Below are 72089 nucleotides of genomic sequence, written 5' to 3'. Positions count from 1 at the left end.
ACTATATCTCGCTCCACAAACACTATATCTCGCTCCACAAACACTATATCTCGCCCCACAAACACTATATCTCGCTCCACAGACATTATATCTCGCTCCACAAACATTATATCTCGCTTCACCAACATTATATCTCGCTTCAAACACCATCTCTCGCTCCACAAACACTATATCTCGCTCCACAAACACGATATCTCGCTCCACAAACACTATATCTCGCTCCACAAACACTATATCTCGCTCCACAGACACGATATCTCGCTCCACAAACACTATATCTCACTCCACAAACACTATATCTCGCTCCACAAACACTATATCTCGCTCCACAAACACTATATCTCACTCCACAAACACTATATCTCGCTCCACAAACACTATATCTCGCTCCACAAACACTATATCTCGCTCCACAAACACGATATCTCGCTCCACAAACACTATATTTCACTCCACAAACACTATATCTCGCTCCACAAACACCATATCTCACTCCACAAACACCATATCTCGCTCCACAAACACTATATCTCGCTCCACAAACACGATATCTCGCTCCACAAACACTATATCTCACTCCACAAACACTATATCTAGCTCCACAAACACTATATCTCGCTCCACAAAACACTATATCTCACTCCACAAACACTATATCTAGCTCCACAAACACTATATCTCGCTCCACAAACACTATATCTCGCTCCACAAACACGATATCTCGCTCCACAAACACTATATCTCACTCCACAAACACTATATCTCGCTCCACAAACACCATATCTCACTCCACAAACACTATATCTCACTCCACAAACACTATATCTCACTCCACAAACACTATATCTCACTCCACAAACACGATACCTCGCTCCATAAACACGATATCTTGCTCCACAAACACTATCTTGCTCCACAAACAGTATATCTCGCTCCACAAACAATATATCTCGCTCCACAAACACTATATTCCGCTCCACAAACACTATATCTCGTTCCACAAACACGATCTCTCGCTCCACAAACACGATATCTCACGACACCAACACTATATCTCGCTCCACAAACAATATATCTCGCTCCCCAAACACTATATCTCGCTCCACAAACACTATATCTCACTCCACAAACACTATATCTCGCTCCACAAACACTATATCTCGCTCCACAAACACTATATCTCGCTCCACAAACACTATATCTCGCCCCACAAACACTATATCTCGCTCCACAAACATTATATCTCGCTCCACAAACATTATATCTCGCTTCACAAACACCATCTCTCGCTCCACAAACACGATCTCCACTCCACAAACACAATCTCTCGCTCCACAAACACTATATCTCACTCCACAAACACGATATCTCGCTCCACAAACACTATATCTCGCTCCACAAACACTATATCTCGCTTCACAAACACTATATCTCGCTCCACAAACACGATATCTCGCTCCACAAACACTATATCTTGCTCCACAAACACGATATCTCGCGACACCAACACTATATCTTGCTCCACAAACAATATATCTCGCTCCCCAAACACTATATCTCGCCCCACAAACACTATATCTCGCTCCACAAACATTATATCTTGCTCCACAAACATTATATCTCGCTTCACAAACACTATATCTCGCCCCACAAACACTATATCTCGCTCCACTAACATTATATCTCACTCCACAAACATTATATCTCGTTTCACAAACATTATATCTCGCTTCACAAACACCATCTCTCGCTCCACAAACACGATCTCCACTCCACAAACACGATCTCTAGCTCCACAAACACTATATGTCGCTCCACAAACACTATATATCGCTCCACAAACACTATATCTCGCTCCACAAACACCATATCTCGCTCCACAAACACTATATCTCGCTCCACAAACACGATCTCTCGCCCCACAAACACGATCTCGCTCTAAAAACACTATATATCGCTCCACAAACACGATGCCTTGCTCCACAAACACTATATCTCGCTCCACAAACACTATCTCGCTCCACAAACACTATATCTCGCTCCACAAACACTATCTCTCGCTCCAAAAACACTATATCTCGCTCCACAAACACCATATCTCGCTCCACAAACACGATCTCTCGCTCCACAAACACTATATCTCGCTCCACAAACACTATATCCCACTCCACAAACACTATATCTCGCTCCACAAACAATACGTCTCGCTCCATAAACACTATATCTCGTTCCACAAACACGATCTCTCGCTCCACAAACATGATCTCTCGCTCCACAAACACTATCTCTCGCTCCAAAAACACTATATCTCGCTCCACAAACGCCATATCTCGCTCCACAAACACGATCTCTCGCTCCACAAACACTATATCTCGCTCCACAAAAAACTATATCTCGCTCCCCAAACACTATATCTCGCTCCACAAACAATACGTCTCGCTCCATAAACACTACATCTCGTTCCACAAACACGATCTCTCGCTCCACAAACACGATCTCTCGCTCCACAAACACTATATCTCGCTCCACAAAAAACTATCTCTCGCTCCACAAACACTATATCTCGATCCACAAACACGATATCTCGCTTCGTAAACACAATCTCTCGCTTCACAAACACGATCTCTCACTCCACAAACACTATATCTCGCTCCAAAAACACTATATCTCGCTCCACAAACACTATATCTCTCTCCACAAACACGATCTCTTGCTCCACAAACACTATATCTCGCTCCACAAACACTATATCTCGCTCCACGAACACTATATCTCGCTCCACAAACAATATATCTCGCTCCCCAAACACTATATCTCGCTCCACAAACACTATATCTCGCCCCATAAACACTATCTCTCGCTCCACAAACACTATCTCTCGCTTCACAAACACTATCTCTCGCTCCACAAACACGATATCTCGCTTCGTAAACACTATCTCTCGCTTCACAAACACGATCTCTCACTCCACAAACACTATATCTCGCTCCAAAAACACTATATCTCGCTCCACAAACACTATATCTCTCTCCACAAACACGATCTCTTGCTCCACAAACACGATATCTCGCTTCGTAAACACTATCTCTCGCTTCACAAACACGATCTCTCACTCCACAAACACTATATCTCGCTCCAAAAACACTATATCTCTCCCCACAAACACGATCTCTTGCTCCACAAACACTATATCTCGCTCCACAAACACTATATCTCGCTCCACAAAAAACTATCTCTCGCTCCACAAACACTATATCTCGATCCACAAACACGATATCTCACTCCACAAACACTATCTCTCGCTCCATAAACACTATCTCTCGCTCCACAAACACTATCTCTCGCTTCACAAACACTATCTCTCACTCCAAAAACACTATATCTCGCTCCACAAACACTGTATCTCTCTCCACAAACACGATCTCTTGCTCCACAAACACGATATGTCGCTTCGTAAACACTATCTCTCGCTTCACAAACACGATCTCTCACTCCACAAACACTATATCTCGCTCCAAAAACACTATATATCTCTCCACAAACACGATCTCTTGCTCCACAAACACTATATCTCGCTCCACAAACACTATATCTCGCTCCACAAAAAACTATCTCTCGCTCCACAAACACTATATCTCGATCCACAAACACGATATCTCACTCCACAAACACTATCTCTCGCTCCATAAACACTATCTCTCGGTCCACAAACACTATCTCTCGCTTCACAAACACTATCTCTCGCTCCACAAACACGATCTCTAGCTCCACAAACACTATATGTCGCTCCACAAACAATATATCTCGCTCCACAAACACTATATCTCGCTCCACAAACACCATATCTCGCTCCACAAACACTATATCTCGCTCCACAAACACGATCTCTCGCCCCACAAACACGATCTCGCTCTACAAACACTATATATCGCTCCACAAACACGATGCCTTGCTCCACAAACACTATATCTCGCTCCACAAACACTATATCTCACTCCACAAACACTATATCTCGCTCCACAAACACTATCTCTAGCTCCACAAACACTATCTCTCGCTCAACAAACACTATATCTCGCTCCACAAACACCATATCTCGCTCCACAAACACGATCTCTCGCTCCACAAACACTATATCTCGCTCCACAAACACTATATCTCGCTCCACAAACACTATATCCCACTCCACAAACACTATATTTCGCTCCACAAACACTATATCTCGCTCCACAAACACTATATCTCGCTCCACAAACACTATATCTCGCTTCACAAACACTATATCTCGCTTCACAAACACGATCTCTCGCTCCTCAAACAAGATCTCTCGCTCCACAAACAATACGCCTCGCTCCATAAACACTATATCTCGCTCCACAAACACGATCTCTCGCTCCACAAACACGATCTATCGCTCCACAAACACTATATCTCGCTCCACAAAAAACTATCTCTCGCTCCACAAACACTATATCTCGATCCACAAACACGATATATCGCTTCGTAAACACTATCTCTCGCTTCACAAACACGATCTCTCACTCCACAAACACTATATCTCGCTCCAAAAACACGATATCTCGCTCCACAAACACTATATCTCTCTCCACAAACACGATCTCTTGCTCCACAAACACTATATCTCGCTCCACAAACACTATATCTCGCTCCACAAAAAACTATCTCTCGCTCCACAAACACTATATCTCGATCCACAAACACGATATCTCTCTCCACAAACACGATCTCTTGCTCCACAAACACTATATCTCGCTCCACAAACACTATAGCTCGCTCCACAAACACTATATCTCGCTTCACAAACACTATATCTCGCTTCACAAACACGATCTCTCGCTCCTCAAACAAGATCTCTCGCTCCACAAACACTATATCTCGCTCCACAAACACTATATCTCGCTTTCCAAACACTATATCTCGCTCCACAAACAATACGTCTCGCTCCATAAATACTATATCTCGCTCCACAAACACGATCTCTCGCTCCACAAACACGATCTCTCGCTCCACAAACACTATATCTCGCTCCACAAAAAACTATCTCTCGCTCCACAAACACTATATCTCGATCCACAAACACGATATCTCGCTTCGTAAACACTATCTCTCGCTTCACAAACACGATCTCTCACTCCACAAACACTATATCTCGCTCCAAAAACACTATATCTCGCTCCACAAACACTATATCTCTCTCCACAAACACTATCTCTTGCTCCACAAACACTATATCTCGCTCCACAAACACTATATCTCGCTCCACAAAAAACTATCTCTCGCTCCACAAACACTATATCTCGCTCCACAGACACTATATCTCGCTCCACAGACACTATATCTCGCTCCACAAACACTATATCTCTCTCCACAAACACGATCTCTTGCTCCACAAACACTATATCTCGCTCCACAAACACTATATCTCGCTCCACAAAAAACTATATCTCGCTCCCCAAACACTATATCTCGCTCCACAAACAATACGTCTCGCTCCAAAAACACTATATCTCGTTCCACAAACACGATCTCTCGCTCCACAAACACGATCTCTCGCTCCACAAACACTATACCTCGCTCCACAAAAAACTATCTCTCGCTCCACAAACACTATATCTCGATCCACAAACACGATATCTCGCTTCGTAAACACTATCTCTCGCTTCACAAACACGATCTCTCACTCCACAAACACTATATCTCGCTCCAAAAACACTATATCTCGCTCCACAAACACTATATCTCTCTCCACAAACACGATCTCTTGCTCCACAAACACTATATCTCGCTCCACAAACACTATATCTCGCTCCACAAACACGATATCTCGCTCCACAAACACGATATCTCGCTCCACAAACACTATATCTCGATCCACAAACACTATATCTCGCTCCACAAACACTAAATCTCGCTCCACAAACACAACATGAATATCTTGCTCCACAAACACTATATCTCGCTTCACAAACACGATCTCTCGCTCCACAAACACGATCTCTCTCTCCACAATTACGATATCTCGCTCCACAAACACTACATCTCGCTCCACAAACACTACCTCTCGCTCCACAAACACTATATCTCGCTTCACAAACACTATATCTCGCTTCACAAACACTATATTTCGCTTCACAAACACTATATCTCGCTCCACAAACACTATATCTCGCTCCACAAACACTATATATCGCTCCACAAACACTATATCTCACTCCACAAACACGATCTCTCGCTCGACAAACACTATATCTCGCTCCCCAAATACTAAATATCGCTCCACAAACACTATATCTCGCTCCCCAAATACTATATCTCGCTCCACAAACACTACATCTCGCTTCACAAACACTATATCTCGCTCCACAAACACTATATCTCGCTCCACAAACATATATCTCGCTCCCCAAACACGATAGCTCGCTCCCCAAACACTATATCTCGCTCCACAAACACTATATCTCGCTCCACCAACACGATCTCTTGCTCCACAAACACGATATCTCACTCCACAAACACTATATATCGCTCCACAAACACGATATCTCACTCCACAAACACGACATCTCGCTCCCCAAACACTATATCTCGCTCCACAAACACTATATCTCGCTCCCCAAACACCATATCTCGCCCCACAAACACTATATCTCGCTCCACAAACACTATATCTCGATCCCCAAACAATATATCTCGCTCCACAAACACTATATCTCGCTCCACAAACATATATCTCGCTCCCCACACACGATATCTCGCTCCCCAAACACTATATCTCTCTCCACAAACACTATATCTCGCTCCACCAACACGATCTCTTGCTCAACAAACACTATATCTCGCTCCACAAACACTATATCTCGCTCCACAAACACTATATCTCGCTCCACAAACACTATATCTCGCTCCACAAACACGATATCTCGCTCCACAAACACGATATCTCGCTCCACAAACACGATATCTCGCTCCACAAACACGATCTCTTGCTCCACAAACACTATATCTCGCTCCACAAACACGATATCTCGCTCCACAAACATTATATCTCGCTCCACAAACACTATATCTCGCTCCACAAACACGATATCTCGCTCCACAAACACGATATCTCGCTCCACAAACACGATATCTTGCTCCACAAACACTATATCTCACTCCACAAATACTATATCTCGCTCCACAAACACTATATCTCACTCCACAAACACTATATCTCGCTCCACAAACACGATATCTCGCTCCACAAACACTATATCTCACTCCACAAACACTATATCTCGCTCCACAAACACCATATCTCACTCCACAAACACCATATCTCGCTCCACAAACACTATATCTCGCTCCACAAACACGATATCTCGCTCCACAAACACTATATCTCACTCCACAAACACTATATCTAGCTCCACAAACACTATATCTCGCTCCACAAAACACTATATCTCACTCCACAAACACTATATCTAGCTCCACAAACACTATATCTCGCTCCACAAACACTATATCTCGCTCCACAAACACGATATCTCGCTCCACAAACACTATATCTCACTCCACAAACACTATATCTCGCTCCACAAACACCATATCTCACTCCACAAACACTATATCTCGCTCCACAAACACTATATCTCACTCCACAAACACTATATCTCACTCCACAAACACGATACCTCGCTCCACAAACACGATATCTTGCTCCACAAACACTATCTTGCTCCACAAACAGTATATCTCGCTCCACAAACAATATATCTCGCTCCACAAACACTATATTCCGCTCCACAAACACTATATCTCGTTCCACAAACACGATCTCTCGCTCCACAAACACGATATCTCACGACACCAACACTATATCTCGCTCCACAAACAATATATCTCGCTCCCCAAACACTATATCTCGCTCCACAAACACTATATCTCACTCCACAAACACTATATCTAGCTCCACAAACACTATATCTCGCTCCACAAACACTATATCTCGCTCCACAAACACTATATCTCGCCCCACAAACACTATATCTCGCTCCACAAACATTATATCTCGCTCCACAAACATTATATCTCGCTTCACAAACACCATCTCTCGCTCCACAAACACGATCTCCACTCCACAAACACGATCTCTCGCTCCACAAACACTATATCTCACTCCACAAACACTATATCTCGCTCCACAAACACTATATCTCGCTCCACAAACACTATATCTCGCTTCACAAACACTATATCTCGCTCCACAAACACGATATCTCGCTCCACAAACACTATATCTTGCTCCACAAACACGATATCTCGCGACACCAACACTATATCTTGCTCCACAAACAATATATCTCGCTCCCCAAACACTATATCTCGCCCCACAAACACTATATCTCGCTCCACAAACATTATATCTTGCTCCACAAACATTATATCTCGCTTCACAAACACTATATCTCGCCCCACAAACACTATATCTCGCTCCACAAACATTATATCTCACTCCACAAACATTATATCTCGCTTCACAAACATTATATCTCGCTTCACAAACACCATCTCTCGCTCCACAAACACGATCTCCACTCCACAAACACGATCTCTAGCTCCACAAACACTATATGTCGCTCCACAAACACTATATATCGCTCCACAAACACTATATCTCGCTCCACAAACACCATATCTCGCTCCACAAACACTATATCTCGCTCCACAAACACGATCTCTCGCCCCACAAACACGATCTCGCTCTACAAACACTATATATCGCTCCACAAACACGATGCCTTGCTCCACAAACACTATATCTCGCTCCACAAACACTATATCTCGCTCCACAAACACTATATCTCGCTCCACAAACACTATCTCTCGCTCCAAAAACACTATATCTCGCTCCACAAACACCATATCTCGCTCCACAAACACGATCTCTCGCTCCACAAACACTATATCTCGCTCCACAAACAATACGTCTCGCTCCATAAACACTATATCTCGTTCCACAAACACGATCTCTCGCTCCACAAACATGATCTCTCGCTCCACAAACACTATCTCTCGCTCCAAAAACACTATATCTCGCTCCACAAACGCCATATCTCGCTCCACAAACACGATCTCTCGCTCCACAAACACTATATCTCGATCCACAAACACTATATCTCGCTCCACAAACACTAAATCTCGCTCCACAAACACAACATGAATATCTTGCTCCACAAACACTATATCTCGCTTCACAAACACGATCTCTCGCTCCACAAACACGATCTCTCTCTCCACAATTACGATATCTCGCTCCACAAACACTACATCTCGCTCCACAAACACTACCTCTCGCTCCACAAACACTATATCTCGCTTCACAAATACTATATCTCGCTTCACAAACACTATATTTCGCTTCACAAACACTATATCTCGCTCCACAAACACTATATCTCGCTCCACAAACACTATATATCGCTCCACAAACACTATATCTCACTCCACAAACACGATCTCTCGCTCGACAAACACTATATCTCGCTCCCCAAATACTATATCTCGCTCCACAAACACTACATCTCGCTTCACAAACACTATATCTCGCTCCACAAACACTATATCTCGCTCCACAAACATATATCTCGCTCCCCAAACACGATAGCTCGCTCGCCAAACACTATATCTCGCTCCACAAACACTATATCTCGCTCCACCAACACGATCTCTTGCTCCACAAACACGATATCTCGCTCCACAAACACTATATATCGCTCCACAAACACGATATCTCACTCCACAAACACGACATCTCGCTCCCCAAACACTATATCTCGCTCCACAAACACTATATCTCGCTACCCAAACACCATATCTCGCCCCCACAAACACTATATCTCGATCCCCAAACAATATATCTCGCTCCACAAACACTATATCTCGCTCCACAAACATATATCTCGCTCCCCAAACACGATATCTCGCTCCCCAAACACTATATCTCTCTCCACAAACACTATATCTCGCTCCACCAACACGATCTCTTGCTCAACAAACACAATATCTCGCTCCACAAACACTATATCTCGCTCCACAAACACTATATCTCGCTCCACAAACACTATATCTCGCTCCACAAACACGATATCTCGCTCCACAAACACGATATCTCGCTCCACAAACACGATATCTCGCTCCACAAACACGATCTCTTGCTCCACAAACACTATATCTCGCTCCACAAACACGATATCTCGCTCCACAAACACTATATCTCGCTCCACAAACACTATATCTCGCTCCACAAACACGATATCTCGCTCCACAAACACGATATCTCGCTCCACAAACACGATATCTTGCTCCACAAACACTATATCTCACTCCACAAACACTATATCTCGCTCCACAAACACTATATCTCGCTCCACAAACACTATATCTCGCTCCACAAACACGATATCTCGCTCCACAAACACTATATCTCACTCCACAAACACTATATCTCGCTCCACAAACACCATATCTCACTCCACAAACACCATATCTCGCTCCACAAACACTATATCTCGCTCCACAAACACGATATCTCGCTCCACAAACACTATATCTCACTCCACAAACACTATATCTAGCTCCACAAACACTATATCTCGCTCCACAAAACACTATATCTCACTCCACAAACACTATATCTAGCTCCACAAACACTATATCTCGCTCCACAAACACTATATCTCGCTCCACAAACACGATATCTCGCTCCACAAACACTATATCTCACTCCACAAACACTATATCTCGCTCCACAAACACCATATCTCACTCCACAAACACTATATCTCGCTCCACAAACACTATATCTCACTCCACAAACACTATATCTCACTCCACAAACACGATACCTCGCTCCACAAACACGATATCTTGCTCCACAAACACTATCTTGCTCCACAAACAGTATATCTCGCTCCACAAACAATATATCTCGCTCCACAAACACTATATTCCGCTCCACAAACACTATATCTCGTTCCACAAACACGATCTCTCGCTCCACAAACACGATATCTCACGACACCAACACTATATCTCGCTCCACAAACAATATATCTCGCTCCCCAAACACTATATCTCGCTCCACAAACACTATATCTCACTCCACAAACATTATATCTAGCTCCACAAACACTATATCTCGCTCCACAAACACTATATCTCGCTCCACAAACACTATATCTCGCCCCACAAACACTATATCTCGCTCCACAAACATTATATCTCGCTCCACAAACATTATATCTCGCTTCACAAACACCATCTCTCGCTCCACAAACACGATCTCCACTCCACAAACACGATCTCTCGCTCCACAAACACTATATCTCACTCCACAAACACTATATCTCGCTCCACAAACACTATATCTCGCTCCACAAACACTATATCTCGCTTCACAAACACTATATCTCGCTCCACAAACACGATATCTCGCTCCACAAACACTATATCTTGCTCCACAAACACGATATCTCGCGACACCAACACTATATCTTGCTCCACAAACAATATATCTCGCTCCCCAAACACTATATCTCGCCCCACAAACACTATATCTCGCTCCACAAACATTATATCTTGCTCCACAAACATTATATCTCGCTTCACAAACACTATATCTCGCCCCACAAACACTATATCTCGCTCCACAAACATTATATCTCACTCCACAAACATTATATCTCGCTTCACAAACATTATATCTCGCTTCACAAACACCATCTCTCGCTCCACAAACACGATCTCCACTCCACAAACACGATCTCTAGCTCCACAAACACTAAATGTCGCTCCACAAACACTATATATCGCTCCACAAACACTAAATCTCGCTCCACAAACACCATATCTCGCTCCACAAACACTATATCTCGCTCCACAAACACGATCTCTCGCCCCACAAACACGATCTCGCTCTACAAACACTATATATCGCTCCACAAACACGATGCCTTGCTCCACAAACACTATATCTCGCTCCACAAACACTATATCTCGCTCCACAAACACTATATCTCGCTCCACAAACACTATCTCTCGCTCCAAAAACACTATATCTCGCTCCACAAACACCATATCTCGCTCCACAAACACGATCTCTCGCTCCACAAACACTATATCTCGCTCCACAAACACTATATCCCACTCCACAAACACTATATCTCGCTCCACAAACAATACGTCTCGCTCCATAAACACTATATCTCGTTCCACAAACACGATCTCTCGCTCCACAAACATGATCTCTCGCTCCACAAACACTATCTCTCGCTCCAAAAACACTATATCTCGCTCCACAAACGCCATATCTCGCTCCACAAACACGATCTCTCGCTCCACAAACACTATATCTCGCTCCACAAAAAACTATATCTCGCTCCCCAAACACTATATCTCGCTCCACAAACAATACGTCTCGCTCCATAAACACTACATCTCGTTCCACAAACACGATCTCTCGCTCCACAAACACGATCTCTCGCTCCACAAACACTATATCTCGCTCCACAAAAAACTATCTCTCGCTCCACAAACACTATATCTCGATCCACAAACACGATATCTCGCTTCGTAAACACAATCTCTCGCTTCACAAACACGATCTCTCACTCCACAAACACTATATCTCGCTCCAAAAACACTATATCTCGCTCCACAAACACTATATCTCTCTCCACAAACACGATCTCTTGCTCCACAAACACTATATCTCGCTCCACAAACACTATATCTCGCTCCACGAACACTATATCTCGCTCCACGAACACTATATCTCGCTCCACAAACAATATATCTCGCTCCCCAAACACTATATCTCGCTCCACAAACACTATATCTCGCTCCATAAACACTATCTCTCGCTCCACAAACACTATCTCTCGCTCCACAAACGCGATATCTCGCTTCGTAAACACTATCTCTCGCTTCACAAACACGATCTCTCACTCCACAAACACTATATCTCGCTCCAAAAACACTATATCTCGCTCCACAAACACTATATCTCTCTCCACAAACACGATCTCTTGCTCCACAAACACGATATCTCGCTTCGTAAACACTATCTCTCGCTTCACAAACACGATCTCTCACTCCACAAACACTATATCTCGCTCCAAAAACACTATATCTCTCCCCACAAACACGATCTCTTGCTCCACAAACACGATCTCTTGCTCCACAAACACGATATCTCGCTTCGTAAACACTATCTCTCGCTTCACAAACACGATCTCTCACTCCACAAACACTATATCTCGCTCCAAAAACACTATATCTCTCCCCACAAACACTATCTCTTGCTCCACAAACACTATATCTCGCTCCACAAACACTATATCTCGCTCCACAAAAAACTATCTCTCGCTCCACAAACACTATATCTCGATCCACAAACACGATATCTCACTCCACAAACACTATCTCTCGCTCCATAAACACTATCTCTCGCTCCACAAACACTATCTCTCGCTTCACAAACACTATCTCTCACTCCAAAAACACTATATCTCGCTCACCAAACACTGTATCTCTCTCCACAAACACGATCTCTTGCTCCACAAACACGATATCTCGCTTCGTAAACACTATCTCTCGCTTCACAAACACGATCTCTCACTCCACAAACACTATATCTCGCTCCAAAAACACTATATATCTCTCCACAAACACGATCTCTTGCTCCACAAACACTATATCTCGCTCCACAAACACTATATCTCGCTCCACAAAAAACTATCTCTCGCTCCACAAACACTATATCTCGATCCACAAACACGATATCTCACTCCACAAACACTATCTCTCGCTCCATAAACACTATCTCTCGGTCCACAAACACTATCTCTCGCTTCACAAACACTATCTCTCGCTCCACAAACACGATCTCTAGCTCCACAAACACTATATGTCGCTCCACAAACAATATATCTCGCTCCACAAACACTATATCTCGCTCCACAAACACCATATCTCGCTCCACAAACACTATATCTCGCTCCACAAACACGATCTCTCGCCCCACAAACACGATCTCGCTCTACAAACACTATATATCGCTCCACAAACACGATGCCTTGCTCCACAAACACTATATCTCGCTCCACAAACACTATATCTCACTCCACAAACACTATATCTCGCTCCACAAACACTATCTCTCGCTCCACAAACACTATCTCTCGCTCAACAAACACTATATCTCGCTCCACAAACACCATATCTCGCTCCACAAACACGATCTCTCGCTCCACAAACACTATATCTCGCTCCACAAACACTATATCTCGCTCCACAAACACTATATCCCACTCCACAAACACTATATTTCGCTCCACAAACACTATATCTCGCTCCACAAACACTATATCTCGCTCCACAAACACTATATATCTCGCTTCACAAACACTATATCTCGCTTCACAAACACGATCTCTCGCTCCTCAAACAAGATCTCTCGCTCCACAAACAATACGCCTCGCTCCATAAACACTATATCTCGCTCCACAAACACGATCTCTCGCTCCACAAACACGATCTATCGCTCCACAAACACTATATCTCGCTCCACAAAAAACTATCTCTCGCTCCACAAACACTATATCTCGATCCACAAACACGATATATCGCTTCGTAAACACTATCTCTCGCTTCACAAACACGATCTCTCACTCCACAAACACTATATCTCGCTCCAAAAACACGATATCTCGCTCCACAAACACTATATCTCTCTCCACAAACACGATCTCTTGCTCCACAAACACTATATCTCGCTCCACAAACACTATATCTCGCTCCACAAAAAACTATCTCTCGCTCCACAAACACTATATCTCGATCCACAAACACGATATCTCTCTCCACAAACACGATCTCTTGCTCCACAAACACTATATCTCGCTCCACAAACACTATAGCTCGCTCCACAAACACTATATCTCGCTTCACAAACACTATATCTCGCTTCACAAACACGATCTCTCGCTCCTCAAACAAGATCTCTCGCTCCACAAACACTATATCTCGCTCCACAAACACTATATCTCGCTTTCCAAACACTATATCTCGCTCCACAAACAATACGTCTCGCTCCATAAATACTATATCTCGCTCCACAAACACGATCTCTCGCTCCACAAACACGATCTCTCGCTCCACAAACACTATATCTCGCTCCACAAAAAACTATCTCTCGCTCCACAAACACTATATCTCGATCCACAAACACGATATCTCGCTTCGTAAACACTATCTCTCGCTTCACAAACACGATCTCTCACTCCACAAACACTATATCTCGCTCCAAAAACACTATATCTCGCTCCACAAACACTATATCTCTCTCCACAAACACTATCTCTTGCTCCACAAACACTATATCTCGCTCCACAAACACTATATCTCGCTCCACAAAAAACTATCTCTCGCTCCACAAACACTATATCTCGCTCCACAGACACTATATCTCGCTCCACAGACACTATATCTCGCTCCACAAACACTATATCTCTCTCCACAAACACGATCTCTTGCTCCACAAACACTATATCTCGCTCCACAAACACTATATCTCGCTCCACAAAAAACTATATCTCGCTCCCCAAACACTATATCTCGCTCCACAAACAATACGTCTCGCTCCATAAACACTATATCTCGTTCCACAAACACGATCTCTCGCTCCACAAACACGATCTCTCGCTCCACAAACACTATACCTCGCTCCACAAAAAACTATCTCTCGCTCCACAAACACTATATCTCGATCCACAAACACGATATCTCGCTTCGTAAACACTATCTCTCGCTTCACAAACACGATCTCTCACTCCACAAACACTATATCTCGCTCCAAAAACATTATATCTCGCTCCACAAACACTATATCTCTCTCCACAAACACGATCTCTTGCTCCACAAACACTATATCTCGCTCCACAAACACTATATCTCGCTCCACAAACACGATATCTCGCTCCACAAACACGATATCTCGCTCCACAAACACTATATCTCGATCCACAAACACTATATCTCGCTCCACAAACACTAAATCTCGCTCCACAAACACAACATGAATATCTTGCTCCACAAACACTATATCTCGCTTCACAAACACGATCTCTCGCTCCACAAACACGATCTCTCTCTCCACAATTACGATATCTCGCTCCACAAACACTACATCTCGCTCCACAAACACTACCTCTCGCTCCACAAACACTATATCTCGCTTCACAAACACTATATCTCGCTTCACAAACACTATATTTCGCTTCACAAACACTATATCTCGCTCCACAAACACTATATCTCGCTCCACAAACACTATATATCGCTCCACAAACACTATATCTCACTCCACAAACACGATCTCTCGCTCGACAAACACTATATCTCGCTCCCCAAATACTAAATATCGCTCCACAAACACTATATCTCGCTCCCCAAATACTATATCTCGCTCCACAAACACTACATCTCGCTTCACAAACACTATATCTCGCTCCACAAACACTATATCTCGCTCCACAAACATATATCTCGCTCCCCAAACACGATAGCTCGCTCCCCAAACACTATATCTCGCTCCACAAACACTATATCTCGCTCCACCAACACGATCTCTTGCTCCACAAACACGATATCTCACTCCACAAACACTATATATCGCTCCACAAACACGATATCTCACTCCACAAACACGACATCTCGCTCCCCAAACACTATATCTCGCTCCACAAACACTATATCTCGCTCCCCAAACACCATATCTCGCCCCACAAACACTATATCTCGCTCCACAAACACTATATCTCGATCCCCAAACAATATATCTCGCTCCACAAACACTATATCTCGCTCCACAAACATATATCTCGCTCCCCAAACACGATATCTCGCTCCCCAAACACTATATCTCTCTCCACAAACACTATATCTCGCTCCACCAACACGATCTCTTGCTCAACAAACACTATATCTCGCTCCACAAACACTATATCTCGCTCCACAAACACTATATCTCGCTCCACAAACACTATATCTCGCTCCACAAACACGATATCTCGCTCCACAAACACGATATCTCGCTCCACAAACACGATATCTCGCTCCACAAACACGATCTCTTGCTCCACAAACACTATATCTCGCTCCACAAACACGATATCTCGCTCCACAAACACTATATCTCGCTCCACAAACACTATATCTCGCTCCACAAACACGATATCTCGCTCCACAAACACGATATCTCGCTCCACAAACACGATATCTTGCTCCACAAACACTATATCTCACTCCACAAATACTATATCTCGCTCCACAAACACTATATCTCACTCCACAAACACTATATCTCGCTCCACAAACACGATATCTCGCTCCACAAACACTATATCTCACTCCACAAACACTATATCTCGCTCCACAAACACCATATCTCACTCCACAAACACCATATCTCGCTCCACAAACACTATATCTCGCTCCACAAACACGATATCTCGCTCCACAAACACTATATCTCACTCCACAAACACTATATCTAGCTCCACAAACACTATATCTCGCTCCACAAAACACTATATCTCACTCCACAAACACTATATCTAGCTCCACAAACACTATATCTCGCTCCACAAACACTATATCTCGCTCCACAAACACGATATCTCGCTCCACAAACACTATATCTCACTCCACAAACACTATATCTCGCTCCACAAACACCATATCTCACTCCACAAACACTATATCTCGCTCCACAAACACTATATCTCACTCCACAAACACTATATCTCACTCCACAAACACGATACCTCGCTCCACAAACACGATATCTTGCTCCACAAACACTATCTTGCTCCACAAACAGTATATCTCGCTCCACAAACAATATATCTCGCTCCACAAACACTATATTCCGCTCCACAAACACTATATCTCGTTCCACAAACACGATCTCTCGCTCCACAAACACGATATCTCACGACACCAACACTATATCTCGCTCCACAAACAATATATCTCGCTCCCCAAACACTATATCTCGCTCCACAAACACTATATCTCACTCCACAAACACTATATCTAGCTCCACAAACACTATATCTCGCTCCACAAACACTATATCTCGCTCCACAAACACTATATCTCGCCCCACAAACACTATATCTCGCTCCACAAACATTATATCTCGCTCCACAAACATTATATCTCGCTTCACAAACACCATCTCTCGCTCCACAAACACGATCTCCACTCCACAAACACGATCTCTCGCTCCACAAACACTATATCTCACTCCACAAACACTATATCTCGCTCCACAAACACTATATCTCGCTCCACAAACACTATATCTCGCTTCACAAACACTATATCTCGCTCCACAAACACGATATCTCGCTCCACAAACACTATATCTTGCTCCACAAACACGATATCTCGCGACACCAACACTATATCTTGCTCCACAAACAATATATCTCGCTCCCCAAACACTATATCTCGCCCCACAAACACTATATCTCGCTCCACAAACATTATATCTTGCTCCACAAACATTATATCTCGCTTCACAAACACTATATCTCGCCCCACAAACACTATATCTCGCTCCACAAACAATACGTCTCGCTCCATAAACACTACATCTCGTTCCACAAACACGATCTCTCGCTCCACAAACACGATCTCTCGCTCCACAAACACTATATCTCGCTCCACAAAAAACTATCTCTCGCTCCACAAACACTATATCTCGATCCACAAACAGGATATCTCGCTTCGTAAACACAATCTCTCGCTTCACAAACACGATCTCTCACTCCACAAACACTATATCTCGCTCCAAAAACACTATATCTCGCTCCACAAACACTATATCTCTCTCCACAAACACGATCTCTTGCTCCACAAACACTATATCTCGCTCCACAAACACTATATCTCGCTCCACGAACACTATATCTCGCTCCACGAACACTATATCTCGCTCCACAAACAATATATCTCGCTCCCCAAACACTATATCTCGCTCCACAAACACTATATCTCGCTCCATAAACACTATCTCTCGCTCCACAAACACTATCTCTCGCTCCACAAACGCGATATCTCGCTTCGTAAACACTATCTCTCGCTTCACAAACACGATCTCTCACTCCACAAACACTATATCTCGCTCCAAAAACACTATATCTCGCTCCACAAACACTATATCTCTCTCCACAAACACGATCTCTTGCTCCACAAACACGATATCTCGCTTCGTAAACACTATCTCTCGCTTCACAAACACGATCTCTCACTCCACAAACACTATATCTCGCTCCAAAAACACTATATCTCTCCCCACAAACACGATCTCTTGCTCCACAAACACGATCTCTTGCTCCACAAACACGATATCTCGCTTCGTAAACACTATCTCTCGCTTCACAAACACGATCTCTCACTCCACAAACACTATATCTCGCTCCAAAAACACTATATCTCTCCCCACAAACACGATCTCTTGCTCCACAAACACTATATCTCGCTCCACAAACACTATATCTCGCTCCACAAAAAACTATCTCTCGCTCCACAAACACTATATCTCGATCCACAAACACGATATCTCACTCCACAAACACTATCTCTCGCTCCATAAACACTATCTCTCGCTCCACAAACACTATCTCTCGCTTCACAAACACTATCTCTCACTCCAAAAACACTATATCTCGCTCACCAAACACTGTATCTCTCTCCACAAACACGATCTCTTGCTCCACAAACACGATATCTCGCTTCGTAAACACTATCTCTCGCTTCACAAACACGATCTCTCACTCCACAAACACTATATCTCGCTCCAAAAACACTATATATCTCTCCACAAACACGATCTCTTGCTCCACAAACACTATATCTCGCTCCACAAACACTATATCTCGCTCCACAAAAAACTATCTCTCGCTCCACAAACACTATATCTCGATCCACAAACACGATATCTCACTCCACAAACACTATCTCTCGCTCCATAAACACTATCTCTCGGTCCACAAACACTATCTCTCGCTTCACAAACACTATCTCTCGCTCCACAAACACGATCTCTAGCTCCACAAACACTATATGTCGCTCCACAAACAATATATCTCGCTCCACAAACACTATATCTCGCTCCACAAACACCATATCTCGCTCCACAAACACTATATCTCGCTCCACAAACACGATCTCTCGCCCCACAAACACGATCTCGCTCTACAAACACTATATATCGCTCCACAAACACGATGCCTTGCTCCACAAACACTATATCTCGCTCCACAAACACTATATCTCACTCCACAAACACTATATCTCGCTCCACAAACACTATCTCTAGCTCCACAAACACTATCTCTCGCTCAACAAACACTATATCTCGCTCCACAAACACCATATCTCGCTCCACAAACACGATCTCTCGCTCCACAAACACTATATCTCGCTCCACAAACACTATATCTCGCTCCACAAACACTATATCCCACTCCACAAACACTATATTTCGCTCCACAAACACTATATCTCGCTCCACAAACACTATATCTCGCTCCACAAACACTATATATCTCGCTTCACAAACACTATATCTCGCTTCACAAACACGATCTCTCGCTCCTCAAACAAGATCTCTCGCTCCACAAACAATACGCCTCGCTCCATAAACACTATATCTCGCTCCACAAACACGATCTCTCGCTCCACAAACACGATCTATCGCTCCACAAACACTATATCTCGCTCCACAAAAAACTATCTCTCGCTCCACAAACACTATATCTCGATCCACAAACACGATATATCGCTTCGTAAACACTATCTCTCGCTTCACAAACACGATCTCTCACTCCACAAACACTATATCTCGCTCCAAAAACACGATATCTCGCTCCACAAACACTATATCTCTCTCCACAAACACGATCTCTTGCTCCACAAACACTATATCTCGCTCCACAAACACTATATCTCGCTCCACAAAAAACTATCTCTCGCTCCACAAACACTATATCTCGATCCACAAACACGATATCTCTCTCCACAAACACGATCTCTTGCTCCACAAACACTATATCTCGCTCCACAAACACTATAGCTCGCTCCACAAACACTATATCTCGCTTCACAAACACTATATCTCGCTTCACAAACACGATCTCTCGCTCCTCAAACAAGATCTCTCGCTCCACAAACACTATATCTCGCTCCACAAACACTATATCTCGCTTTCCAAACACTATATCTCGCTCCACAAACAATACGTCTCGCTCCATAAATACTATATCTCGCTCCACAAACACGATCTCTCGCTCCACAAACACGATCTCTCGCTCCACAAACACTATATCTCGCTCCACAAAAAACTATCTCTCGCTCCACAAACACTATATCTCGATCCACAAACACGATATCTCGCTTCGTAAACACTATCTCTCGCTTCACAAACACGATCTCTCACTCCACAAACACTATATCTCGCTCCAAAAACACTATATCTCGCTCCACAAACACTATATCTCTCTCCACAAACACTATCTCTTGCTCCACAAACACTATATCTCGCTCCACAAACACTATATCTCGCTCCACAAAAAACTATCTCTCGCTCCACAAACACTATATCTCGCTCCACAGACACTATATCTCGCTCCACAGACACTATATCTCGCTCCACAAACACTATATCTCTCTCCACAAACACGATCTCTTGCTCCACAAACACTATATCTCGCTCCACAAACACTATATCTCGCTCCACAAAAAACTATATCTCGCTCCCCAAACACTATATCTCGCTCCACAAACAATACGTCTCGCTCCATAAACACTATATCTCGTTCCACAAACACGATCTCTCGCTCCACAAACACGATCTCTCGCTCCACAAACACTATACCTCGCTCCACAAAAAACTATCTCTCGCTCCACAAACACTATATCTCGATCCACAAACACGATATCTCGCTTCGTAAACACTATCTCTCGCTTCACAAACACGATCTCTCACTCCACAAACACTATATCTCGCTCCAAAAACACTATATCTCGCTCCACAAACACTATATCTCTCTCCACAAACACGATCTCTTGCTCCACAAACACTATATCTCGCTCCACAAACACTATATCTCGCTCCACAAACACGATATCTCGCTCCACAAACACGATATCTCGCTCCACAAACACTATATCTCGATCCACAAACACTATATCTCGCTCCACAAACACTAAATCTCGCTCCACAAACACAACATGAATATCTTGCTCCACAAACACTATATCTCGCTTCACAAACACGATCTCTCGCTCCACAAACACGATCTCTCTCTCCACAATTACGATATCTCGCTCCACAAACACTACATCTCGCTCCACAAACACTACCTCTCGCTCCACAAACACTATATCTCGCTTCACAAACACTATATCTCGCTTCACAAACACTATATTTCGCTTCACAAACACTATATCTCGCTCCACAAACACTATATCTCGCTCCACAAACACTATATCTCGCTCCACAAACACTATATATCGCTCCACAAACACTATATCTCACTCCACAAACACGATCTCTCGCTCGACAAACACTATATCTCGCTCCCCAAATACTAAATATCGCTCCACAAACACTATATCTCGCTCCCCAAATACTATATCTCGCTCCACAAACACTACATCTCGCTTCACAAACACTATATCTCGCTCCACAAACACTATATCTCGCTCCACAAACATATATCTCGCTCCCCAAACACGATAGCTCGCTCCCCAAACACTATATCTCGCTCCACAAACACTATATCTCGCTCCACCAACACGATCTCTTGCTCCACAAACACGATATCTCACTCCACAAACACTATATATCGCTCCACAAACACGATATCTCACTCCACAAACACGACATCTCGCTCCCCAAACACTATATCTCGCTCCACAAACACTATATCTCGCTCCCCAAACACCATATCTCGCCCCACAAACACTATATCTCGCTCCACAAACACTATATCTCGATCCCCAAACAATATATCTCGCTCCACAAACACTATATCTCGCTCCACAAACATATATCTCGCTCCCCAAACACGATATCTCGCTCCCCAAACACTATATCTCTCTCCACAAACACTATATCTCGCTCCACCAACACGATCTCTTGCTCAACAAACACTATATCTCGCTCCACAAACACTATATCTCGCTCCACAAACACTATATCTCGCTCCACAAACACTATATCTCGCTCCACAAACACGATATCTCGCTCCACAAACACGATATCTCGCTCCACAAACACGATATCTCGCTCCACAAACACGATCTCTTGCTCCACAAACACTATATCTCGCTCCACAAACACGATATCTCGCTCCACAAACACTATATCTCGCTCCACAAACACTATATCTCGCTCCACAAACACGATATCTCGCTCCACAAACACGATATCTCGCTCCACAAACACGATATCTTGCTCCACAAACACTATATCTCACTCCACAAATACTATATCTCGCTCCACAAACACTATATCTCACTCCACAAACACTATATCTCGCTCCACAAACACGATATCTCGCTCCACAAACACTATATCTCACTCCACAAACACTATATCTCGCTCCACAAACACCATATCTCACTCCACAAACACCATATCTCGCTCCACAAACACTATATCTCGCTCCACAAACACGATATCTCGCTCCACAAACACTATATCTCACTCCACAAACACTATATCTAGCTCCACAAACACTATATCTCGCTCCACAAAACACTATATCTCACTCCACAAACACTATATCTAGCTCCACAAACACTATATCTCGCTCCACAAACACTATATCTCGCTCCACAAACACGATATCTCGCTCCACAAACACTATATCTCACTCCACAAACACTATATCTCGCTCCACAAACACCATATCTCACTCCACAAACACTATATCTCGCTCCACAAACACTATATCTCACTCCACAAACACTATATCTCACTCCACAAACACGATACCTCGCTCCACAAACACGATATCTTGCTCCACAAACACTATCTTGCTCCACAAACAGTATATCTCGCTCCACAAACAATATATCTCGCTCCACAACATGAATATCTTGCTCCACAAACACTATATCTCGCTTCACAAACACGATCTCTCGCTCCACAAACACGATCTCTCTCTCCACAATTACGATATCTCGCTCCACAAACACTACATCTCGCTCCACAAACACTACCTCTCGCTCCACAAACACTATATCTCGCTTCACAAATACTATATCTCGCTTCACAAACACTATATTTCGCTTCACAAACACTATATCTCGCTCCACAAACACTATATCTCGCTCCACAAACACTATATATCGCTCCACAAACACTATATCTCACTCCACAAACACGATCTCTCGCTCGACAAACACTATATCTCGCTCCCCAAATACTATATCTCGCTCCACAAACACTACATCTCGCTTCACAAACACTATATCTCGCTCCACAAACACTATATCTCGCTCCACAAACATATATCTCGCTCCCCAAACACGATAGCTCGCTCGCCAAACACTATATCTCGCTCCACAAACACTATATCTCGCTCCACCAACACGATCTCTTGCTCCACAAACACGATATCTCGCTCCACAAACACTATATATCGCTCCACAAACACGATATCTCACTCCACAAACACGACATCTCGCTCCCCAAACACTATATCTCGCTCCACAAACACTATATCTCGCTACCCAAACACCATATCTCGCCCCCACAAACACTATATCTCGATCCCCAAACAATATATCTCGCTCCACAAACACTATATCTCGCTCCACAAACATATATCTCGCTCCCCAAACACGATATCTCGCTCCCCAAACACTATATCTCTCTCCACAAACACTATATCTCGCTCCACCAACACGATCTCTTGCTCAACAAACACAATATCTCGCTCCACAAACACTATATCTCGCTCCACAAACACTATATCTCGCTCCACAAACACTATATCTCGCTCCACAAACACGATATCTCGCTCCACAAACACGATATCTCGCTCCACAAACACGATATCTCGCTCCACAAACACGATCTCTTGCTCCACAAACACTATATCTCGCTCCACAAACACGATATCTCGCTCCACAAACACTATATCTCGCTCCACAAACACTATATCTCGCTCCACAAACACGATATCTCGCTCCACAAACACGATATCTCGCTCCACAAACACGATATCTTGCTCCACAAACACTATATCTCACTCCACAAACACTATATCTCGCTCCACAAACACTATATCTCGCTCCACAAACACTATATCTCGCTCCACAAACACGATATCTCGCTCCACAAACACTATATCTCACTCCACAAACACTATATCTCGCTCCACAAACACCATATCTCACTCCACAAACACCATATCTCGCTCCACAAACACTATATCTCGCTCCACAAACACGATATCTCGCTCCACAAACACTATATCTCACTCCACAAACACTATATCTAGCTCCACAAACACTATATCTCGCTCCACAAAACACTATATCTCACTCCACAAACACTATATCTAGCTCCACAAACACTATATCTCGCTCCACAAACACTATATCTCGCTCCACAAACACGATATCTCGCTCCACAAACACTATATCTCACTCCACAAACACTATATCTCGCTCCACAAACACCATATCTCACTCCACAAACACTATATCTCGCTCCACAAACACTATATCTCACTCCACAAACACTATATCTCACTCCACAAACACGATACCTCGCTCCACAAACACGATATCTTGCTCCACAAACACTATCTTGCTCCACAAACAGTATATCTCGCTCCACAAACAATATATCTCGCTCCACAAACACTATATTCCGCTCCACAAACACTATATCTCGTTCCACAAACACGATCTCTCGCTCCACAAACACGATATCTCACGACACCAACACTATATCTCGCTCCACAAACAATATATCTCGCTCCCCAAACACTATATCTCGCTCCACAAACACTATATCTCACTCCACAAACATTATATCTAGCTCCACAAACACTATATCTCGCTCCACAAACACTATATCTCGCTCCACAAACACTATATCTCGCCCCACAAACACTATATCTCGCTCCACAAACATTATATCTCGCTCCACAAACATTATATCTCGCTTCACAAACACCATCTCTCGCTCCACAAACACGATCTCCACTCCACAAACACGATCTCTCGCTCCACAAACACTATATCTCACTCCACAAACACTATATCTCGCTCCACAAACACTATATCTCGCTCCACAAACACTATATCTCGCTTCACAAACACTATATCTCGCTCCACAAACACGATATCTCGCTCCACAAACACTATATCTTGCTCCACAAACACGATATCTCGCGACACCAACACTATATCTTGCTCCACAAACAATATATCTCGCTCCCCAAACACTATATCTCGCCCCACAAACACTATATCTCGCTCCACAAACATTATATCTTGCTCCACAAACATTATATCTCGCTTCACAAACACTATATCTCGCCCCACAAACACTATATCTCGCTCCACAAACATTATATCTCACTCCACAAACATTATATCTCGCTTCACAAACATTATATCTCGCTTCACAAACACCATCTCTCGCTCCACAAACACGATCTCCACTCCACAAACACGATCTCTAGCTCCACAAACACTAAATGTCGCTCCACAAACACTATATATCGCTCCACAAACACTAAATCTCGCTCCACAAACACCATATCTCGCTCCACAAACACTATATCTCGCTCCACAAACACGATCTCTCGCCCCACAAACACGATCTCGCTCTACAAACACTATATATCGCTCCACAAACACGATGCCTTGCTCCACAAACACTATATCTCGCTCCACAAACACTATATCTCGCTCCACAAACACTATATCTCGCTCCACAAACACTATCTCTCGCTCCAAAAACACTATATCTCGCTCCACAAACACCATATCTCGCTCCACAAACACGATCTCTCGCTCCACAAACACTATATCTCGCTCCACAAACACTATATCCCACTCCACAAACACTATATCTCGCTCCACAAACAATACGTCTCGCTCCATAAACACTATATCTCGTTCCACAAACACGATCTCTCGCTCCACAAACATGATCTCTCGCTCCACAAACACTATCTCTCGCTCCAAAAACACTATATCTCGCTCCACAAACGCCATATCTCGCTCCACAAACACGATCTCTCGCTCCACAAACACTATATCTCGCTCCACAAAAAACTATATCTCGCTCCCCAAACACTATATCTCGCTCCACAAACAATACGTCTCGCTCCATAAACACTACATCTCGTTCCACAAACACGATCTCTCGCTCCACAAACACGATCTCTCGCTCCACAAACACTATATCTCGCTCCACAAAAAACTATCTCTCGCTCCACAAACACTATATCTCGATCCACAAACACGATATCTCGCTTCGTAAACACAATCTCTCGCTTCACAAACACGATCTCTCACTCCACAAACACTATATCTCGCTCCAAAAACACTATATCTCGCTCCACAAACACTATATCTCTCTCCACAAACACGATCTCTTGCTCCACAAACACTATATCTCGCTCCACAAACACTATATCTCGCTCCACGAACACTATATCTCGCTCCACGAACACTATATCTCGCTCCACAAACAATATATCTCGCTCCCCAAACACTATATCTCGCTCCACAAACACTATATCTCGCTCCATAAACACTATCTCTCGCTCCACAAACACTATCTCTCGCTCCACAAACGCGATATCTCGCTTCGTAAACACTATCTCTCGCTTCACAAACACGATCTCTCACTCCACAAACACTATATCTCGCTCCAAAAACACTATATCTCGCTCCACAAACACTATATCTCTCTCCACAAACACGATCTCTTGCTCCACAAACACGATATCTCGCTTCGTAAACACTATCTCTCGCTTCACAAACACGATCTCTCACTCCACAAACACTATATCTCGCTCCAAAAACACTATATCTCTCCCCACAAACACGATCTCTTGCTCCACAAACACGATCTCTTGCTCCACAAACACGATATCTCGCTTCGTAAACACTATCTCTCGCTTCACAAACACGATCTCTCACTCCACAAACACTATATCTCGCTCCAAAAACACTATATCTCTCCCCACAAACACTATCTCTTGCTCCACAAACACTATATCTCGCTCCACAAACACTATATCTCGCTCCACAAAAAACTATCTCTCGCTCCACAAACACTATATCTCGATCCACAAACACGATATCTCACTCCACAAACACTATCTCTCGCTCCATAAACACTATCTCTCGCTCCACAAACACTATCTCTCGCTTCACAAACACTATCTCTCACTCCAAAAACACTATATCTCGCTCACCAAACACTGTATCTCTCTCCACAAACACGATCTCTTGCTCCACAAACACGATATCTCGCTTCGTAAACACTATCTCTCGCTTCACAAACACGATCTCTCACTCCACAAACACTATATCTCGCTCCAAAAACACTATATATCTCTCCACAAACACGATCTCTTGCTCCACAAACACTATATCTCGCTCCACAAACACTATATCTCGCTCCACAAAAAACTATCTCTCGCTCCACAAACACTATATCTCGATCCACAAACACGATATCTCACTCCACAAACACTATCTCTCGCTCCATAAACACTATCTCTCGGTCCACAAACACTATCTCTCGCTTCACAAACACTATCTCTCGCTCCACAAACACGATCTCTAGCTCCACAAACACTATATGTCGCTCCACAAACAATATATCTCGCTCCACAAACACTATATCTCGCTCCACAAACACCATATCTCGCTCCACAAACACTATATCTCGCTCCACAAACACGATCTCTCGCCCCACAAACACGATCTCGCTCTACAAACACTATATATCGCTCCACAAACACGATGCCTTGCTCCACAAACACTATATCTCGCTCCACAAACACTATATCTCACTCCACAAACACTATATCTCGCTCCACAAACACTATCTCTCGCTCCACAAACACTATCTCTCGCTCAACAAACACTATATCTCGCTCCACAAACACCATATCTCGCTCCACAAACACGATCTCTCGCTCCACAAACACTATATCTCGCTCCACAAACACTATATCTCGCTCCACAAACACTATATCCCACTCCACAAACACTATATTTCGCTCCACAAACACTATATCTCGCTCCACAAACACTATATCTCGCTCCACAAACACTATATATCTCGCTTCACAAACACTATATCTCGCTTCACAAACACGATCTCTCGCTCCTCAAACAAGATCTCTCGCTCCACAAACAATACGCCTCGCTCCATAAACACTATATCTCGCTCCACAAACACGATCTCTCGCTCCACAAACACGATCTATCGCTCCACAAACACTATATCTCGCTCCACAAAAAACTATCTCTCGCTCCACAAACACTATATCTCGATCCACAAACACGATATATCGCTTCGTAAACACTATCTCTCGCTTCACAAACACGATCTCTCACTCCACAAACACTATATCTCGCTCCAAAAACACGATATCTCGCTCCACAAACACTATATCTCTCTCCACAAACACGATCTCTTGCTCCACAAACACTATATCTCGCTCCACAAACACTATATCTCGCTCCACAAAAAACTATCTCTCGCTCCACAAACACTATATCTCGATCCACAAACACGATATCTCTCTCCACAAACACGATCTCTTGCTCCACAAACACTATATCTCGCTCCACAAACACTATAGCTCGCTCCACAAACACTATATCTCGCTTCACAAACACTATATCTCGCTTCACAAACACGATCTCTCGCTCCTCAAACAAGATCTCTCGCTCCACAAACACTATATCTCGCTCCACAAACACTATATCTCGCTTTCCAAACACTATATCTCGCTCCACAAACAATACGTCTCGCTCCATAAATACTATATCTCGCTCCACAAACACGATCTCTCGCTCCACAAACACGATCTCTCGCTCCACAAACACTATATCTCGCTCCACAAAAAACTATCTCTCGCTCCACAAACACTATATCTCGATCCACAAACACGATATCTCGCTTCGTAAACACTATCTCTCGCTTCACAAACACGATCTCTCACTCCACAAACACTATATCTCGCTCCAAAAACACTATATCTCGCTCCACAAACACTATATCTCTCTCCACAAACACTATCTCTTGCTCCACAAACACTATATCTCGCTCCACAAACACTATATCTCGCTCCACAAAAAACTATCTCTCGCTCCACAAACACTATATCTCGCTCCACAGACACTATATCTCGCTCCACAGACACTATATCTCGCTCCACAAACACTATATCTCTCTCCACAAACACGATCTCTTGCTCCACAAACACTATATCTCGCTCCACAAACACTATATCTCGCTCCACAAAAAACTATATCTCGCTCCCCAAACACTATATCTCGCTCCACAAACAATACGTCTCGCTCCATAAACACTATATCTCGTTCCACAAACACGATCTCTCGCTCCACAAACACGATCTCTCGCTCCACAAACACTATACCTCGCTCCACAAAAAACTATCTCTCGCTCCACAAACACTATATCTCGATCCACAAACACGATATCTCGCTTCGTAAACACTATCTCTCGCTTCACAAACACGATCTCTCACTCCACAAACACTATATCTCGCTCCAAAAACATTATATCTCGCTCCACAAACACTATATCTCTCTCCACAAACACGATCTCTTGCTCCACAAACACTATATCTCGCTCCACAAACACTATATCTCGCTCCACAAACACGATATCTCGCTCCACAAACACGATATCTCGCTCCACAAACACTATATCTCGATCCACAAACACTATATCTCGCTCCACAAACACTAAATCTCGCTCCACAAACACAACATGAATATCTTGCTCCACAAACACTATATCTCGCTTCACAAACACGATCTCTCGCTCCACAAACACGATCTCTCTCTCCACAATTACGATATCTCGCTCCACAAACACTACATCTCGCTCCACAAACACTACCTCTCGCTCCACAAACACTATATCTCGCTTCACAAACACTATATCTCGCTTCACAAACACTATATTTCGCTTCACAAACACTATATCTCGCTCCACAAACACTATATCTCGCTCCACAAACACTATATATCGCTCCACAAACACTATATCTCACTCCACAAACACGATCTCTCGCTCGACAAACACTATATCTCGCTCCCCAAATACTAAATATCGCTCCACAAACACTATATCTCGCTCCCCAAATACTATATCTCGCTCCACAAACACTACATCTCGCTTCACAAACACTATATCTCGCTCCACAAACACTATATCTCGCTCCACAAACATATATCTCGCTCCCCAAACACGATAGCTCGCTCCCCAAACACTATATCTCGCTCCACAAACACTATATCTCGCTCCACCAACACGATCTCTTGCTCCACAAACACGATATCTCACTCCACAAACACTATATATCGCTCCACAAACACGATATCTCACTCCACAAACACGACATCTCGCTCCCCAAACACTATATCTCGCTCCACAAACACTATATCTCGCTCCCCAAACACCATATCTCGCCCCACAAACACTATATCTCGCTCCACAAACACTATATCTCGATCCCCAAACAATATATCTCGCTCCACAAACACTATATCTCGCTCCACAAACATATATCTCGCTCCCCAAACACGATATCTCGCTCCCCAAACACTATATCTCTCTCCACAAACACTATATCTCGCTCCACCAACACGATCTCTTGCTCAACAAACACTATATCTCGCTCCACAAACACTATATCTCGCTCCACAAACACTATATCTCGCTCCACAAACACTATATCTCGCTCCACAAACACGATATCTCGCTCCACAAACACGATATCTCGCTCCACAAACACGATATCTCGCTCCACAAACACGATCTCTTGCTCCACAAACACTATATCTCGCTCCACAAACACGATATCTCGCTCCACAAACACTATATCTCGCTCCACAAACACTATATCTCGCTCCACAAACACGATATCTCGCTCCACAAACACGATATCTCGCTCCACAAACACGATATCTTGCTCCACAAACACTATATCTCACTCCACAAATACTATATCTCGCTCCACAAACACTATATCTCACTCCACAAACACTATATCTCGCTCCACAAACACGATATCTCGCTCCACAAACACTATATCTCACTCCACAAACACTATATCTCGCTCCACAAACACCATATCTCACTCCACAAACACCATATCTCGCTCCACAAACACTATATCTCGCTCCACAAACACGATATCTCGCTCCACAAACACTATATCTCACTCCACAAACACTATATCTAGCTCCACAAACACTATATCTCGCTCCACAAAACACTATATCTCACTCCACAAACACTATATCTAGCTCCACAAACACTATATCTCGCTCCACAAACACTATATCTCGCTCCACAAACACGATATCTCGCTCCACAAACACTATATCTCACTCCACAAACACTATATCTCGCTCCACAAACACCATATCTCACTCCACAAACACTATATCTCGCTCCACAAACACTATATCTCACTCCACAAACACTATATCTCACTCCACAAACACGATACCTCGCTCCACAAACACGATATCTTGCTCCACAAACACTATCTTGCTCCACAAACAGTATATCTCGCTCCACAAACAATATATCTCGCTCCACAAACACTATATTCCGCTCCACAAACACTATATCTCGTTCCACAAACACGATCTCTCGCTCCACAAACACGATATCTCACGACACCAACACTATATCTCGCTCCACAAACAATATATCTCGCTCCCCAAACACTATATCTCGCTCCACAAACACTATATCTCACTCCACAAACACTATATCTAGCTCCACAAACACTATATCTCGCTCCACAAACACTATATCTCGCTCCACAAACACTATATCTCGCCCCACAAACACTATATCTCGCTCCACAAACATTATATCTCGCTCCACAAACATTATATCTCGCTTCACAAACACCATCTCTCGCTCCACAAACACGATCTCCACTCCACAAACACGATCTCTCGCTCCACAAACACTATATCTCACTCCACAAACACTATATCTCGCTCCACAAACACTATATCTCGCTCCACAAACACTATATCTCGCTTCACAAACACTATATCTCGCTCCACAAACACGATATCTCGCTCCACAAACACTATATCTTGCTCCACAAACACGATATCTCGCGACACCAACACTATATCTTGCTCCACAAACAATATATCTCGCTCCCCAAACACTATATCTCGCCCCACAAACACTATATCTCGCTCCACAAACATTATATCTTGCTCCACAAACATTATATCTCGCTTCACAAACACTATATCTCGCCCCACAAACACTATATCTCGCTCCACAAACAATACGTCTCGCTCCATAAACACTACATCTCGTTCCACAAACACGATCTCTCGCTCCACAAACACGATCTCTCGCTCCACAAACACTATATCTCGCTCCACAAAAAACTATCTCTCGCTCCACAAACACTATATCTCGATCCACAAACAGGATATCTCGCTTCGTAAACACAATCTCTCGCTTCACAAACACGATCTCTCACTCCACAAACACTATATCTCGCTCCAAAAACACTATATCTCGCTCCACAAACACTATATCTCTCTCCACAAACACGATCTCTTGCTCCACAAACACTATATCTCGCTCCACAAACACTATATCTCGCTCCACGAACACTATATCTCGCTCCACGAACACTATATCTCGCTCCACAAACAATATATCTCGCTCCCCAAACACTATATCTCGCTCCACAAACACTATATCTCGCTCCATAAACACTATCTCTCGCTCCACAAACACTATCTCTCGCTCCACAAACGCGATATCTCGCTTCGTAAACACTATCTCTCGCTTCACAAACACGATCTCTCACTCCACAAACACTATATCTCGCTCCAAAAACACTATATCTCGCTCCACAAACACTATATCTCTCTCCACAAACACGATCTCTTGCTCCACAAACACGATATCTCGCTTCGTAAACACTATCTCTCGCTTCACAAACACGATCTCTCACTCCACAAACACTATATCTCGCTCCAAAAACACTATATCTCTCCCCACAAACACGATCTCTTGCTCCACAAACACGATCTCTTGCTCCACAAACACGATATCTCGCTTCGTAAACACTATCTCTCGCTTCACAAACACGATCTCTCACTCCACAAACACTATATCTCGCTCCAAAAACACTATATCTCTCCCCACAAACACGATCTCTTGCTCCACAAACACTATATCTCGCTCCACAAACACTATATCTCGCTCCACAAAAAACTATCTCTCGCTCCACAAACACTATATCTCGATCCACAAACACGATATCTCACTCCACAAACACTATCTCTCGCTCCATAAACACTATCTCTCGCTCCACAAACACTATCTCTCGCTTCACAAACACTATCTCTCACTCCAAAAACACTATATCTCGCTCACCAAACACTGTATCTCTCTCCACAAACACGATCTCTTGCTCCACAAACACGATATCTCGCTTCGTAAACACTATCTCTCGCTTCACAAACACGATCTCTCACTCCACAAACACTATATCTCGCTCCAAAAACACTATATATCTCTCCACAAACACGATCTCTTGCTCCACAAACACTATATCTCGCTCCACAAACACTATATCTCGCTCCACAAAAAACTATCTCTCGCTCCACAAACACTATATCTCGATCCACAAACACGATATCTCACTCCACAAACACTATCTCTCGCTCCATAAACACTATCTCTCGGTCCACAAACACTATCTCTCGCTTCACAAACACTATCTCTCGCTCCACAAACACGATCTCTAGCTCCACAAACACTATATGTCGCTCCACAAACAATATATCTCGCTCCACAAACACTATATCTCGCTCCACAAACACCATATCTCGCTCCACAAACACTATATCTCGCTCCACAAACACGATCTCTCGCCCCACAAACACGATCTCGCTCTACAAACACTATATATCGCTCCACAAACACGATGCCTTGCTCCACAAACACTATATCTCGCTCCACAAACACTATATCTCACTCCACAAACACTATATCTCGCTCCACAAACACTATCTCTAGCTCCACAAACACTATCTCTCGCTCAACAAACACTATATCTCGCTCCACAAACACCATATCTCGCTCCACAAACACGATCTCTCGCTCCACAAACACTATATCTCGCTCCACAAACACTATATCTCGCTCCACAAACACTATATCCCACTCCACAAACACTATATTTCGCTCCACAAACACTATATCTCGCTCCACAAACACTATATCTCGCTCCACAAACACTATATATCTCGCTTCACAAACACTATATCTCGCTTCACAAACACGATCTCTCGCTCCTCAAACAAGATCTCTCGCTCCACAAACAATACGCCTCGCTCCATAAACACTATATCTCGCTCCACAAACACGATCTCTCGCTCCACAAACACGATCTATCGCTCCACAAACACTATATCTCGCTCCACAAAAAACTATCTCTCGCTCCACAAACACTATATCTCGATCCACAAACACGATATATCGCTTCGTAAACACTATCTCTCGCTTCACAAACACGATCTCTCACTCCACAAACACTATATCTCGCTCCAAAAACACGATATCTCGCTCCACAAACACTATATCTCTCTCCACAAACACGATCTCTTGCTCCACAAACACTATATCTCGCTCCACAAACACTATATCTCGCTCCACAAAAAACTATCTCTCGCTCCACAAACACTATATCTCGATCCACAAACACGATATCTCTCTCCACAAACACGATCTCTTGCTCCACAAACACTATATCTCGCTCCACAAACACTATAGCTCGCTCCACAAACACTATATCTCGCTTCACAAACACTATATCTCGCTTCACAAACACGATCTCTCGCTCCTCAAACAAGATCTCTCGCTCCACAAACACTATATCTCGCTCCACAAACACTATATCTCGCTTTCCAAACACTATATCTCGCTCCACAAACAATACGTCTCGCTCCATAAATACTATATCTCGCTCCACAAACACGATCTCTCGCTCCACAAACACGATCTCTCGCTCCACAAACACTATATCTCGCTCCACAAAAAACTATCTCTCGCTCCACAAACACTATATCTCGATCCACAAACACGATATCTCGCTTCGTAAACACTATCTCTCGCTTCACAAACACGATCTCTCACTCCACAAACACTATATCTCGCTCCAAAAACACTATATCTCGCTCCACAAACACTATATCTCTCTCCACAAACACTATCTCTTGCTCCACAAACACTATATCTCGCTCCACAAACACTATATCTCGCTCCACAAAAAACTATCTCTCGCTCCACAAACACTATATCTCGCTCCACAGACACTATATCTCGCTCCACAGACACTATATCTCGCTCCACAAACACTATATCTCTCTCCACAAACACGATCTCTTGCTCCACAAACACTATATCTCGCTCCACAAACACTATATCTCGCTCCACAAAAAACTATATCTCGCTCCCCAAACACTATATCTCGCTCCACAAACAATACGTCTCGCTCCATAAACACTATATCTCGTTCCACAAACACGATCTCTCGCTCCACAAACACGATCTCTCGCTCCACAAACACTATACCTCGCTCCACAAAAAACTATCTCTCGCTCCACAAACACTATATCTCGATCCACAAACACGATATCTCGCTTCGTAAACACTATCTCTCGCTTCACAAACACGATCTCTCACTCCACAAACACTATATCTCGCTCCAAAAACACTATATCTCGCTCCACAAACACTATATCTCTCTCCACAAACACGATCTCTTGCTCCACAAACACTATATCTCGCTCCACAAACACTATATCTCGCTCCACAAACACGATATCTCGCTCCACAAACACGATATCTCGCTCCACAAACACTATATCTCGATCCACAAACACTATATCTCGCTCCACAAACACTAAATCTCGCTCCACAAACACAACATGAATATCTTGCTCCACAAACACTATATCTCGCTTCACAAACACGATCTCTCGCTCCACAAACACGATCTCTCTCTCCACAATTACGATATCTCGCTCCACAAACACTACATCTCGCTCCACAAACACTACCTCTCGCTCCACAAACACTATATCTCGCTTCACAAACACTATATCTCGCTTCACAAACACTATATTTCGCTTCACAAACACTATATCTCGCTCCACAAACACTATATCTCGCTCCACAAACACTATATCTCGCTCCACAAACACTATATATCGCTCCACAAACACTATATCTCACTCCACAAACACGATCTCTCGCTCGACAAACACTATATCTCGCTCCCCAAATACTAAATATCGCTCCACAAACACTATATCTCGCTCCCCAAATACTATATCTCGCTCCACAAACACTACATCTCGCTTCACAAACACTATATCTCGCTCCACAAACACTATATCTCGCTCCACAAACATATATCTCGCTCCCCAAACACGATAGCTCGCTCCCCAAACACTATATCTCGCTCCACAAACACTATATCTCGCTCCACCAACACGATCTCTTGCTCCACAAACACGATATCTCACTCCACAAACACTATATATCGCTCCACAAACACGATATCTCACTCCACAAACACGACATCTCGCTCCCCAAACACTATATCTCGCTCCACAAACACTATATCTCGCTCCCCAAACACCATATCTCGCCCCACAAACACTATATCTCGCTCCACAAACACTATATCTCGATCCCCAAACAATATATCTCGCTCCACAAACACTATATCTCGCTCCACAAACATATATCTCGCTCCCCAAACACGATATCTCGCTCCCCAAACACTATATCTCTCTCCACAAACACTATATCTCGCTCCACCAACACGATCTCTTGCTCAACAAACACTATATCTCGCTCCACAAACACTATATCTCGCTCCACAAACACTATATCTCGCTCCACAAACACTATATCTCGCTCCACAAACACGATATCTCGCTCCACAAACACGATATCTCGCTCCACAAACACGATATCTCGCTCCACAAACACGATCTCTTGCTCCACAAACACTATATCTCGCTCCACAAACACGATATCTCGCTCCACAAACACTATATCTCGCTCCACAAACACTATATCTCGCTCCACAAACACGATATCTCGCTCCACAAACACGATATCTCGCTCCACAAACACGATATCTTGCTCCACAAACACTATATCTCACTCCACAAATACTATATCTCGCTCCACAAACACTATATCTCACTCCACAAACACTATATCTCGCTCCACAAACACGATATCTCGCTCCACAAACACTATATCTCACTCCACAAACACTATATCTCGCTCCACAAACACCATATCTCACTCCACAAACACCATATCTCGCTCCACAAACACTATATCTCGCTCCACAAACACGATATCTCGCTCCACAAACACTATATCTCACTCCACAAACACTATATCTAGCTCCACAAACACTATATCTCGCTCCACAAAACACTATATCTCACTCCACAAACACTATATCTAGCTCCACAAACACTATATCTCGCTCCACAAACACTATATCTCGCTCCACAAACACGATATCTCGCTCCACAAACACTATATCTCACTCCACAAACACTATATCTCGCTCCACAAACACCATATCTCACTCCACAAACACTATATCTCGCTCCACAAACACTATATCTCACTCCACAAACACTATATCTCACTCCACAAACACGATACCTCGCTCCACAAACACGATATCTTGCTCCACAAACACTATCTTGCTCCACAAACAGTATATCTCGCTCCACAAACAATATATCTCGCTCCACAAACACTATATTCCGCTCCACAAACACTATATCTCGTTCCACAAACACGATCTCTCGCTCCACAAACACGATATCTCACGACACCAACACTATATCTCGCTCCACAAACAATATATCTCGCTCCCCAAACACTATATCTCGCTCCACAAACACTATATCTCACTCCACAAACACTATATCTAGCTCCACAAACACTATATCTCGCTCCACAAACACTATATCTCGCTCCACAAACACTATATCTCGCCCCACAAACACTATATCTCGCTCCACAAACATTATATCTCGCTCCACAAACATTATATCTCGCTTCACAAACACCATCTCTCGCTCCACAAACACGATCTCCACTCCACAAACACGATCTCTCGCTCCACAAACACTATATCTCACTCCACAAACACTATATCTCGCTCCACAAACACTATATCTCGCTCCACAAACACTATATCTCGCTTCACAAACACTATATCTCGCTCCACAAACACGATATCTCGCTCCACAAACACTATATCTTGCTCCACAAACACGATATCTCGCGACACCAACACTATATCTTGCTCCACAAACAATATATCTCGCTCCCCAAACACTATATCTCGCCCCACAAACACTATATCTCGCTCCACAAACATTATATCTTGCTCCACAAACATTATATCTCGCTTCACAAACACTATATCTCGCCCCACAAACACTATATCTCGCTCCACAAACATTATATCTCACTCCACAAACATTATATCTCGCTTCACAAACATTATATCTCGCTTCACAAACACCATCTCTCGCTCCACAAACACGATCTCCACTCCACAAACACGATCTCTAGCTCCACAAACACTATATGTCGCTCCACAAACACTATATATCGCTCCACAAACACTATATCTCGCTCCACAAACACCATATCTCGCTCCACAAACACTATATCTCGCTCCACAAACACGATCTCTCGCCCCACAAACACGATCTCGCTCTACAAACACTATATATCGCTCCACAAACACGATGCCTTGCTCCACAAACACTATATCTCGCTCCACAAACACTATATCTCGCTCCACAAACACTATATCTCGCTCCACAAACACTATCTCTCGCTCCAAAAACACTATATCTCGCTCCACAAACACCATATCTCGCTCCACAAACACGATCTCTCGCTCCACAAACACTATATCTCGCTCCACAAACACTATATCCCACTCCACAAACACTATATCTCGCTCCACAAACAATACGTCTCGCTCCATAAACACTATATCTCGTTCCACAAACACGATCTCTCGCTCCACAAACATGATCTCTCGCTCCACAAACACTATCTCTCGCTCCAAAAACACTATATCTCGCTCCACAAACGCCATATCTCGCTCCACAAACACGATCTCTCGCTCCACAAACACTATATCTCGATCCACAAACACTATATCTCGCTCCACAAACACTAAATCTCGCTCCACAAACACAACATGAATATCTTGCTCCACAAACACTATATCTCGCTTCACAAACACGATCTCTCGCTCCACAAACACGATCTCTCTCTCCACAATTACGATATCTCGCTCCACAAACACTACATCTCGCTCCACAAACACTACCTCTCGCTCCACAAACACTATATCTCGCTTCACAAACACTATATCTCGCTTCACAAACACTATATTTCGCTTCACAAACACTATATCTCGCTCCACAAACACTATATCTCGCTCCACAAACACTATATATCGCTCCACAAACACTATATCTCACTCCACAAACACGATCTCTCGCTCGACAAACACGATATCTCGCTCCCCAAATACTAAATATCGCTCCACAAACACTATATCTCGCTCCCCAAATACTATATCTCGCTCCACAAACACTACATCTCGCTTCACAAACACTATATCTCGCTCCACAAACACTATATCTCGCTCCACAAACATATATCTCGCTCCCCAAACACGATAGCTCGCTCGCCAAACACTATATCTCGCTCCACAAACACTATATCTCGCTCCACCAACACGATCTCTTGCTCCACAAACACGATATCTCGCTCCACAAACACTATATATCGCTCCACAAACACGATATCTCACTCCACAAACACGACATCTCGCTCCCCAAACACTATATCTCGCTCCACAAACACTATATCTCGCTACCCAAACACCATATCTCGCCCCCACAAACACTATATCTCGATCCCCAAACAATATATCTCGCTCCCCAAACACGATATCTCGCTCCACAAACACTATATCTCGCTCCACAAACACTATATCTCGCTCCACAAACACTATATCTCGCTCCACAAACACGATATCTCGCTCCACAAACACGATATCTCGCTCCACAAACACGATATCTCGCTCCACAAACACGATCTCTTGCTCCACAAACACTATATCTCGCTCCACAAACACGATATCTCGCTCCACAAACACTATATCTCGCTCCACAAACACTATATCTCGCTCCACAAACACGATATCTCGCTCCACAAACACGATATCTCGCTCCACAAACACGATATCTTGCTCCACAAACACTATATCTCACTCCACAAACACTATATCTCGCTCCACAAACACTATATCTCGCTCCACAAACACTATATCTCGCTCCACAAACACGATATCTCGCTCCACAAACACTATATCTCACTCCACAAACACTATATCTCGCTCCACAAACACCATATCTCACTCCACAAACACCATATCTCGCTCCACAAACACTATATCTCGCTCCACAAACACGATATCTCGCTCCACAAACACTATATCTCACTCCACAAACACTATATCTAGCTCCACAAACACTATATCTCGCTCCACAAAACACTATATCTCACTCCACAAACACTATATCTAGCTCCACAAACACTATATCTCGCTCCACAAACACTATATCTCGCTCCACAAACACGATATCTCGCTCCACAAACACTATATCTCACTCCACAAACACTATATCTCGCTCCACAAACACCATATCTCACTCCACAAACACTATATCTCGCTCCACAAACACTATATCTCACTCCACAAACACTATATCTCACTCCACAAACACGATACCTCGCTCCACAAACACGATATCTTGCTCCACAAACACTATCTTGCTCCACAAACAGTATATCTCGCTCCACAAACAATATATCTCGCTCCACAAACACTATATTCCGCTCCACAAACACTATATCTCGTTCCACAAACACGATCTCTCGCTCCACAAACACGATATCTCACGACACCAACACTATATCTCGCTCCACAAACAATATATCTCGCTCCCCAAACACTATATCTCGCTCCACAAACACTATATCTCACTCCACAAACATTATATCTAGCTCCACAAACACTATATCTCGCTCCACAAACACTATATCTCGCTCCACAAACACTATATCTCGCCCCACAAACACTATATCTCGCTCCACAAACATTATATCTCGCTCCACAAACATTATATCTCGCTTCACAAACACCATCTCTCGCTCCACAAACACGATCTCCACTCCACAAACACGATCTCTCGCTCCACAAACACTATATCTCACTCCACAAACACTATATCTCGCTCCACAAACACTATATCTCGCTCCACAAACACTATATCTCGCTTCACAAACACTATATCTCGCTCCACAAACACGATATCTCGCTCCACAAACACTATATCTTGCTCCACAAACACGATATCTCGCGACACCAACACTATATCTTGCTCCACAAACAATATATCTCGCTCCCCAAACACTATATCTCGCCCCACAAACACTATATCTCGCTCCACAAACATTATATCTTGCTCCACAAACATTATATCTCGCTTCACAAACACTATATCTCGCCCCACAAACACTATATCTCGCTCCACAAACATTATATCTCACTCCACAAACATTATATCTCGCTTCACAAACATTATATCTCGCTTCACAAACACCATCTCTCGCTCCACAAACACGATCTCCACTCCACAAACACGATCTCTAGCTCCACAAACACTAAATGTCGCTCCACAAACACTATATATCGCTCCACAAACACTAAATCTCGCTCCACAAACACCATATCTCGCTCCACAAACACTATATCTCGCTCCACAAACACGATCTCTCGCCCCACAAACACGATCTCGCTCTACAAACACTATATATCGCTCCACAAACACGATGCCTTGCTCCACAAACACTATATCTCGCTCCACAAACACTATATCTCGCTCCACAAACACTATATCTCGCTCCACAAACACTATCTCTCGCTCCAAAAACACTATATCTCGCTCCACAAACACCATATCTCGCTCCACAAACACGATCTCTCGCTCCACAAACACTATATCTCGCTCCACAAACACTATATCCCACTCCACAAACACTATATCTCGCTCCACAAACAATACGTCTCGCTCCATAAACACTATATCTCGTTCCACAAACACGATCTCTCGCTCCACAAACATGATCTCTCGCTCCACAAACACTATCTCTCGCTCCAAAAACACTATATCTCGCTCCACAAACGCCATATCTCGCTCCACAAACACGATCTCTCGCTCCACAAACACTATATCTCGCTCCACAAAAAACTATATCTCGCTCCCCAAACACTATATCTCGCTCCACAAACAATACGTCTCGCTCCATAAACACTACATCTCGTTCCACAAACACGATCTCTCGCTCCACAAACACGATCTCTCGCTCCACAAACACTATATCTCGCTCCACAAACACTATATCTCGATCCACAAACACGATATCTCGCTTCGTAAACACAATCTCTCGCTTCACAAACACGATCTCTCACTCCACAAACACTATATCTCGCTCCAAAAACACTATATCTCGCTCCACAAACACTATATCTCTCTCCACAAACACGATCTCTTGCTCCACAAACACTATATCTCGCTCCACAAACACTATATCTCGCTCCACGAACACTATATCTCGCTCCACGAACACTATATCTCGCTCCACAAACAATATATCTCGCTCCCCAAACACTATATCTCGCTCCACAAACACTATATCTCGCTCCATAAACACTATCTCTCGCTCCACAAACACTATCTCTCGCTCCACAAACGCGATATCTCGCTTCGTAAACACTATCTCTCGCTTCACAAACACGATCTCTCACTCCACAAACACTATATCTCGCTCCAAAAACACTATATCTCGCTCCACAAACACTATATCTCTCTCCACAAACACGATCTCTTGCTCCACAAACACGATATCTCGCTTCGTAAACACTATCTCTCGCTTCACAAACACGATCTCTCACTCCACAAACACTATATCTCGCTCCAAAAACACTATATCTCTCCCCACAAACACGATCTCTTGCTCCACAAACACGATCTCTTGCTCCACAAACACGATATCTCGCTTCGTAAACACTATCTCTCGCTTCACAAACACGATCTCTCACTCCACAAACACTATATCTCGCTCCAAAAACACTATATCTCTCCCCACAAACACGATCTCTTGCTCCACAAACACTATATCTCGCTCCACAAACACTATATCTCGCTCCACAAAAAACTATCTCTCGCTCCACAAACACTGTATCTCGATCCACAAACACGATATCTCACTCCACAAACACTATCTCTCGCTCCATAAACACTATCTCTCGCTCCACAAACACTATCTCTCGCTTCACAAACACTATCTCTCACTCCAAAAACACTATATCTCGCTCACCAAACACTGTATCTCTCTCCACAAACACGATCTCTTGCTCCACAAACACGATATCTCGCTTCGTAAACACTATCTCTCGCTTCACAAACACGATCTCTCACTCCACAAACACTATATCTCGCTCCAAAAACACTATATATCTCTCCACAAACACGATCTCTTGCTCCACAAACACTATATCTCGCTCCACAAACACTATATCTCGCTCCACAAAAAACTATCTCTCGCTCCACAAACACTATATCTCGATCCACAAACACGATATCTCACTCCACAAACACTATCTCTCGCTCCATAAACACTATCTCTCGGTCCACAAACACTATCTCTCGCTTCACAAACACTATCTCTCGCTCCACAAACACGATCTCTAGCTCCACAAACACTATATGTCGCTCCACAAACAATATATCTCGCTCCACAAACACTATATCTCGCTCCACAAACACCATATCTCGCTCCACAAACACTATATCTCGCTCCACAAACACGATCTCTCGCCCCACAAACACGATCTCGCTCTACAAACACTATATATCGCTCCACAAACACGATGCCTTGCTCCACAAACACTATATCTCGCTCCACAAACACTATATCTCACTCCACAAACACTATATCTCGCTCCACAAACACTATCTCTAGCTCCACAAACACTATCTCTCGCTCAACAAACACTATATCTCGCTCCACAAACACCATATCTCGCTCCACAAACACGATCTCTCGCTCCACAAACACTATATCTCGCTCCACAAACACTATATCTCGCTCCACAAACACTATATCCCACTCCACAAACACTATATTTCGCTCCACAAACACTATATCTCGCTCCACAAACACTATATCTCGCTCCACAAACACTATATATCTCGCTTCACAAACACTATATCTCGCTTCACAAACACGATCTCTCGCTCCTCAAACAAGATCTCTCGCTCCACAAACAATACGCCTCGCTCCATAAACACTATATCTCGCTCCACAAACACGATCTCTCGCTCCACAAACACGATCTATCGCTCCACAAACACTATATCTCGCTCCACAAAAAACTATCTCTCGCTCCACAAACACTATATCTCGATCCACAAACACGATATATCGCTTCGTAAACACTATCTCTCGCTTCACAAACACGATCTCTCACTCCACAAACACTATATCTCGCTCCAAAAACACGATATCTCGCTCCACAAACACTATATCTCTCTCCACAAACACGATCTCTTGCTCCACAAACACTATATCTCGCTCCACAAACACTATATCTCGCTCCACAAAAAACTATCTCTCGCTCCACAAACACTATATCTCGATCCACAAACACGATATCTCTCTCCACAAACACGATCTCTTGCTCCACAAACACTATATCTCGCTCCACAAACACTATAGCTCGCTCCACAAACACTATATCTCGCTTCACAAACACTATATCTCGCTTCACAAACACGATCTCTCGCTCCTCAAACAAGATCTCTCGCTCCACAAACACTATATCTCGCTCCACAAACACTATATCTCGCTTTCCAAACACTATATCTCGCTCCACAAACAATACGTCTCGCTCCATAAATACTATATCTCGCTCCACAAACACGATCTCTCGCTCCACAAACACGATCTCTCGCTCCACAAACACTATATCTCGCTCCACAAAAAACTATCGCTCGCTCCACAAACACTATATCTCGATCCACAAACACGATATCTCGCTTCGTAAACACTATCTCTCGCTTCACAAACACGATCTCTCACTCCACAAACACTATATCTCGCTCCAAAAACACTATATCTCGCTCCACAAACACTATATCTCTCTCCACAAACACTATCTCTTGCTCCACAAACACTATATCTCGCTCCACAAACACTATATCTCGCTCCACAAAAAACTATCTCTCGCTCCACAAACACTATATCTCGCTCCACAGACACTATATCTCGCTCCACAGACACTATATCTCGCTCCACAAACACTATATCTCTCTCCACAAACACGATCTCTTGCTCCACAAACACTATATCTCGCTCCACAAACACTATATCTCGCTCCACAAAAAACTATATCTCGCTCCCCAAACACTATATCTCGCTCCACAAACAATACGTCTCGCTCCATAAACACTATATCTCGTTCCACAAACACGATCTCTCGCTCCACAAACACGATCTCTCGCTCCACAAACACTATACCTCGCTCCACAAAAAACTATCTCTCGCTCCACAAACACTATATCTCGATCCACAAACACGATATCTCGCTTCGTAAACACTATCTCTCGCTTCACAAACACGATCTCTCACTCCACAAACACTATATCTCGCTCCAAAAACACTATATCTCGCTCCACAAACACTATATCTCTCTCCACAAACACGATCTCTTGCTCCACAAACACTATATCTCGCTCCACAAACACTATATCTCGCTCCACGAACACTATATCTCGCTCCACAAACAATATATCTCGCTCCCCAAACACTATATCTCGCTTCACAAACACTATATCTCGCTTCACAAACACTATATCTCGCTTCACAAACACGATCCCTCGCTCCACAAACACGATCTCTCACTCCACAAACACTATATCTCGCTCCACAAACACTATATCTCGCTCCAGAAACACTATATCTCACTAGACAAACACTATATCTCGTTTCACAAACACTAAAACTCGCTTCACAAACACTATACCTCGCTCCACAAATATTATATCTCGCTCCACAAACACTATACCTCGCTCTACAAACACAATATCTCGCTCCACAAACACTATATCTCGCTCCACAAACACTATATCTCGCTCCACAAACACGATATCTCGCTCCACAAACACTATATCTCGTTCCCCAAACACTATATCTCGCTCCACAAACACGATATCTCGCTCCCCAAACACTATATCTCGCTTCACAAACACCATATCTCGCTCCACAAACACTATATCTCGCTCCACAAACACTATATCTCGCTCCACAAACACGATATCTCGCTCCACAAACACGATATCTCGCTCCACAAACACTATATCTCGATCCACAAACACTATATCTCGCTCCACAAACACTAAATCTCGCTCCACAAACACAACATGAATATCTTGCTCCACAAACACTATATCTCGCTTCACAAACACGATCTCTCGCTCCACAAACACGATCTCTCTCTCCACAATTACGATATCTCGCTCCACAAACACTACATCTCGCTCCACAAACACTACCTCTCGCTCCACAAACACTATATCTCGCTTCACAAACACTATATCTCGCTTCACAAACACTATATTTCGCTTCACAAACACTATATCTCGCTCCACAAACACTATATCTCGCTCCACAAACACTATATATCGCTCCACAAACACTATATCTCACTCCACAAACACGATCTCTCGCTCGACAAACACTATATCTCGCTCCCCAAATACTAAATATCGCTCCACAAACACTATATCTCGCTCCCCAAATACTATATCTCGCTCCACAAACACTACATCTCGCTTCACAAACACTATATCTCGCTCCACAAACACTATATCTCGCTCTACAAACATATATCTCGCTCCCCAAACACGATAGCTCGCTCCCCAAACACTATATCTCGCTCCACAAACACTATATCTCGCTCCACCAACACGATCTCTTGCTCCACAAACACGATATCTCGCTCCACAAACACTATATATCGCTCCACAAACACGATATCTCACTCCACAAACACGACATCTCGCTCCCCAAACACTATATCTCGCTCCACAAACACTATATCTCGCTCCCCAAACACCATATCTCGCCCCACAAACACTATATCTCGCTCCACAAACACTATATCTCGATCCCCAAACAATATATCTCGCTCCACAAACACTATATCTCGCTCCACAAACATATATCTCGCTCCCCAAACACGATATCTCGCTCCCCAAACACTATATCTCTCTCCACAAACACTATATCTCGCTCCACCAACACGATCTCTTGCTCAACAAACACTATATCTCGCTCCACAAACACTATATCTCGCTCCACAAACACTATATCTCGCTCCACAAACACTATATCTCGCTCCACAAACACGATATCTCGCTCCACAAACACGATATCTCGCTCCACAAACACGATATCTCGCTCCACAAACACGATCTCTTGCTCCACAAACACTATATCTCGCTCCACAAACACGATATCTCGCTCCACAAACACTATATCTCGCTCCACAAACACTATATCTCGCTCCACAAACACGATATCTCGCTCCACAAACACGATATCTCGCTCCACAAACACGATATCTTGCTCCACAAACACTATATCTCACTCCACAAACACTATATCTCGCTCCACAAACACTATATCTCGCTCCACAAACACTATATCTCGCTCCACAAACACGATATCTCGCTCCACAAACACTATATCTCACTCCACAAACACTATATCTCGCTCCACAAACACCATATCTCACTCCACAAACACCATATCTCGCTCCACAAACACTATATCTCGCTCCACAAACACGATATCTCGCTCCACAAACACTATATCTCACTCCACAAACACTATATCTAGCTCCACAAACACTATATCTCGCTCCACAAAACACTATATCTCACTCCACAAACACTATATCTAGCTCCACAAACACTATATCTCGCTCCACAAACACTATATCTCACTCCACAAACACTATATCTCACTCCACAAACACCATATCTCACTCCACAAACACTATATCTCGCTCCACAAACACTATATCTCACTCCACAAACACTATATCTCACTCCACAAACACGATATCTTGCTCCACAAACACTATCTTGCTCCACAAACAGTATATCTCGCTCCACAAACAATATATCTCGCTCCACAAACACTATATTCCGCTCCACAAACACTATATCTCGTTCCACAAACACGATCTCTCGCTCCACAAACACGATATCTCACGACACCAACACTATATCTCGCTCCACAAACAATATATCTCGCTCCCCAAACACTATATCTCGCTCCACAAACACTATATCTCACTCCACAAACACTATATCTAGCTCCACAAACACTATATCTCGCTCCACAAACACTATATCTCGCTCCACAAACACTATATCTCGCCCCACAAACACTATATCTCGCTCCACAAACATTATATCTCGCTCCACAAACATTATATCTCGCTTCACAAACACCATCTCTCGCTCCACAAACACGATCTCCACTCCACAAACACGATCTCTCGCTCCACAAACACTATATCTCACTCCACAAACACTATATCTCGCTCCACAAACACTATATCTCGCTCCACAAACACTATATCTCGCTTCACAAACACTATATCTCGCTCCACAAACACGATATCTCGCTCCACAAACACTATATCTTGCTCCACAAACACGATATCTCGCGACACCAACACTATATCTTGCTCCACAAACAATATATCTCGCTCCCCAAACACTATATCTCGCCCCACAAACACTATATCTCGCTCCACAAACATTATATCTTGCTCCACAAACATTATATCTCGCTTCACAAACACTATATCTCGCCCCACAAACACTATATCTCGCTCCACAAACATTATATCTCACTCCACAAACATTATATCTCGCTTCACAAATATTATATCTCGCTTCACAAACACCATCTCTCGCTCCACAAACACGATCTCCACTCCACAAACACGATCTCTAGCTCCACAAACACTATATGTCGCTCCACAAACACTATATATCGCTCCACAAACACTATATCTCGCTCCACAAACACCATATCTCGCTCCACAAACACTATATCTCGCTCCACAAACACGATCTCTCGCCCCAGAAACACGATCTCGCTCTACAAACACTATATATCGCTCCACAAACACGATGCCTTGCTCCACAAACACTATATCTCGCTCCACAAACACTATATCTCGCTCCACAAACACTATATCTCGCTCCAACAAACACTATCTCTCGCTCCAAAAACACTATATCTCGCTCCACAAACACCATATCTCGCTCCACAAACACGATCTCTCGCTCCACAAACACTATATCTCGCTCCACAAACACTATATCCCACTCCACAAACACTATATCTCGCTCCACAAACAATACGTCTCGCTCCATAAACACTATATCTCGTTCCACAAACACGATCTCTCGCTCCACAAACATGATCTCTCGCTCCACAAACACTATCTCTCGCTCCAAAAACACTATATCTCGCTCCACAAACGCCATATCTCGCTCCACAAACACGATCTCTCGCTCCACAAACACTATATCTCGCTCCACAAAAAACTATATCTCGCTCCCCAAACACTATATCTCGCTCCACAAACAATACGTCTCGCTCCATAAACACTACATCTCGTTCCACAAACACGATCTCTCGCTCCACAAACACGATCTCTCGCTCCACAAACACTATATCTCGCTCCACAAAAAACTATCTCTCGCTCCACAAACACTATATCTCGATCCACAAACACGATATCTCGCTTCGTAAACACAATCTCTCGCTTCACAAACACGATCTCTCACTCCACAAACACTATATCTCGCTCCAAAAACACTATATCTCGCTCCACAAACACTATATCTCTCTCCACAAACACGATCTCTTGCTCCACAAACACTATATCTCGCTCCACAAACACTATATCTCGCTCCACGAACACTATATCTCGCTCCACGAACACTATATCTCGCTCCACAAACAATATATCTCGCTCCCCAAACACTATATCTCGCTCCACAAACACTATATCTCGCTCCATAAACACTATCTCTCGCTCCACAAACACTATCTCTCGCTTCACAAACACTATCTCTCGCTCCACAAACACGATATCTCGCTTCGTAAACACTATCTCTCGCTTCACAAACACGATCTCTCACTCCACAAACACTATATCTCGCTCCAAAAACACTATATCTCGCTCCACAAACACTATATCTCTCTCCACAAACACGATCTCTTGCTCCACAAACACGATATCTCGCTTCGTAAACACTATCTCTCGCTTCACAAACACGATCTCTCACTCCACAAACACTATATCTCGCTCCAAAAACACTATATCTCTCCCCACAAACACGATCTCTTGCTCCACAAACACTATATCTCGCTCCACAAACACTATATCTCGCTCCACAAAAAACTATCTCTCGCTCCACAAACACTATATCTCGATCCACAAACACGATATCTCACTCCACAAACACTATCTCTCGCTCCATAAACACTATCTCTCGCTCCACAAACACTATCTCTCGCTTCACAAACACTATCTCTCACTCCAAAAACACTATATCTCGCTCCACAAACACTGTATCTCTCTCCACAAACACGATCTCTTGCTCCACAAACATGATATCTCGCTTCGTAAACACTATCTCTCGCTTCACAAACACGATCTCTCACTCCACAAACACTATATCTCGCTCCAAAAACACTATATATCTCTCCACAAACACGATCTCTTGCTCCACAAACACTATATCTCGCTCCACAAACACCATATCTCGCTCCACAAAAAACTATCTCTCGCTCCACAAACACTATATCTCGATCCACAAACACGATATCTCACTCCACAAACACTATCTCTCGCTCCATAAACACTATCTCTCGGTCCACAAACACTATCTCTCGCTTCACAAACACTATCTCTCGCTCCACAAACACGATCTCTAGCTCCACAAACACTATATGTCGCTCCACAAACAATATATCTCGCTCCACAAACACTATATCTCGCTCCACAAACACCATATCTCGCTCCACAAACACTATATCTCGCTCCACAAACACGATCTCTCGCCCCACAAACACGATCTCGCTCTACAAACACTATATATCGCTTCACAAACACGATGCCTTGCTCCACAAACACTATATCTCGCTCCACAAACACTATATCTCACTCCACAAACACTATATCTCGCTCCACAAACACTATCTCTAGCTCCACAAACACTATCTCTCGCTCAACAAACACTATATCTCGCTCCACAAACACCATATCTCGCTCCACAAACACGATCTCTCGCTCCACAAACACTATATCTCGCTCCACAAACACTATATCTCGCTCCACAAACACTATATCCCACTCCACAAACACTATATCTCGCTCCACAAACACGATATCTCGCTCCACAAACACTATATCTTGCTCCACAAACACGATATCTCGCGACACCAACACTATATCTTGCTCCACAAACAATATATCTCGCTCCCCAAACACTATATCTCGCCCCACAAACACTATATCTCGCTCCACAAACATTATATCTTGCTCCACAAACATTATATCTCGCTTCACAAACACTATATCTCGCCCCACAAACACTATATCTCGCTCCACAAACATTATATCTCACTCCACAAACATTATATCTCGCTTCACAAACATTATATCTCGCTTCACAAACACCATCTCTCGCTCCACAAACACGATCTCCACTCCACAAACACGATCTCTAGCTCCACAAACAATATATGTCGCTCCACAAACACTATATATCGCTCCACAAACACTATATCTCGCTCCACAAACACCATATCTCGCTCCACAAACACTATATCTCGCTCCACAAACACGATCTCTCGCCCCACAAACACGATCTCGCTCTACAAACACTATATATCGCTCCACAAACACGATGCCTTGCTCCACAAACACTATATCTCGCTCCACAAACACTATATCTCGCTCCACAAACACTATATCTCGCTCCACAAACACTATATCTCGCTCCACAAACACTATCTCTCGCTCCAAAAACACTATATCTCGCTCCACAAACACCATATCTCGCTCCACAAACACGATCTCTCGCTCCACAAACACTATATCTCGCTCCACAAACACTATATCCCACTCCACAAACACTATATCTCGCTCCACAAACAATACGTCTCGCTCCATAAACACTATATCTCGTTCCACAAACACGATCTCTCGCTCCACAAACATGATCTCTCGCTCCACAAACACTATCTCTCGCTCCAAAAACACTATATCTCGCTCCACAAACGCCATATCTCGCTCCACAAACACGATCTCTCGCTCCACAAACACTATATCTCGCTCCACAAAAAACTATATCTCGCTCCCAAACACTATATCTCGCTCCACAAACAATACGTCTCGCTCCATAAACACTACATCTCGTTCCACAAACACGATCTCTCGCTCCACAAACACGATCTCTCGCTCCACAAACACTATATCTCGCTCCACAAAAAACTATCTCTCGCTCCACAAACACTATATCTCGATCCACAAACACGATATCTCGCTTCGTAAACACAATCTCTCGCTTCACAAACACGATCTCTCACTCCACAAACACTATATCTCGCTCCAAAAACACTATATCTCGCTCCACAAACACTATATCTCTCTCCACAAACACGATCTCTTGCTCCACAAACACTATATCTCGCTCCACAAACACTATATCTCGCTCCACGAACACTATATCTCGCTCCACAAACAATATATCTCGCTCCCCAAACACTATATCTCGCTCCACAAACACTATATCTCGCTCCATAAACACTATCTCTCGCTCCACAAACACTATCTCTCGCTTCACAAACACTATCTCTCGCTCCACAAACACGATATCTCGCTTCGTAAACACTATCTCTCGCTTCACAAACACGATCTCTCACTCCACAAACACTATATCTCGCTCCAAAAACACTATATCTCGCTCCACAAACACTATATCTCTCTCCACAAACACGATCTCTTGCTCCACAAACACGATATCTCGCTTCGTAAACACTATCTCTCGCTTCACAAACACGATCTCTCACTCCACAAACACTATATCTCGCTCCAAAAACACTATATCTCTCCCCACAAACACGATCTCTTGCTCCACAAACACTATATCTCGCTCCACAAACACTATATCTCGCTCCACAAAAAACTATCTCTCGCTCCACAAACACTATATCTCGATCCACAAACACGATATCTCACTCCACAAACACTATCTCTCGCTCCATAAGCACTATCTCTCGCTCCACAAACACTATCTCTCGCTTCACAAACACTATCTCTCACTCCAAAAACACTATATCTCGCTCCACAAACACTGTATCTCTCTCCACAAACACGATCTCTTGCTCCACAAACACGATATCTCGCTTCGTAAACACTATCTCTCGCTTCACAAACACGATCTCTCACTCCACAAACACTATATCTCGCTCCAAAAACACTATATATCTCTCCACAAACACGATCTCTTGCTCCACAAACACTATATCTCGCTCCACAAACACTATATCTCGCTCCACAAAAAACTATCTCTCGCTCCACAAACACTATATCTCGATCCACAAACACGATATCTCACTCCACAAACACTATCTCTCGCTCCATAAACACTATCTCTCGGTCCACAAACACTATCTCTCGCTTCACAAACACTATCTCTCGCTCCACAAACACGATCTCTAGCTCCACAAACACTATATGTCGCTCCACAAACAATATATCTCGCTCCACAAACACTATATCTCGCTCCACAAACACCATATCTCGCTCCAACAAACACTATATCTCGCTCCACAAACACGATCTCTCGCCCCACAAACACGATCTCGCTTCACAAACACCATCTATCGCTCCACAAACACGATGCCTTGCTCCACAAACACTATATCTCGCTCCACAAACACTATATCTCACTCCACAAACACTATATCTCGCTCCACAAACACTATCTCTAGCTCCACAAACACTATCTCTCGCTCAACAAACACTATATCTCGCTCCACAAACACCATATCTCGCTCCACAAACACGATCTCTCGCTCCACAAACACTATATCTCGCTCCACAAACACTATATCTCGCTCCACAAACACTATATCCCACTCCACAAACACTATATTTCGCTCCACAAACACTATATCTCGCTCCACAAACACTATATCTCGCTCCACAAACACTATATCTCGCTTCACAAACACTATATCTCGCTTCACAAACACGATCTCTCGCTCCTCAAACAAGATCTCTCGCTCCACAAACAATACGCCTCGCTCCATAAACACTTTCTCTCGCTCCACAAACACGATCTCTCGCTCCACAAACACGATCTATCGCTCCACAAACACTATATCTCGCTCCACAAAAAACTATCTCTCGCTCCACAAACACTATATCTCGATCCACAAACACGATATATCGCTTCGTAAACACTATCTCTCGCTTCACAAACACGATCTCTCACTCCACAAACACTATATCTCGCTCCAAAAACACGATATCTCGCTCCACAAACACTATATCTCTCTCCACAAACACGATCTCTTGCTCCACAAACACTATATCTCGCTCCACAAACACTATATCTCGCTCCACAAAAAACTATCTCTCGCTCCACAAACACTATATCTCGATCCACAAACACGATATCTCTCTCCACAAACACGATCTCTTGCTCCACAAACACTATATCTCGCTCCACAAACACTATAGCTCGCTCCACAAACACTATATCTCGCTTCACAAACACTATATCTCGCTTCACAAACACGATCTCTCGCTCCTCAAACAAGATATCTCGCTCCACAAACACTATATCTCGCTTCACAAACACCATCTCTCGCTCCACAAACACGATCTCCACTCCACAAACACGATCTCTAGCTCCAGAAACACTATATGTCGCTCCACAAACACTATATATCGCTCCACAAACACTATATCTCGCTCCACAAACACCATATCTCGCTCCACAAACACTATATCTCGCTCCACAAACACGATCTCTCGCCCCACAAACACGATCTCGCTCTACAAACACTATATATCGCTCCACAAACACGATGCCTTGCTCCACAAACACTATATCTCGCTCCACAAACACTATATCTCGCTCCACAAACACTATATCTCGCTCCACAAACACTATATCTCGCTCCACAAACACTATCTCTCGCTCCAAAAACACTATATCTCGCTCCACAAACACCATATCTCGCTCCACAAACACGATCTCTCGCTCCACAAACACTATATCTCGCTCCACAAACACTATATCCCACTCCACAAACACTATATCTCGCTCCACAAACAATACGTCTCGCTCCATAAACACTATATCTCGTTCCACAAACACGATCTCTCGCTCCACAAACATGATCTCTCGCTCCACAAACACTATCTCTCGCTCCAAAAACACTATATCTCGCTCCACAAACGCCATATCTCGCTCCACAAACACGATCTCTAGCTCCACAAACACTATATCTCGCTCCACAAAAAACTATATCTCGCTCCCCAAACACTATATCTCGCTCCACAAACAATACGTCTCGCTCCATAAACACTACATCTCGTTCCACAAACACGATCTCTCGCTCCACAAACACGATCTCTCGCTCCACAAACACTATATCTCGCTCCACAAAAAACTATCTCTCGCTCCACAAACACTATATCTCGATCCACAAACACGATATCTCGCTTCGTAAACACAATCTCTCGCTTCACAAACACGATCTCTCACTCCACAAACACTATATCTCGCTCCAAAAACACTATATCTCGCTCCACAAACACTATATCTCTCTCCACAAACACGATCTCTTGCTCCACAAACACTATATCTCGCTCCACAAACACTATATCTCGCTCCACGAACACTATATCTTGCTCCACAAACAATATATCTCGCTCCCCAAACACTATATCTCGCTCCACAAACACTATATCTCGCTCCATAAACACTATCTCTCGCTCCACAAACACTATCTCTCGCTTCACAAACACTATCTCTCGCTCCACAAACACGATATCTCGCTTCGTAAACACTATCTCTCGCTTCACAAACACGATCTCTCACTCCACAAACACTATATCTCGCTCCAAAAACACTATATCTCGCTCCACAAACACTATATCTCTCTCCACAAACACGATCTCTTGCTCCACAAACACGATATCTCGCTTCGTAAACACTATCTCTCGCTTCACAAACACGATCTCTCACTCCACAAACACTATATCTCGCTCCAAAAACACTATATCTCTCCCCACAAACACGATCTCTTGCTCCACAAACACGATATCTCGCTCCACAAACACGATATCTCGCTCCACAAAAAACTATCTCTCGCTCCACAAACACTATATCTCGATCCACAAACACGATATCTCACTCCACAAACACTATCTCTCGCTCCATAAGCACTATCTCTCGCTCCACAAACACTATCTCTCGCTTCACAAACACTATCTCTCACTCCAAAAACACTATATCTCGCTCCACAAACACTGTATCTCTCTCCACAAACACGATCTCTTGCTCCACAAACACGATATCTCGCTTCGTAAACACTATCTCTCGCTTCACAAACACGATCTCTCACTCCACAAACACTATATCTCGCTCCAAAAACATTATATATCTCTCCACAAACACGATCTCTTGCTCCACAAACACTATATCTCGCTCCACAAACACTATATCTCGCTCCACAAAAAACTATCTCTCGCTCCACAAACACTATATCTCGATCCACAAACACGATATCTCACTCCACAAACACTATCTCTCGCTCCATAAACACTATCTCTCGGTCCACAAACACTATCTCTCGCTTCACAAACACTATCTCTCGCTCCACAAACACGATCTCTAGCTCCACAAACACTATATGTCGCTCCACAAACAATATATCTCGCTCCACAAACACTATATCTCGCTCCACAAACACCATATCTCGCTCCAACAAACACTATATCTCGCTCCACAAACACGATCTCTCGCCCCACAAACACGATCTCGCTCTACAAACACTATATATCGCTCCACAAACACGATGCCTTGCTCCACAAACACTATATCTCGCTCCACAAACACTATATCTCACTCCACAAACACTATATCTCGCTCCACAAACACTATCTCTAGCTCCACAAACACTACCTCTCGCTCAACAAACACTATATCTCGCTCCACAAACACCATATCTCGCTCCACAAACACGATCTCTCGCTCCACAAACACTATATCTCGCTCCACAAACACTATATCTCGCTCCACAAACACTATATCCCACTCCACAAACACTATATTTCGCTCCACAAACACTATATCTCGCTCCACAAACACTATATCTCGCTCCACAAACACTATATCTCGCTTCACAAACACTATATCTCGCTTCACAAACACGATCTCTCGCTCCTCAAACAAGATCTCTCGCTCCACAAACAATACGCCTCGCTCCGTAAACACTTTCTCTCGCTCCACAAACACGATCTCTCGCTCCACAAACACGATCTATCGCTCCACAAACACTATATCTCGCTCCACAAAAAACTATCTCTCGCTCCACAAACACTATATCTCGATCCACAAACACGATATATCGCTTCGTAAACACTATCTCTCGCTTCACAAACACGATCTCTCACTCCACAAACACTATATCTCGCTCCAAAAACACGATATCTCGCTCCACAAACACTATATCTCTCTCCACAAACACGATCTCTTGCTCCACAAACACTATATCTCGCTCCACAAACACTATATCTCGCTCCACAAAAAACAATCTCTCGCTCCACAAACACTATATCTCGATCCACAAACACGATATCTCTCTCCACAAACACGATCTCTTGCTCCACAAACACTATATCTCGCTCCACAAACACTATAGCTCGCTCCACAAACACTATATCTCGCTTCACAAACACTATATCTCGCTTCACAAACACGATCTCTCGCTCCTCAAACAAGATCTCTCGCACCACAAACACTATATCTCGCTCCACAAACACTATATCTCGCTTTCCAAACACTATATCTCGCTCCACAAACAATACGTCTCGCTCCATAAATACTATATCTCGCTCCACAAACACGATCTCTCGCTCCACAAACACGATCTCTCGCTCCACAAACACTATATCTCGCTCCACAAAAAACTATCTCTCGCTCCACAAACACTATATCTCGATCCACAAACACGATATCTCGCTTCGTAAACACTATCTCTCGCTTCACAAACACGATCTCTCACTCCACAAACACTATATCTCGCTCCAAAAACACTATATCTCGCTCCACAAACACTATATCTCTCTCCACAAACACGATCTCTTGCTCCACAAACACTATATCTCGCTCCACAAACACTATATCTCGCTCCACAAAAAACTATCTCTCGCTCCACAAACACTATATCTCGCTCCACAGACACTATATCTCGCTCCACAGACACTATATCTCGCTCCACAAACACTATATCTCTCTCCACAAACACGATCTCTTGCTCCACAAACACTATATCTCGCTCCACAAAAAACTATATCTCGCTCCCCAAACACTATATCTCGCTCCACAAACAATACGTCTCGCTCCATAAACACTATATCTCGTTCCACAAACACGATCTCTCGCTCCACAAACACGATCTCTCGCTCCACAAACACTATACCTCGCTCCACAAAAAACTATCTCTCGCTCCACAAACACTATATCTCGATCCACAAACACGATATCTCGCTTCGTAAACACTATCTCTCGCTTCACAAACACGATCTCTCACTCCACAAACACTATATCTCGCTCCAAAAACACGATATCTCGCTCCACAAACACTATATCTCTCTCCACAAACACGATCTCTTGCTCCACAAACACTATATCTCGCTCCACAAACACTATATCTCGCTCCACGAACACTATATCTCGCTCCACAAACAATATATCTCGCTCCCCAAACACTATATCTCGCTTCACAAACACTATATCTCGCTTCACAAACACTATATCTCGCTTCACAAACACGATCTCTCGCTCCACAAACACGATCTCTCACTCCACAAACACTATATCTCGCTCCACAAACACTATATCTCGCTCCAGAAACACTATATCTCACTAGACAAACACTATATCTCGTTTCACAAACACTAAAACTCGCTTCACAAACACTATACCTCGCTCCACAAACACTATATCTCGCTCCACAAACACTATACCTCGCTCTACAAACACAATATCTCGCTCCACAAACACTATATCTCGCTCCACAAACACTATATCTCGCTCCACAAACACGATATCTCGCTCCACAAACACTATATCTCGTTCCCCAAACACTATATCTCGCTCCACAAACACGATATCTCACTCCCCAAACACTATATCTCGCTTCACAAACACCATATCTCGCTCCACAAACACTATATCTCGCTCCACAAACACTATATCTCGCTCCACAAACACGATATCTCGCTCCACAAACACGATATCTCGCTCCACAAACACTATATCTCGATCCACAAACACTATATCTCGCTCCACAAACACTAAATCTCGCTCCACAAACACAACATGAATATCTTGCTCCACAAACACTATATCTCGCTTCACAAACACGATCTCTCGCTCCACAAACACGATCTCTCTCTCCACAATTACGATATCTCGCTCCACAAACACTACATCTCGCCCCACAAACACTACCTCTCGCTCCACAAACACTATATCTCGCTTCACAAACACTATATCTCGCTTCACAAACACTATATCTCGCTCCACAAACACTATATCTCGCTCCACAAACACTATATATCGCTCCACAAACACTATATCTCACTCCACAAACACGATCTCTCGCTCGACAAACACTATATCTCGCTCCCCAAATACTAAATATCGCTCCACAAACACTATATCTCGCTCCCCAAACACTATATCTCGCTCCACAAACACTACATCTCGCTTCACAAACACTATATCTCGCTCCACAAACACTATATCTCGCTCCACAAACATATATCTCGCTCCCCAAACACGATAGCTCGCTCCCCAAACACTATATCTCGCTCCACAAACACTATATCTCGCTCCACCAACACGATCTCTTGCTCCACAAACACGATATCTCGCTCCACAAACACTATATATCGCTCCACAAACACGATATCTCACTCCACAAACACGACATCTCGCTCCCCAAACACTATATCTCGCTCCACAAACACTATATCTCGCTCCCCAAACACCATATCTCGCCCCACAAACACTATATCTCGCTCCACAAACACTATATCTCGATCCCCAAACAATATATCTCGCTCCACAAACACTATATCTCGCTCCACAAACATATATCTCGCTCCCCAAACACGATATCTCGCTCCCCAAACACTATATCTCTCTCCACAAACACTATATCTCGCTCCACCAACACGATCTCTTGCTCAACAAACACTATATCTCGCTCCACAAACACTATATCTCGCTCCACAAACACTATATCTCGCTCCACAAACACTATATCTCGCTCCACAAACACGATATCTCGCTCCACAAACACGATATCTCGCTCCACAAACACGATATCTCGCTCCACAAACACGATCTCTTGCTCCACAAACACTATATCTCGCTCCACAAACACGATATCTCACTCCACAACCAATATATCTCGCTCCATAAACACTATATTCTGCTCCACAAACACGATATCTCGCTTCACAAACACGATATCTCGCTCCACAAACACGATCTCTTGCTCCACAAACACGATATCTCGCTCCACAAACACTATATCTCACTCCACCAACATGATCTTTCGCTCCACAAACACTATATCTCGCTCCACAAACACAATATCTCGATCCACCAACACTATATGACGCTCCACAAACACGATCTCTCACTCCACAAACACGATCTCTCGCTTCACAAACACGATCTCTCACTCCACAAACACTATATCTCGCTCCAAAAACACTATATCTCGCTCCACAAACACTATATCTCTCTCCACAAACACGATCTCTTGCTCCACAAACACTATATCTCGCTCCACAAACACTATATCTCGCTCCACGAACACTATATCTCGCTCCACAACAATATATCTCGCTCCCCAAACACTATATCTCGCTCCACAAACACTATATCTCGCTCCATAAACACTATCTCTCGCTCCACAAACACTATCTCTCGCTTCACAAACACTATCTCTCGCTCCACAAACACGATATCTCGCTTCGTAAACACTATCTCTCGCTTCACAAACACGATCTCTCACTCCACAAACACTATATCTCGCTCCAAAAACACTATATCTCGCTCCACAAACACTATATCTCTCTCCACAAACACGATCTCTTGCTCCACAAACACGATATCTCGCTTCGTAAACACTATCTCTCGCTTCACAAACACGATCTCTCACTCCACAAACACTATATCTCGCTCCAAAAACACTATATCTCTCCCCACAAACACGATCTCTTGCTCCACAAACACTATATCTCGCTCCACAAACACTATATCTCGCTCCACAAAAAACTATCTCTCGCTCCACAAACACTATATCTCGATCCACAAACACGATATCTCACTCCACAAACACTATCTCTCGCTCCATAAACACTATCTCTCGCTCCACAAACACTATCTCTCGTTTCACAAACACTATCTCTCACTCCAAAAACACTATATCTCGCTCCACAAACACTGTATCTCTCTCCACAAACACGATCTCTTGCTCCACAAACACGATATCTCGCTTCGTAAACACTATCTCTCGCTTCACAAACACGATCTCTCACTCCACAAACACTATATCTCGCTCCAAAAACACTATATATCTCTCCACAAACACGATCTCTTGCTCCACAAACACTATATCTCGCTCCACAAACACTATATCTCGCTCCACAAAAAACTATCTCTCGCTCCACAAACACTATATCTCGATCCACAAACACGATATCTCACTCCACAAACACTATCTCTCGCTCCATAAACACTATCTCTCGGTCCACAAACACTATCTCTCGCTTCACAAACACTATCTCTCGCTCCACAAACACGATCTCTAGCTCCACAAACACTATATGTCGCTCCACAAACAATATATCTCGCTCCACAAACACTATATCTCGCTCCACAAACACCATATCTCGCTCCACAAACACTATATCTCGCTCCACAAACACGATCTCTCGCCCCACAAACACGATCTCGCTCTACAAACACTATATATCGCTCCACAAACACGATGCCTTGCTCCACAAACACTATATCTCGCTCCACAAACACTATATCTCACTCCACAAACACTATATCTCGCTCCACAAACACTATATCTAGCTCCACAAACACTATCTCTCGCTCAACAAACACTATATCTCGCTCCACAAACACCATATCTCGCTCCACAAACACGATCTCTCGCTCCACAAACACTATATCTCGCTCCACAAACACTATATCTCGCTCCACAAACACTATATCCCACTCCACAAACACTATATTTCGCTCCACAAACACTATATCTCGCTCCACAAACACTATATCTCGCTCCACAAACACTATATCTCGCTTCACAAACACTATATCTCGCTTCACAAACACGATCTCTCGCTCCTCAAACAAGATCTCTCGCTCCATAAACAATACGCCTCGCTCCATAAACACTTTCTCTCGCTCCACAAACACGATCTCTCGCTCCACAAACACGATCTATCGCTCCACAAACACAATATCTCGCTCCACAAAAAACTATCTCTCGCTCCACAAACACTATATCTCGATCCACAAACACGATATATCGCTTCGTAAACACTATCTCTCGCTTCACAAACACGATCTCTCACTCCACAAACACTATATCTCGCTCCAAAAACACGATATCTCGCTCCACAAACACTATATCTCTCTCCACAAACACGATCTCTTGCTCCACAAACACTATATCTCGCTCCACAAACACTATATCTCGCTCCACAAAAAACTATCTCTCGCTCCACAAACACTATATCTCGATCCACAAACACGATATCTCTCTCCACAAACACGATCTCTTGCTCCACAAACACTATATCTCGCTCCACAAACACTATAGCTCGCTCCACAAACACTATATCTCGCTTCACAAACACTATATCTCGCTTCACAAACACGATCTCTCGCTCCTCAAACAAGATCTCTCGCTCCACAAACACTATATCTCGCTCCACAAACACTATATCTCGCTTTCCAAACACTATATCTCGCTCCACAAACAATACGTCTCGCTCCATAAATACTATATCTCGCTCCACAAACACGATCTCTCGCTCCACAAACACGATCTCTCGCTCCACAAACACTATATCTCGCTCCACAAAAAACTATCTCTCGCTCCACAAACACTATATCTCGATCCACAAACACGATATCTCGCTTCGTAAACACTATCTCTCGCTTCACAAACACGATCTCTCACTCCACAAACACTATATCTCGCTCCAAAAACACTATATCTCGCTCCACAAACACTATATCTCTCTCCACAAACACGATCTCTTGCTCCACAAACACTATATCTCGCTCCACAAACACTATATCTCGCTCCACAAAAAACTATCTCTCGCTCCACAAACACTATATCTCGCTCCACAGACACTATATCTCGCTCCACAAACACTATATCTCTCTCCACAAACGCGATCTCTTGCTCCACAAACACTATATCTCGCTCCACAAACACTATATCTCGCTCCACAAAAAACTATCTCTCGCTCCACAAACACTATATCTCGCTCCAAAAACACTATATCTCGCTCCAAAAACACTATATCTCGCTCCACAAACACTATATCTCTCTCCACAAACACGATCTCTTGCTCCACAAACACTATATCTCGCTCCACAAACACTATATCTCGCTCCACGAACACTATATCTCGCTCCACAAACAATATATCTCGCTCCCCAAACACTATATCTCGCTCCACAAACACTATATCTCGCTCCATAAACACTATCTCTCGCTCCACAAACACTATCTCTCGCTTCACAAACACTATCTCTCGCTCCACAAACACGATATCTCGCTTCGTAAATACTATCTCTCGCTTCACAAACACGATCTCTCACTCCACAAACACTATATCTCGCTCCAAAAACACTATATCTCGCTCCACAAACACTATATCTCTCTCCACAAACACGATCTCTTGCTCCACAAACACGATATCTCGCTTCGTAAACACTATCTCTCGCTTCACAAACACGATCTCTCACTCCACAAACACTATATCTCGCTCCAAAAACACTATATCTCTCCCCACAAACACGATCTCTTGCTCCACAAACACTATATCTCGCTCCACAAACACTATATCTCGCTCCACAAAAAACTATCTCTCGCTCCACAAACACTATATCTCGATCCACAAACACGATATCTCACTCCACAAACACTATCTCTCGCTCCATAAACACTATCTCTCGCTCCACAAACACTATCTCTCGCTTCACAAACACTATCTCTCACTCCAAAAACACTATATCTCGCTCCACAAACACTGTATCTCTCTCCACAAACACGATCTCTTGCTCCACAAACACGATATCTCGCTTCGTAAACACTATCTCTCGCTTCACAAACACGATCTCTCACTCCACAAACACTATATCTCGCTCCAAAAACACTATATATCTCTCCACAAACACGATCTCTTGCTCCACAAACACTATATCTCGCTCCACAAACACTATATCTCGCTCCACAAAAAACTATCTCTCGCTCCACAAACACTATATCTCGATCCACAAACACGATATCTCACTCCACAAACACTATCTCTCGCTCCATAAACACTATCTCTCGTTCCACAAACACTATCTCTCGCTTCACAAACACTATCTCTCGCTCCACAAACACGATCTCTAGCTCCACAAACACTATATGTCGCTCCACAAACAATATATCTCGCTCCACAAACACTATATCTCGCTCCACAAACACCATATCTCGCTCCACAAACACTATATCTCGCTCCACAAACACGATCTCTCGCCCCACAAACACGATCTCGCTCTACAAACACTATATATCGCTCCACAAACACGATGCCTTGCTCCACAAACACTATATCTCGCTCCACAAACACTATATCTCACTCCACAAACACTATATCTCGCTCCACAAACACTATATCTAGCTCCACAAACACTATCTCTCGCTCAACAAACACTATATCTCGCTCCACAAACACCATATCTCGCTCCACAAACACGATCTCTCGCTCCACAAACACTATATCTCGCTCCACAAACACTATATCTCGCTCCACAAACACTATATCCCACTCCACAAACACTATATTTCGCTCCACAAACACTATATCTCGCTCCACAAACACTATATCTCGCTCCACAAACACTATATCTCGCTTCACAAACACTATATCTCGCTTCACAAACACGATCTCTCGCTCCTCAAACAAGATCTCTCGCTCCACAAACAATACGCCTCGCTCCATAAACACTTTCTCTCGCTCCACAAACACGATCTCTCGCTCCACAAACACGATCTATCGCTCCACAAACACTATATCTCGCTCCACAAAAAACTATCTCTCGCTCCACAAACACTATATCTCGATCCACAAACATGATATATCGCTTCGTAAACACTATCTCTCGCTTCACAAACACGATCTCTCACTCCACAAACACTATATCTCGCTCCAAAAACACGATATCTCGCTCCACAAACACTATATCTCTCTCCACAAACACGATCTCTTGCTCCACAAGCACTATATCTCGCTCCACAAACACTATATCTCGCTCCACAAAAAACTATCTCTCGCTCCACAAACACTATATCTCGATCCACAAACACGATATCTCTCTCCACAAACACGATCTCTTGCTCCACAAACACTATATCTCGCTCCACAAACACTATAGCTCGCTCCACAAACACTATATCTCGCTTCACAAACACTATATCTCGCTTCACAAACACGATCTCTCGCTCCTCAAACAAGATCTCTCGCTCCACAAACACTATATCTCGCTCCACAAACACTATATCTCGCTTTCCAAACACTATATCTCGCTCCACAAACAATACGTCTCGCTCCATAAATACTATATCTCGCTCCACAAACACGATCTCTCGCTCCACAAACACGATCTCTCGCTCCACAAACACTATATCTCGCTCCACAAAAAACTATCTCTCGCTCCACAAACACTATATCTCGATCCACAAACACGATATCTCGCTTCGTAAACACTATCTCTCGCTTCACAAACACGATCTCTCACTCCACAAACACTATATCTCGCTCCAAAAACACTATATCTCGCTCCACAAACACTATATCTCTCTCCACAAACACGATCTCTTGCTCCACAAACACTATATCTCGCTCCACAAACACTATATCTCGCTCCACAAAAAACTATCTCTCGCTCCACAAACACTATATCTCGCTCCACAGACACTATATCTCGCTCCACAGACACTATATCTCGCTCCACAAACACTATATCTCTCTCCACAAACACGATCTCTTGCTCCACAAACACTATATCTCGCTCCACAAACACTATATCTCGCTCCACAAAAAACTATATCTCGCTCCCCAAACACTATATCTCGCTCCACAAACAATACGTCTCGCTCCATAAACACTATATCTCGTTCCACAAACACGATCTCTCGCTCCACAAACACGATCTCTCGCTCCACAAACACTATACCTCGCTCCACAAAAAACTATCTCTCGCTCCACAAACACTATATCTCGATCCACAAACACGATATCTCGCTTCGTAAACACTATCTCTCGCTTCACAAACACGATCTCTCACTCCACAAACACTATATCTCGCTCCAAAAACACTATATCTCGCTCCACAAACACTATATCTCTCTCCACAAACACGATCTCTTGCTCCACAAACACTATATCTCGCTCCACAAACACTATATCTCGCTCCACGAACACTATATCTCGCTCCACAAACAATATATCTCGCTCCCCAAACACTATATCTCGCTTCACAAACACTATATCTCACTTCACAAACACTATATCTCGTTCCCCAAACACTATATCTCGCTCCACAAACACGATATCTCGCTCCCCAAACACTATATCTCGCTTCACAAACACCATATCTCGCTCCACAAACACTATATCTCGCTCCACAAACACTATATCTCGCTCCACAAACACGATATCTCGCTCCACAAACACGATATCTCGCTCCACAAACACTATATCTCGATCCACAAACACTATATCTCGCTCCACAAACACTAAATCTCGCTCCACAAACACAACATGATTATCTTGCTCCACAAACACTATATCTCGCTTCACAAACACGATCTCTCGCTCCACAAACACGATCTCTCTCTCCACAATTACGATATCTCGCTCCACAAACACTACATCTCGCTCCACAAACACTACCTCTCGCTCCACAAACACTATATCTCGCTTCACAAACACTATATCTCGCTTCACAAACACTATATCTCGCTTCACAAACACTATATCTCGCTCCACAAACACTATATCTCGCTCCACAAACACTATATATCGCTCCACAAACACTATATCTCACTCCACAAACACGATCTCTCGCTCGACAAACACTATATCTCGCTCCCCAAATACTAAATATCGCTCCACAAACACTATATCTCGCTCCCCAAACACTATATCTCGCTCCACAAACACTACATCTCGCTTCACAAACACTATATCTCGCTCCACAAACACTATATCTCGCTCCACAAACATATATCTCGCTCCCCAAACACGATAGCTCGCTCCCCAAACACTATATCTCGCTCCACAAACACTATATCTCGCTCCACCAACACGATCTCTTGCTCCACAAACACGATATCTCGCTCCACAAACACTATATATCGCTCCACAAACACGATATCTCACTCCACAAACACGACATCTCGCTCCCCAAACACTATATCTCGCTCCACAAACACTATATCTCGCTCCCCAAACACCATATCTCGCCCCACAAACACTATATCTCGCTCCACAAACACTATATCTCGATCCCCAAACAATATAGCTCGCTCCACAAACACTATATCTCGCTCCACAAACATATATCTCGCTCCCCAAACACGATATCTCGCTTCACAAACACGATATCTCGCTCCACAAACACGATCTCTTGCTCCACAAACACGATATCTCGCTCCACAAACACGATATCTCGCTCCACAAACACTATATCTCACTCCACCAACATGATCTTTCGCTCCACAAACACTATATCTCGCTCCACAAACACAATATCTCGATCCACCAACACTATATGACGCTCCACAAACACGATCTCTCACTCCACAAACACGATCTCTCGCTCCACAAACACGATCTCTCGCTCCACAAACACGATCTCTCGCTCCACAAACACTCTATCTTGCTCCACAAACACTATATCTCGCTCCACAAAACGATCTCTCACTCCACAAACACTATATATCGGTCCACAAACACGATCTTTCGCTCCACAACACTATATCTCGCTCCACAAACACTATCTCTCGCTCCACAAACACTATATCTCGATCGACAAACATTATATCTCGCTCCCCAAACACTATATCTCGCTCCACAAACACTATATCTCGCTCCACAAACACGATCTCTCGCTCCACAAAGATGATCGCTCGCTCCACAAACAATATATCTCGCTTCACAAACACTATATCTCGCACCACAAACACGATCTCTCGCTCCACAAACACTATATCTCGCACCACAAACACGATCTCTCGCTCCACAAAGATGATCGCTCGCTCCACAAACACTATATGTCGCTTCACAAACACGATCTCTCGCTACACAAACACTATATGTCGCCCCACAAACACTATCTCTCGCTCCACAAACAAGATATCTCGATCCACAAACACGATATCTCGCTTCATAAACACTATCTCTCGCTTCTCAAACACTATCTCTCGCTCTACAAACACTATATCTCGCTCCACAAACACTATATCTCACTCCACAAACACTATATCTCGCTCCCCAAACACTATATCTCGCTCCACAAACACTATGTCTCTCTCCATAAACACTATATCTCGTTCCACAAACACAATATCTCGATCCACCAACACTATATGACGCTCCACAAACACGATCTCTCGCTCCACAAACACGATCTCTCGCTCCACAAACACGATCTCTCGCTCCACAAACACTCTATCTTGCTCCACAAACACTATATCTCGCTCCACAAAACGATCTCTCACTCCACAAACACTATATCTCGGTCCACAAACACGATCTTTCGCTCCACAACACTATATCTCGCTCCACAAACACTATCTCTCGCTCCACAAACACTATATATCGATCGACAAACATTATATCTCGCTCCCCAAACACTATATCTCGCTCCACAAACACTATATCTCGCTCCACAAACACGATCTCTCGCTCCACAAAGATGATCGCTCGCTCCACAAACAATATATCTCGCTTCACAAACACTATATCTCGGACCACAAACACGATCTCTCGCTCCATAAACACTATATCTCGCACCACAAACACGATCTCTCGCTCCACAAAGATGATCGCTCGCTCCACAAACACGATCTCTCGCTCCACAAACACTAAATCTCGCTCCACAAACACTATCTCTCGCTCCACAAACACTATATCTCGATCGACAAACACGATATCTCGCTTCATAAACACTATCTCTCGCTTCACAAACACTATCTCTCGCTCCACAAACACTTTATCTCGCTCCACAAACACTATATCTCGCTCCAGAAACACTATATCTCGCTCCACAAACATGATCTCTTGCTCCACAAACACTATATCTCGCTCCACAAACACTATATCTCGCTCCACAAACACTATCTCTCGCTCCACAAACACTATCTCTCGCTCCACAAACACTATATCTCGCTCCACAAACACTATCTCTCACTCCACAAACACTATCTCTCGCTCCACAAACACGATCTCTCGCTCCACAAACACTATATCTCGCTCCACAAACACTATATCACGCTCCACAAACACTATATGTCGCTCCACAAACACGATATCACGCTCCACAAACACTATATCTCGCTCCGCAAACACTATATCTCCTTCCACAAACACTATATGAATATCTCGCTCCACAAACACTATATCTCGCTCCACAAACACTATATCTCACTCCACAAACACTATATCTCGCTCCACAAACACTATACCTCGCTTCCCAAACACTAT

This window comes from Myxine glutinosa, chromosome 4 (genome assembly GCF_964187855.1).
Source record: "Myxine glutinosa chromosome 4, kmMyxGlut1.1, whole genome shotgun sequence".
Lineage (NCBI taxonomy): Eukaryota > Metazoa > Chordata > Myxini > Myxiniformes > Myxinidae > Myxine > Myxine glutinosa.
The sequence above is the reverse complement of the archived record's forward strand: the minus strand, read 5'-3'. Positions refer to the sequence as shown.